Genomic DNA, 72,089 nt, shown 5'->3' with positions numbered 1-72,089 from the left:
ACCTGAGCTGTAGATCTCTGCAGCTCGTCCAGAGTCACCATGGGCCTCTTGGCTGCATTTCTGATCAGCGCTCTCCTTGTTCGGCCTGTGAGTTTAGGTGGACGGCCTTGTCTTGGTAGGTTTACAGTTGTGCCATACTCCTTCCATTTCTGAATGATGGCTTGAACAGTGCTCCGTGGGATGTTCAAGGCTTGGGAAATCTTTTTGTAGCCTAAGCCTGCTTTAAAATTTTCAATAACTTTATCCCTGACCTGTCTGCTGTGTTCTTTGGACTTCATCATGTTGTTGCTCCCAATATTCTCTTAGACAACCTCTGAAGCCCTCACAGGGCAGTTGTGGAGCTGTTTTGCAAAGAAGAATGGGCAAGAATTTCAGTCTGTAGATGTGCAAAGCTGGTAGAGACATACCCTAAAAGACTGGCAGCTGTAATTGCAGCAAAAGGTGGTTCTACAAAGTATTGACTCAGGGGGCTGAATAATTACGCACACCCCACTTTTCAGTTATTTATTTGTAAAAAATGTTTGGAATCATGTATGATTTTCGTTCCACTTCTCACGTGTACACCACTTTGTATTGGTCTTTCACCTGGAATTCCAATAAAATTGATTCATGTTTGTGGCTGTAATGTGACAAAATGTGGAAAAGTTCAAGGGGGCCGAATACTTTTGCAAGCCACTGTAGCTCACGAGGTAGAGTGTCTACTAATTGGAAGGTTGGTGGTTTAATCCCTGGCTGCTCCAGTCTGCATGCCAAATATCCTCTGGCAACATACTAACCCCAAGATGCTCTCCGATGCGTGCATTGGAGTGTGAATGTTAGATAGAAAGCATTTCAGTTGGAAAAGGGAGAGAAACATGAATGGGAGAATGAGGCAAGTTGTATAAAGCACTTTGAGTGCTCAGGCAGATTAGAAAGCTGCTATATTAGAATCAGTTCATTCCAGTCTATCATTCATGCCATCTTTTGACTGAGCAAAACCATGTCAATGATTTTACTGATGAATCTGAAGTTTAGCATGTTATTAAACCTGCACTGTCTGTTTATATTGTTTTTTTATATATCACTGATGAAGGGATGACATTTAGAATTAGTTGTGTTGGGTATTTTGCGGCACCATGTATGCATATCGCATGCCAGTCTTCCACAAGCAACAACTTCAATTTAAATGTCTTCCAACCATCAAAACTGATCATGTGGTGCTTCTTTCTACGATGTTTCACCACTTTCATATTCCAAACAATAATTTTCTCCATTTGATCCCTTTTCACTCCATCTGTATGTGCTGGCAGCCTGCAGGAAGCCTGCAGGGTTAGGTGTATGATGTAATCAGGAAGGAAAGCTGTCTAGAATCTACTCATGCTCCATAAATTCTAGATAAAAGTGCTCGTTTTGAGGGGCTACTGAAAAATGAGACAGCATTATACTTGTATATAGGGCAGGACAGTTTTTTCTATGATTTCTTAAATGATAATCATCAAGCACCTTTGAATAAATATCTATATATTCAAAGAGTGGAAATAAAAAAAGGGATAGCTCTAAAAATTCTTATTAAATGTGTCTTTGTGGTACAGTCTTCCACAAAATGATGTACATTCTGTTGACAGATGAAAATATCAATACCTTGATGTGACATGACTGCCCCCACTGAGAGTAGAGACTCAATGTCACGGTTCTGGGTCCGTTGGACCCAGTATTTTGAGTTTATTATGCTTTGGTTTATTTTGCATCTGGGATTGTTTTCTTGTTCTCTTGTTGTGGTGATGATTATGATGATGTCTATTATTAGAGTTTCATGTTTCTGTTTATTTGTGTTTAAGGATTTGTTCTCGGTTGTATCTCACATTTAGTTTAGTTCAGGTTCCATGTGTCATTCTCTGTCTGTCTCTCAGTGTCAGGTCTGCGTCTTGGTGTAGTGTTCTTGTTTCCTGTTTTATTGTGAAGGTCTGCGTCCCATGTGAGTGTGTTCAGTTTTACCTCTTGTCTCGTCTCATTAATTACTCCCAGCTGTTTCTGTGATATCAGAAAAAGCAAAGAATTACACAAGTACTTTTTTCTCTGCTCTGTATTGCCATCAGAGCTAATAGAGCTCTGACGGTGGGGTGGAAGAGGGAAAGAGCATTCGGTAGGTTGAGTTTGTGTAATTCCATTCGTAATGATGACAAATCCACACTAGGGAGTCATTCAAATATTCAACACATGTGAAGGAAATGAGAAACATTTCCCTTCCTGAAGCTCACGAAGACACACTATTATTCTTGTAAAGTGTAAAAAGAGATTTACAATTCGTTAGAGGCCCAGATTACGCTCATCAACATCACGCTTACACCCTTCACTGTGTTCAGTGGAACTTGCGCTTACATACACCAGTGGGGGATGGGGATTATTCGCTTGTGTGAATCTTATGTTTACACATGAGCAACATCTTTGTCAGGCTGGTATGCTAGGCGACTTAGTGACCTTAAAAGGGCATTAAAATGTTTTCAACAGCTAATCACAAAAGCAGACTACATCCAACAATTCTGCTTGACTATTTGTTTTAATTGTGTCTTTTCCTCTAAACTGAAATTCAACCAAAAAACAAACACAATAAAAAGAAAGTGAATTAATGTGTAAGACAGTGGAGCCAAATTTACAACAAAATGTGTTCATATACTCAATACGGTAGTACTCTTTGATACTGTTGATTTTGTCAGTGCATGGTGACACTGAAGAATCATAAATGTACAGTTATGTGACATGACAGACTATAACCTAATACTAAAACATACCTGATATAAACACAGACAACATTCACATTTTTAATGCAGTTTTACATGCATGTTTAAATTTACACATATGATGGACATGGGCAGCACGGTGGGACGGTGGTTAGCACTGTTCACAGCACAGCAAGAAGGTCCTGAGTTCAGTTCCACCATCAGGCCAGGAAGTCTGCATGTTCTCCCCGTGTTTGCGTGGGTTCTCTCTGGGTAGTCCGACTTCCTCCCACAGTCCAAAGACACGCAGTTAGTGGGGATAGGTTAACTGGAAACTCTACATTGCCCATAGTTGTGAGTGTGAGTATGAATTGTTAACTGTGTCATTGTGTTTGCCTTGACTGGCGACCTGTTCAAAGTGTACCCTGCCTCTTGCCCTAAGACAGCTGGGATAGGCTCAAGCCCTCCCGTGACCCTGAAAAAAGGATAAGTGGCAGGGAATGGATGGATATGTTTATTCTAACTGACAGGTTGTGAAAAGTCAGAAGGTTGATATATCCTAATAGTACTATTTACTATTAGCATGTATAGTTAATGAGCAGAAACTAAAAGTATTGGAAAAAGTTTAGCAGAAGAAAGAAAGAAGTAAAAACATACTAATTAGATGGTGAATGTCAAGATTGATTGACAGTCAGATTAATCTGACAGTCCTTTTGTGCATTTGAAATTCCATCAATTTTGAAAAGCTTCGCAGCACCACTGGCTGAAATGCTGCCCACATCATGACAGAGCCCCCACTATGTTTTACAGAAGGCTGTAGACACTCACTGTTGTACTGTTGTACCTCTCTCCTGACCTTCGCTCTGCATACTGGCAATAGTTTTAACCAAAAGTTTTCAAATTTGAACTTGTTGCTACTGCTTGCTCATTTCTTCAGTCCAGTTCTTGTGTAATTCAGCATATCTCAGCCTTTTGTCCTTGTTTCCCTTTCATATGAATGACTTCTTGACAGCCACCCTGTCACCGATGCTGTTTCTGATGAGGCTTCAGAGAACAGTAGCAGGATCATTGGAAGGGCCCGATGTATCTCTCATGCACTATATCAGGACTGAGATTTCAGCAAATGACAACGAGGGGATAACTGGCAGCCCATGACTGTCATTCCCTTGGAAGCAAGGCGGCAGAGCTTTAGGACTGAGTGCTATGGACTCAACCAAAGCGACTGAGTAATTAGAGCACTCAGAACCTTCACCACCAAAGTAAATGTCATGCCGCTCACAGATAGCTTTGATCACCTCCGGCTGAATGACCTCTAAGGTTTCCGTTTCTGAGAGGTGGTTGGCAGTGAACTTACAGATCCTTTCCTTCTCTTTCACTGAGATATGATCATCTATGAGTCCACCATGAGGCCTTCATGATAACGCATCTGCGTCCACATTCTGTTTTCCAGCCCTATACTGCAGCTTGAATGAGTAGGTAGAGAGAGCAGACAGCCATCTATAACTTGTTGCATCAAGCTTGGCAGAGGTTAGAATGTATGTAAGGGGGTTGCTATCAGTGACCACAGTGAAACTAGCCCCATAAAGGTAGTCACTAAACTTTTCTGTGACAGCCCACTTAAGGGCTAGGAACTCCAACTTATGTGCTGGATACTTAGCTTCACTTCTAGACAACCCTGCCTGCAAATGCTATAGCCTTCAGTTCACCATCTTGCTCTTGGTATAAGGCTGCATCTAACCCAGTCTCATCTGTGTGGAGCAGGTAGGGGAGTTCAGGATTAGCAAAACCCAGAACAGGTGCTGAAGTGAATCTCTTGATTATGGTGTCAAAAGCTTGTTGACAAGAAGCAGTCCAGCGCTCACCAAATGGTTCTTTAGGATTGCGGTACTGGACATTGGCCTTTCTTTCCTTTTTCTTGCAGGTTGGAGGATATCCGGCTGTTAGCTCATTCAGCAGCTTCACAATTCTGGAGAAATCCTGAATGAACCTGCAATAGTAACCGCTGAACCCAAGGAAGGACCTCAGTTCTTTTAGGTTAGATGGCTTTGGCCAGGTTTTCAGGGCACTGGTTTTCTCTGGGTCGGTTTCAACTCCATTCTGGGAAACAATATGGCCTATATATTGGACAGAAGACTGAAAGAACTTACACTTCTCTGGTGAAAGTTTGAGACCATATTCCTTCAGGCGATTCAGAACATGCAGAAGGCGCCTCTCGTGCTCTTCAACTGTGTCTGAAAAAATGATAAGGTCATCAATAAAAACTAACACCTCTTTCAGGTTCAGGTCACCCATGCAACGCTCCATGCAGCACTGGAAAGTGCTGGGGGCATTTGTGACTCCTTGCGGCATTCTATTAAATTAATAGAATCCCAAGGGACACACGAACGCTGTCTTCTCCTTATCGGCCTCATCCATTTCAATTTGGTAGCAGCCGGATTTCAAATCTAAAACCGAAAACCACTTTGAGCCTGTGAGAGCTGAAAAAGCCTCTTCAAGATTGGAGGTGTCCTTGATTGCTGTGAGTTCAATTTGCGGTAATCGATGCAGAGACGGATGGAGTCATCACGCTTCCAGACCACCAAAAAAGGAGGCTCAAATTCGCGACTCACGCCTGCATCCAACAGCTCCTTTAAATGCTTTCTCACGGTATCAACATCCTGTGGGTGTATTGGCCGGGCTCTCTGCTTAAAAGGAGTCTGGTCGTGAAGTCTGATGTGATGCTTGACCTGACCTACAAGACCAAAGTCGAGGTCATGATGAGCAAACACTTCTGGCATTGACTTCAATGTTTGTGTTACTGTTTCCTTCCAGTCAGCTGACAAAGGAGAATCTCCAAAGTCAAACTGTAAATCTGGACTGGAATTGTTCTCGTCTTTGTCAGGTACATTTGTGTCAGACTTATGTGTTACTGTTTGTTGAACAGCACCGAGTTCAACGATCACTGTTTTTGGTGGGATCGTTACATCATGGGCGGTTTCATTTTTGACTATCACAGCCAATGTGCTTGCCCTTTTCTTAGGCAATGTGACTAAACAATTCGCTACCAGCAGGCCACCAGGCATGGAGGGCATTGTTGGTTGCTCTACCAAGGCCCACTTTTCATTAAAGGAGCTCCCACCAAGGGCTACCCTTTCTAAGGCAACAGTCTGTCCAGCAGGAATCGTCTCCGACTTCCCCCCAGACAGTTTTACTTGGCCCAGCTTGCCATTTGGTTGCTGTCTGTGCCTAAGCTCCAAGGCTTTGAGGACTGCTCAGTAGCCATACTGGATAGGTAGGCCAAATTCATTAATGTGAGCAACAACACTTGAGTACAACTACTACTGTGTTGGTGCCCATGAGGATTTGCTCATGGGCATTTTCTCTCATGTTTGGAACCACAAGGGCCAAGGTAGGAATCTCCAACAAATCATCTAATCATTTAATTTCTTGGTCCTTCAGGTTGCTCTCATAGAAGGACAATGGGATCGTTGTAACTTGAGATCCACAGTCTAAAAGACAGTTTACTCTTTTCTCTCCAACACACACTTCAGCAGTGCATTTGCTTCCAACTAACCTCTGTGGCAGCCCACATGGCTGACCTTTTGCCTTTTTGCTTGGAGGTAGAGGGACTAGTGTTAGACTTAACTCCTGTCTGTCCCACAACAGGAGTTGCTGTCAGTTTAAATGGTGTGGGTCCAGAGAGCCATTCTGTGTCTCGCACTCCTGCCGTTTTCTTTGAAATTACTTCCTTTTTGCTGCTACTAGCATGGGGTTGGCCTCATTACTGCATCTCAGGGCTACATGGCCATCCTCTCCACACTGAAAGCAGTACCACGGGCGTGGCCACAATATTCTTGTTCACAACAAATTAACTCACCCAGAAGAATCTGAGCAATAACAAATTCCTTTCCGGTTAACAACAGTTTCCAGATAGTTTATTTCCACTATAAAATCTGACTGAAGAAAACCAACCACGCTTTCCACTTGGAAAAAACGGACTTTTCTTCCTCTCCCTTTTTCCTTTAATCCGTAGCTGCTTCGCAGTGAACGCAAAGAGGCGGTACTTCCCCCCTGTATATTTTAAGGACCATCAGACATCATAGACATCTTCTATTTTATTAATTCTCAACAAAATAATTTAACTTAATAAAACCTAACAGTGAACTCAACATACTAACATCACTCATTACACACTAAAACCCTTAGTAACTCTCCAGGGTTACATACACACAACACTGGTTCATCCCTTGAGTTAAGTGTTCTGTTATTGCTTGAATTCATTGGTCAGTGTTAAGCGGCTTAAAAAAGACATTATTCTGAAAATGGTCAGGTACAAGGGCTGGTTTGAAAATGAGTGAAGAAGCAGTCAATGTCAAGAGCAAGAGCACTTTAAAAATTAAACAAAGTCTGTCGCTTTGGAAGCAAAACAAATTAGGGGTGGGTCAAGACCTTTGAATTTCACCACCTTTTTGCTCTTAAAATTTAGTGTAACTCAATTATTAACGCTCATAAATATCATTGTCTTGATCTGGCCATTTTCCAACATCCTACAATTCAGAATTGATTTTTCTCTTTTAAATTAAACTTGCTTTGCTTCAGAAATCAAATTTCCTTCTGAGCCACAGAGTGGTTTTATTAAATTTTATTACAGTAAAAAGTGTACCTTAAGCTGTGCTCCGCCTTTGACATAGTTTCACCAATGACTGTACAGTCATTGGTCGTCACTGGCTGTAGCTGTGTCTGTGCTTCAGTTAGCTTGGGATTTTGGCTGTGCTGTAGTGATTGACTGTGTCCAGTGATTGCTGAGCTTGCTAAGCATATTATTGAAACAAATGGAAACACCTGGGCATGTTGTCAAGGCGATATTTAGCATAGAAATACAGCTGAAGTCTGAACAATAATCACCAACAGCTTCACCTAGCATAGTCAGGTGACTAACACCAGATAATGTTGTCCATTATTGCAAAAGGTAGTAGCAATAACTTTCACTGCAACCTTTGACTGAGAGGACTTCATGTTTTGCAGTGGTTAAAAACCCATCCATCCATTCATCCATGTCCAGGAGAGATGCCCAGACCTCCCTCTACGCAGTCACGTCCTCCGAGTCTTCTGGGGGAACACCAAGGCGTTCCCAAGCTAGCTGGGAGACCCTGCATGTCCTGGGTCTGCTCCAGACCTCCTCCAGGTGAAGCATGCCCAGAACCCCTCACCTAGGAGGTACTTGGGTAAAAACCAATCAAATAATTACGATTACAATGTTAATCAAATATTTAAATGCAATGAATGTAATAAATGTAAAGATTAATTTACTAAGCAAGATCATTAATTTGAATATTTGAAAGTATGTGAAAGGAAACCACATGTAACATTGCAGCACATTTCAGACTTAATCAGGGATCTATAGATATGAATTCAAATCAGCTAAGTACAGACAGTACACTATATAAAAATTCCCCACTCGCCCCTGCGGGCGGTCTATTCTTCAAGCTCATGCCTCTACCAGAGGCCTGGGAGCTTGAGGGTCCTGCGCAGTATCTTAGCTGTTCCCAGGACTGCGCTCTTCTGGACAGAGGTCTCCGATGTTGTTCCTGGGATCTGCTGGAGCCACTCGCCTAGTTTGGAAGTCACTGCACCTAGTGCTCCACTGGGATTACCACTGGGACCACCGTTACCTTCACCTTCCACATCCTTCTCGTGTTCCTTCTTCCTGATGTTGCTGTCATTCGGGACCCCTACATCGATCACTACGGCTGTGTTCTTCTGTTTGTCTACCACCACTATGTCCGGTTGGTTAGCCACCACCATTTTGTCCGTCTGTATCTGAAAGTCCTACAGGATCTTAGCTCGGTCATTCTCCGCCATCCTAGGGGGCGTCTCCCATTTTGACCTCGGGACTTCCAGGTTATACTCGACACAGATGTTCCTGTACACTATGCCGGCCACTTGGTTATGGCGTTCCATGTATGCCTTGCCTGCTAGCATCTTGCACAATGCTTTTATGTGCTGGATTGTCTCTGGGGCCTTGCCTGGTGTGATAGACCCCAGCCTCTATGGATCTTGTGCTCAGAGCTTGTTCCTGTGCTGCCATGATTAGTGCCTCTGTGCTGTCATACATAGCACAGCCATATATATATATATATATATATATATATATATATATATATATATATATATATATATATATATATATATATATATATATATATGGACAAAGCTGGACTGAAAGACAGCACAGAGGCACTAATCATGGCAGCACAAGAACAAGCTCTGAGTACAAGATCCATAGAGGCTGGGGTCTATCACACCAGGCAAGACCCCAGGTGCAGGCTGTGTAAAGATGCCCCTGAGACAATCCAGCACATAACAGCAGGGTGCAAGATGCTAGCAGGCAAGGCATACATGGAACGCCATAACCAAGTGGCCGGCATAGTGTACAGGAACATCTGTGCCGAGTATAACCTGGAAGTCCCGAGGTCAAAATGGGAGATGCCCCCAAGGGTGATGGAGAATGACCGAGCTAAGATCCTGTGGGACTTCCAGATACAGACGGACAAAATGGTGGTGGCTAACCAACCGGACATAGTGGTGGTAGACAAACAGGAGAAGACGGCCGTAGTGATCGATGTAGCGGTTCGAATGACAGCAATATCAGGAAGAAGGAACACGAGAAGCTGGAGAAATACCAAGGGCTCAGAGAAGAGCTCGAGAGGATGTGGAGGGTGAAGGTAACGGTGGTCCCCGTGGTAATCGGAGCACTAGGTGCGGTGACTCCCAAGCTAGGCGAGTGGCTCCAGCAGATCCCGGGAACAACATCGGAGATCTCTGTCCAGAAGAGCGCAGTCCTGGGAACAGCTAAGATACTGCAAGAGGACCCTCAAGCTCCCAGGCCTCTGGTAGAGGACCCAGCTTGAAGGATAAAAAAACCGCCCGTGAGGCGTGCTGGGTGTTTATATATATATATATATATATATATATATATATATATATATAGAACTCCCATTTCCTGTGTTATAACCTGTTCTTGGTATAACATTTTATTTCATTTTTGCTGCTCTTAATGTAATGATACACTCTAATTTATACTTTATGAGACTTAACCAAAATATATAAGCTTCTCCCTTTGCTTCTGTTTTAAACAAAAACTTGGTCACTTCAACAAGCATTTGTTATTCTATAACTGCATTTTATATCATAAGACTAATTTAGAGCTGCATGTGTTATCTCAATATTTTACATGTCACACAGTTTAGTTACACGCCAACTCCTATTCAGTTAAATGCTAAATGGATTTCAGGCCTTCGGCCTCAAATCAATACTGTCATGTGTGTTGATGAACTCCATATGTCTGTAAGCGTGTGCAGCCTTCAATGCTCTGTCATCTTGTACAATAAATTGCTCGGACCTCACGCCGAACAAAGCTTCTGACCTTCCGTTATTGACTTGAGCAACATTTCTTTAATAAGCACAAAATGCAATGTGTATGAAATCATTCCTGTGTATGTAATCTTCAATACTATTCATTCGGGTCAGTGACACTTTTAACATCCTCATAAAAAGCTCTCCTCTACCCCAGAAATAAATCTATTTAATATCTGTTTCTAAAGCCTACATTATAACAACTTATTCTAAAAGTCAAAAGAAATCCCACATTTTCTACTCCTAAAATCTTCACTAATCTTCCCCATTATTATTAATCCCACAGTTTCCCTCTAAGTTTGGTGTACAACTTCTTATTAACACAGCATTTTATCTTCCAAACCGAATTCAGTTCATTTTCCTCCTTTAACTTAAACATGAACATAACAATTCCTGCCTCAGTTTTACCATATCTAAAGTATCACAAAAAACCCCACTAAAATCATCCTAAACCCATTTCAAATTAAACAAATTAAATCTTAAACCCCTCTCTTTTTTGACACATCTCATGTGGCAAAAAACTCAAAATGCTTCACCCAAGCTTAACAAATTAAAAGGAAAAAAGGTTAGTCATTTCATTTCTCCAAACACTTCAGCCATCCTCCTCTCCGGTATTTCGCTCCGGCCCTAAAACCTGTGTTTAAGGAATAAGATCAATTTAATCATCATGTCAAATCTTCTTGAACTCCTGCTCCCTTTGAAGTCTGGATCCTTGGAATTTCCTGGAAACAAAACCTGTACCTTACATTTCATATTCAACTCCCCCTTTATGATCCAGTCTGTGTCATGACAAAAATAAACTTAAACAGAACTGTTATTAATCCTATGTTACCTCCCGGACGAGCCCCCAAATGTTAAGGTTCAAAAATGTTGAGGGGGAATCCAAAAATAACCACAGATCCAGCCGTGTGCAATTAGACGACATTTTAATGAACACATGTGTGAGTTCAACAGCCCAATCAGTATTGAACTATCTTACAATAGTCAGGCAAAGGTTTTATAGGGTTGGGAGTGATACTGCTCCCCCCCCCCTCTCAGACACAATACAGCATACGTCAATGCAAAACCACAAACGTTCAGTTAACTACTTTGAACACAGTCATCGTCTTCGGCTCGACCCCAGGTGCTTCCTGTCTCCATCCTCGGACGCTCGCCTCCGCTGTCGCTTATCTCTGGGACATCTGGTGTACTTCCTGGAACAGACTAACACGTACGCACCCCAACTTTGCAGTCGCAAGCAAAACACATCTTAACTTCTTACCTACTAAATGAGTCTACTTATATGTATGTGTATGTGTCAGCTTCTGCTGCCCTTTGTTTCACCCTTCACTTCATCGGCTAAACCTCGTAACCTTTCCACTAGACAGAAGGCCAGCACAACTGAAACTATGTGTGTGTATGTGTGCAATAATCTTGACTGATATATAAAATATATAAAACAAATGTTTCAATCTAATACAACTACTTAAAGCATAATCAAAGCTTAGTCAAAGATAAATGCATAATAAAACACCCTGCTCTTGGCTTACACTCAGACTCTGCTTTCGGTTTCACTTTTGCAAAGCCTGCAACTTCAAAAGCCTATAACTTCCTGTCTCATTTTGGAGTTACTCTACGTGGGGCCTTTTCTTTCACCATGCAGTCTGCATACAAACATTTAAGATTATAAATTCAACTCAACAGCTTAAAGTGGTTATAACTGCTCCTGTAATAAAGACTGGTATGATACCAATATATTTGAACATCTGAATGCATCTGAATGCAACATCACTATTAATAATGAAATGGTAATGATGATTATACTAATAGCAGCAAATAATAGCAGCATAACATTCCAGCACTCCCGACAATATACATATATATATATATATACATATATATATACATACATATATATACATACATATATATATATATATATATATATATATATATATACCTGTTATATATTCAATTCAATTCAATTCAATTTTATTTATATAGCGTAAATCACAACAAAAGTCGCCTCAAAGGCGCTTTATATTGTACAGTAGATAGCACAATAATAAATACAGAGAAAACCCAACAATCATATGACCCCTATGAGCAAGCACTTTGGCGACAGTGGGAAGGAAAAACTCCCTTTAACAGGAAGAAACCTCCGGCAGAACCAGGCTCAGGGAGGCGGCCATCTGCTGCGACGGTTGGGGTGAAAGAAGGAAAACAGGATGAAAGACATGCTGTGGAAGAGAGACAGAGATTAATAACAGATATGATTCGATGCAGAGAGGTCTATTAGCACATAGTGAGTGTATATACCAGGTATATATATATATACCTGTTTGGAGTTACATTCACGCAGTCTACTCTCAGATAAAATACTATGAAAAGGTGTAACAAGTACAAATTCAGTCATTTTCTCATTTAATATATAAAAAAATATTCATGCATTATTAGTTTGCTAAGTCTCAGTGAAGCTTTGTATCACACACGTGTAGTCCATCTTTCTCTGCTGTGGTGGGCTCCCTCTTCTTCCACTCCAGGAAGGGCCACTGTCACTTAATCTGGACACTTGCCCATCTGCACCTGTCAGGTGCCATCTTGTCTCTGCGGTTAAGCTAGCAGAAAATAGCCCTGGGAGCACAAAGCACTACGGGAACTGAAGAGAGGAGCTGGGCAGAATCTGAGCTCTGACCAGGAAAACTGGCTCGTTGTTCTTGAGAGATAATAGGTCATTGTACTGCAGGCTTTTTCAGCTAAAATCATGTCTTCTGGGCAACATACCTTCTGACAATATGGTGACCGGAACATTATAGTAAATGGTATATGCCATGTATTATTTAAGTTAGGAACAAACACATGAGAAAAATAAAATCTGAAATTGTTTCTAAAAGAAGTCAGTCTAATTAACCTTTATTACAAAAAAAAGAGATGAATTAGCCTGTCAAGGCTGACCAGTCAAAATTGATTTGTCCGTTAGATAATCCACTTAAAAACTACATAACACATTACAGAGCCCCTGGACACACTTCATTATGTCCACTGGAAAACATACAGTGGTACAACACCTGCCTTTGTTGTATATGCTGCAAAAATAGGCATGCGATCAGCTTCTCAGAGCTGCGCATACATTAGAGCCTGTGAAGCCCTGCTTGATAGTTAATGCATAATTTATCAGTGAGTACAGAGCAGGAGATGTACTCTCAGTATATACAACTTTAACAATTTCTAACTTGCCTCTAGTCTATTGACTACTGGATAAGAAATATGGTAATTTAACAATTTTTAAGACACCAGTCATTAGCTTGTGTTCTCAGAAAGAAGATATTTTCTCCATTTCAATATCAGAATTTCTGCTTTTTGTGCACCTGCAGTCAGGGCCTTTGTGTAACAACATTGCAGCAGACTGCAGGGAAACTGAAACCTGCTCTCTAACTATGCACACCTTGTCCTCTTAGTTCATTTTTGTGCAGCTGCCTTTCTTAATATTCAGAGAGATTCTAGGTAATTTTTCACTTTCAATACTCATATGTCCACAGTTTTACAAAAGTAACCATTTTGCTAACAAAAAGGTAAGCAAATTAATGGGTGAGCTTTTACTGTATCCATAACACTGTGAAAAGCTTAAACCTACCACTATCCAAGACAATTAGCATTTCATTACCATTTGAAAAACTGCAGCACCATGCCAGCCAGTAACTAAAAGGTCTAACAGAGCCAAACCTGAGGCACAGTAAAGTGTGCCAAATTTCAGAGATGGTTGTATTTCACACACCTTAGGTTTGTCAAATTTGCATATTTTTGGAAAAGCTTTTTCTTGCTGTTATGGGTCACGATGCAAAGTGGGCTAATGCTAGTTCTTGGTTAAGATGCCAAAACTTAAATTGTGTGTATACTTGTGAATCATGATCATCACAAGCACGTTAACCTGAAAAATAAATATAACTTCAGTCAGTGTATGTGTTTTGCTGTTCTGTGCTCTGTCTTTAACGTGACAGCAGAAACATCACTTTGTTCATCTTTGAAATCTTTATTCTAGTAGCTGGAAGTCCAGCAGTGTGAATACAAAGTGACTTAGCAGCGTTAGGACCAAGGCTTCAAGTGCAATCAAACTATGTTTGATAGCTTTTGTTTTTACCCACTGTCCATTCAGATAAAATGAACAGGTTAGACTGTGGCTAGATTCATAAAAAGTACTGGCAAGCAGTGCTGAACTCTTCCTTCTTTCTTCCAGGAGCATGCTGTGACTGGCTCCAGGCCACAGTAACCCTGACAAGAATAAGTGGTTCAGTGAAATTAATTATTAAATGATGGTGGTAATTGAAAAGGTTTAACTCGCACTGTAGATGCCTGATTCTCCCCTGTACTCTTATCTTATGAACCTGGGGCCAATTCATTTGCTTCCCTCTAATGGGCTAAAGCTAAAATCCCACTTGAGCAAGCATCTGCATCGCTCAAGTGTCCTTGAGCAACACACTGAATCACTGACAGCTGATGTGACTCCTGACCTGTGTGGGGAGGAAGAAAAAGATCAATCTCCATAAATTATTCTTGATTATTATCCATTATTGATCATATCCTGCTGGAAGGTATCAATAAGGGAAAAGGGAAGAAGGGCCCACTGTGTTCCTACACTGCCTGGATCCACATTTGACTGTAAAAAAAAACAAACTAAAAAACAATAAAGTGAAGCTTCCTGTCCACCAGTCAAGTTGCCATTGACTGAGTGAATATTTGGGTGGCTCCACCACAGCAGCTTTGATTTGGATGGCTTTTATTCACTGATTTTTACTTGAGAGTTGCATCTCAGCAATGATACTGATGCTACATTACCTAAATGTTATTAGTTATTAGATTAGTCAGTAAATTAGCAAGTAACACCTCTGAAGTGGAAAACATCAGCTACTGGCTAGCAACTTTATTGGCTTTGAGACATTTGAGCACTTGAAGAAGAGATACTTTTTCAAGTAAACTAAACTAACAATCTATTTTTGGTTACTTTTTATATAAATCTGGGTTAAGAGTCAACTATTATAATTGAAAATTGGTGCCAGGGGATTTTTTAAAATTATTATTCTAATATCGATACATCAACCAATATTAGGTATGCATGTGTTAAGTATGTCATAATACTGACAAGGAAAAAAATTGTTTGCTGTAATTTCATTTTTCTTAAAAAAAAAAAAAAAACATGAACCTTAACATGAAGACACCACTCGACTCTCTACTGTCATCAGCTGTGTTCATCTGTGATGCTGCTCTGATACGTGTGAGGCAGAGGGCATTAAGAGTAAAGTTGTGTCCACAATGGAAGCAGTTTGCAGCGACATGGTAACCAGGGACCATAGAAAATGAATCACATTCAGTGACTTATGGACAAAATAACTGCTCCCAGCACAAAGTCAGTGGGACAGACACCTCCAGTGTGAATGCAGCTTTCAAGCACAAAGGGGAACGAGCATCTCTCATTGGCAAACACTATGATGACACTACTTATTGACTCAGTACGTCCTGTAAAAATAAATATACATGTTTATCACTGAAAAAACAATTACCATACACCAGCACATCTAGTTCTGTGTCAGCTTATAATATTACCTGACTGATATATCATGGAGCTATGACAGATATCACAGACAAGAAAGGTAAGAAATAACCTTCTTTATTCAACCACACTCACTGAAAAAAAAACCTATTTGCTAATAGAAAACAGAGACTTGTGTTTTACTCAGCACATACAGAGATACACAGAAATCTAATCAACAACACTAACACATACATATCTAATCAATCACATCCTGGACACACAACAGTTGCTTAAAATAGTCTTTTGAACATGCAGTGAGAAACAACTGCAAATGAAAAGTGGAGGAAAACGTAAGATATGAAAATAAAAGCAAAAAGGAGCAGCAGCCACAACATTGCAGGGTAAGTGTACAGTAAGGAAAATGGTGCAATCTCAACAATATAAGTCATTATTCTGATGGCATTGTTTTGCCATTCCATAAAACATCTCTTGCTACATTCCTACTATGACATAGTTTCACCTCCAATTCAAGATTTATCAGTACATTTGTGCACTGGAGCTACCCACATGCAGTCTTTCATTTGCAGACTACACTAAAACATGTTTAACAGGCAGCTGTTTCCAGCTAAAATTCAATATTAGACTTCCTTATACCAGCCAGAAAACCTTAGAGGAATGTAAGTTAAAAGACACATAACTGGGAATTTTATCCTAATTAACAGAGGTTCACACAAGGCTGTGAAAAACTAAGCTGCAAAAATACCTTGTTAGCTCAAGGAAAATGCTTTTTACACAAGGCAGTGAAATCCAACTGTCCAGCAGCAAACTGCTGGATACAGCAGGGAAAATGCTTAACCCTAATTACAACCTGGTGTAACAGATATACAGTCGAGAAAATGATAATATTACAGTTGTAATTAGTGCCAATTAGAGAAAAATTAATTATTTATGCAGGAATTTATTTAAGCAGGAAAACAGAGAGTGATTTGTTACCGGGCAGCGTGGAGCTATAAATATTACATAAAAGGAACTAATCTAAAGATATTAAACTCTACGATATGTTCTGAAATGACTGAACTGTGAATATCCAAGACACTGATTACTGCTGCATTATGAAACTGTTGCATTATCTGTAAGTCCTTCATGACATTTTCGGAAGCAGTGTTAAACTTAGCAAATATTAGAAAAGAGCTCTATGATTTGAGGCAGCTGAAATGAATGATGAGTAGCTGAAACCATGTGAAAAAGGTTGCTTTGGTTTTGACTAGATCCTGTAAATGACTGTGTATGGAATTTAACAATTATGAGGCAAAAGACGCCACACATAAAAAGTTAGGCCTGGTACTAGAAGTAATATGTATTTTAACTGCATATCAATTTTAATTCCATTTAGATTGCATAGTCTTAACATAAAGCAATAAATGTAATTGTAAAAAATGTGTCAAACAATTGATTTATTTGTCAGTAAGACTACATCTTACTGACAAATATGTATTACATTATCTTTATTACTTTACATTAGAGCTGGGCGATAGAACGATAACGATATGTATTGCGAAATAACTTTTTCTCGATAGAAAAATTTAACTATTGCGATAGGCCTCATCTCTTTTGTCCTCTTAAAAAAAAAAAAAAAAAAGAACAGCCAATCCAAATTAAGTAGCGCAGAGCTGAACCAATCACAGCCGTGCTGTACTTGTTACGTACAGCACAAGTGCCAAGGCGCACATGTGTATTTGTTTTTGCAGCCGTGCAGCCCGGGTAATGAAGGAAATGAGTTTGCCGACTAGAGAAAAATCAACCGAGAGCGTGGCGAAGGTTACGAAAAAAAAACCGATGATGGTTCCAATGCCGGAGAGCTTGTCGAACGGAAGGGCCACAGAAGTTCCGTGAGTGTGAAGGTATTTCGCTATTTCAAGTCTGACAAAAAACAGAGTAGCGCATGCACTGTAAATTGTGCGAAAGCAAGTCTGGAAATACAATAAAGCGGTGCATGCTCAATCTCTGACTGAAAGTGCTAATTCGTCATTCGGCTTTTGTCAGACTAAAGTAACTGTTAAAACTGTTTAAAAGGTTAGCTATACAACAAGGAGAGATTGAGAATTTCCTTTTAGTTTCTCAGTTTATTTGATATTGACAAAAGTTAGTCAATTTTGTCTGTTCTTCTGTAAAACGAACTAAGATTTATTTTTAGAATTATATTTTGTTTCTAAGTGGAATTGACAATTTAGTGGTCTGTTTTGTTTGTTCTATTTTGAAACTTAAACGCTTTAGCGGCTGCCTTTTGTGTAGTTTGCAATATTTGCCTTTATTTATCTGAAACTGAAGTCTCATGTTCCTTAAGTACATCTACCCTGTTGAACTTATTATGGGAAATAAATATTTAAATCAAAACAAGCTGCTAATTATTTCATATTTTACTTGTGAGCAACGGCACATTTAAATCTTACAAATATAGTTATTTGGCTTATATCGTGATATATATCGTTATCGCCTGAAATGAAAAAAACATATCGTGATATGAAAAAATCTTATATCGCCCAGCTCTACTTTACATTTAAAACTATGTAAAAAACGAGTAGAATCAAAATTTCTGTGCAATTAAATTATATAATCTTAAATATCAGGCCTGAATATTTTTTTTCCCCCAAACGGACACCCTGAAAACACACACACACACACACACACACACACACACACACACACACACACACACCAATAGACAAGTCAAAAAACATTTTTTTAAAAATCGTATTCTAAAATGTCTTTTGTTCCTTACAGAGAAACTACATTGCATACTGTAAAAGGTAAAGAACCAGTGTTTTGACTAACACATAAAACATTTTATATATTATTTTTCACAAATAAATCTTCTGATCTGAATTCTAGTTTTATTAGAAGAGACATAGTTTTGCACTTTCTTTCTAAATAAAAGCGATGAACTTTTCATTCATTATTGACCGTTTCTGACCCTGGTTCAAGTCTTCTGCAGTTCATCCCAGGCTGAGCATGGAAACAGCACCATGCAACAGCCACTTTACAGACTATAATCCAACAGAGTCCCCCTTTTCCAAAGTGATTGACTGAAACAGTGACTTCACCATTGTATGAAACTGCACAAACAAATAAGCAGGCCTCGTGCTCACACTAGGTCCTGCATGTAAGAACATCGGCAAAGGGGCCTAAGAGATTCTTGTTGAAGATGCACCTAACCCACACCAGGTAAGTGGTGAAGGGCTTAATGTTTTCTGAAAACGTGTAGTTCTGCTGGGGAAGGATATAAGGCATGTAGGTGTTCTCTCCCTGCTCCTGGATCCACACCTCGTACTTCACCTCTCTCACTTTTAGGAATTTCAAATTCCATGGGATCTGCCAAGAGACTGTGAGTTTAGCCTCATTAGTGGTTTGTACTGAAGTTTGACATTTAGGTTCTCTGACCCGGCCCGGATGGACCATGCTGGCCACCTTGGCCTTTTTTAAGCTGGGCTTGGTCTTCATGCCTTCTTTGAGGACTTCCAGGAAGGACGGGATGTCCACTAAAGTGTCCTGATAGATCCGGAAGAGCCACTCTGGGTTGCGGCAGCAAAGGTGCCTGGGGACTTCCTTGCTTGCCTGGATCCGATCCTGCTCCTCTTTGTCCAAGTGAGCAATGCCTCCTTGTTCCCAGGATCTGTCTGGGTGGGTGACAGTATTCTCCTCCTTAGTGTTCCTCCAGGAGATGTAGTGAAGGTCCATGCCTGGAAGGGAGGCAAGAGTTTTATATGGTGTATACTGCTCTGGGTTCACAGCAAAAGGGAACAGCTCCACCACAGCAGCACCTCTAGGGAGGAAGAGTGAGGTAATAAGCTGAGCTCCATGCATGCTGACCAACATGGAAGCGCCGCTGATGACCTCTACAATACTGGGAAAAGACTGCTCTTCCAAGGACACTGTGACCACTCTCATCTGAAACTCTTGGGCCAGCGCCATGATTAGCTCTGCTTCATTCAGTATCAGTCTTGTTGTTGACCGACTGAAAACGACAATGTAGTCATCCTTCTTCTCTTTCTCCTTCTCATCCTCAGCGCTTCCTCCCTCCTTCTCCATCTCCTCTACCCTTGTAATGTTCATTTTGTCCATCAGAGCTCTGGCAAACTGCCTGATCTCATTGCCTGAGACCAAGATGTTAGCTTTGGGCCCCTGTGGTTGGACAAACCCATATTGGTACCAGGTAGTCATTTTGGACAAGCCAACATAAGATTTAGTAAAGCACATGAGCTTTCCAAAGTTCTTAAGCTGTTCTTTGAGAAGCGGTTGCTTACTGCTGAGAAGACGGTAAAGGTCAAAGTGTGGGCCTTCGCCCCAGCCCTCCATGAACACAAGACGAGCCTCGTCATCCAAATCTGAATACTGCTTCATGGTATAGTAGGCTGGGAGGAGGTCGTCGTGGAATACATGCATGAGGTTATCAGGATTAAACCGATTCAGGATCAGTGTTATATCTGGTACAAACACAGGCTTGGGCATAAACTTTAAAGCAGCAGCCGGGAGCTCTACAAAGTTGAAATATTGGGTATTGTGATCTTCTACTGAAGACAAGTCCAGCAGGGCAGGTTGGAAACGTCTGGACCCCAGGTTAGGCAGCATGACAGAGGAATTGGAGTGGAAGAACACAAACTCCTCTGCCTCAGAGCAGTAACAGAGGTAGTCAAAGCGGCAGATGCGGTCAGTGTGCATCTTCCCAGTGCAGACCATGCGGGTGCCGTGTTCCTGAAGTGCCTGCAGAGCAACATGGTAGTCGATACGGGCCTGTGAGACCTCCTGGGACTGCTGTGTCATATGCAGCTCTTCCTCCAACAGAGCAGCATGCTCGCTCAGCTTGGAATATTTCCAAAGGAGAGCTGCGACCACAGACACCAGCAGCCCATTAACAAGTGCACCCACACTCATCCTGCAACCTGCCACTGAAGCCCGCATCACTGCTGCTGCTTAGGACCCACCTCCTGACTCCAACTGGCCTCCAACCTCAGACAGAGGCGACGAGACATCCGCCGCCAGGAGCAAACTTAAAGAGAAGAAGAGATGAGCACAAGTTAAAATATAGACATTAAAAACATTTATTTAAAAATAAAAAGGCATTGTTGCTGCAAGCAATTATCTAATTAACAATATAGCACACAGAGGACAGCTTTGATATAATAACCAAATTAATAGTCAGACCTATAAGGCTGCAGTGCTTTTCATGTAAGCAACACAATATCTGGTGATTCATCTGAACAGATCTCAGCTCTCACCTTTGGGAATAGCGGCTGTTTACCTAAGCGAACAAATGAGACATTTTCCTAACCTTATATCCTCTGTCACCCTCCCTGAATATGTCAAGACAAATTACAGTGCGAGGAGGCACAGAGAAAGGAACAACACTATTGCTTTCAACTCTACTCATCTGCATACTGAGAGAACAAGTGAGTCATTGAGAGACTCAAAATCAAACCAGCGGCTAATAGCAAGCAGCTGCCAGCAGACACACGGCAGCTAGCATGCTAAATACCTACTTGAGGGCTAGCTTGGTTAAAACAACAGATTCTACAATAATCAATTACTTAACATGCTATTCCTCATTTTTGAATGATATATGTACCCAGTGGAGGAGGTTAAATTTAAATTTATACTTTGGTATGCCATGGAGTATGTAATAATAAAAAAAGCCATTTAGAGAGTGAATTGTCCCCTCTCTACAACAGGCCTTATGACAGAAGGTAAACTAAATCAGGTCAGACTAAACTAAGAATGCACACACACAAATTAAGCAAAGTGTCATGAACAACACATCGACATGAACCTAGCCTAGAGAAATGTTTGTTTTTTTAGACACCATCTTCTTTCCAAGGTCAGGACCCATTTATATCTTGCAATGTACGTACTGCTCTAACACCTTTCCAGTACTTTATTTTATCTTGTTCACTGCATCATTTCATTCCTGTTATGTCATATAAAATTTGCACTTTTGTTTTTTGCTCCCTTGTTGTTGCCCTCTTGGACTCCCTGAGTTTGTTGCATGCTGTCTCTCTTCAGCAGGAGTTGACCTGACTCCCTGGGCTATTTTTGACATCCATGCAAGTACAATATGTTATTGGCAACAGGGTCATTTTTTGTGATCAACCTGAATACACACAGCGTAGTGTATGCTGTACAGTGTAGCGAGGAATGCTCAGACCTCTACACTGAAGAGACCAAACAGCCACTTCATAAAGGCACAACACAGAAGAACCACCTCGACAGGACAAGACTTGGCTGTCCATCTGCATCCAAAGGACAAAGGTCACTCTTTCAAGGATGCCAATGTTCACATTTTGGACAGAGAAGACGGATGGTTTGAAAGAGAAGTGAAAGAAGCCATCTATGTCCACTGTGAATGACCATCTTTGAACAGATGGTTTACGATACGAACTGTCTGCCATCGATAATCAAGTTTTGAGATCCCTTCCCAGACGCCTTAACGCCCTCATGACTGGGCTAGGCTTCACAATGGGTTCACCCGAAACCTTGGCTGATTGTGACCCACACCCGTTTTCATACCTTGGCTCGTGTGATTAGGTAGAGGATCAATAGGGGGTCCATGACCCTCTTGTGGACACTCCCATAGGGCTTAAAATCTGGGACTCTCCACCAATTGCTCTTAGCAAGCTTCTTCAAGCTTCTCGGATGAGAGGTGAAGCAGCTTCAAGGAAACTTAAAGAACGCTTTTCTTTCAAAGCTCCTTAGACTATGATGACCTGGATGACTGAGAACCTTCATAGACAAATACAGGCAGTCCAAAACGCGGCAATGAACAGCTGCTGCAGAGAATAAAGAAAAGTTGCACCAGCTCGACCTACTCTAGGTCTTAGGTAAAGTCTGCCATAATATGGCATTCTTGGTCCAAGCTTTTAAAAGTTGAAGCATCTCGTTTTATTATTTTGTTCTCCGGATGACGACCAGGACAGTATGTCGCTAGCTGGGATGTATCTTGACCAATCTGATGATCATAGCATTTATCTCTTCAGCTAGCTTCATAATTCTCATACAACAATTCTGGTTTTAAAAATGTCACTAGCTCATCTTTATTTTCCAAGCTGCTGTCTTTCAAACCCAAAATGTTACTCTGCAATATACACTAACGGTCAAAAGTCTTAGAACACCCCAATTTTTCCAGTTATTTCAATTCAAGTTGTTCAAGTCCAATGAATAGCTTGAAATGGTACAAAGGTAAGTGGTAAACTGCCAGAGGTTAAAAAAAAGGGTACCAAAACTAAAAAATAATATACATTTCAGAGTTATACAAAAAGGCATTTTTCAGGGAACACAAAATGTGTTAACAATTTAAAGCGGAGGTTTAAATTGTTAACACCAGCTTTAAGGCTGACCAAGCCTTAAAGCTGGTGCTACTAATTCCTACAGCTGTTCTAACTTTTCTGGATTACTTACAACACCCTCTGCATAAAAGCAGTGTTGGAACACACTGTGATACCATACCCTCGTGAGCATCAGTTGAACAGTATTGTACTGCAGAAAGTAGTGTGTTACTACAAAAATGGCGAGAAAAAGGCAATTAACAATGGAAGAGAGACAGACCATCATAACACTTAAAAATGCAGGTCTTTCCTACAGAGAAATTGCAAAGAAAGTCAAGGTGTCAGTGAGTACAGTTTCCTTCATCATCAAGAGACACTCAGAAACTGGGGCAAACTCTGACAGAAAGAGGTCTGGCAGACCCAGAGCCACAACTGAATCAGAGGACAAGTTTCTGAGAGCTAACAGCTGGCGTGATAGGCGGCTCACAGGACAACAGGTTCAAGCACAGCTTAATAGTGGTTGTAGTAAGTAAGCCTCACTTTCAACTGTGAAGAGGAAGACTTCAAGCTGCAGGTCTGACAGGACGAGTTGCAGCAAGAAAGTCATTGCTTAAGATGTCATTATAAGACAAAGAGGCTTGCCTGGGCTTGACTCAGGGGGCTGAATAATTACGCACACCCCACTTTTCAGTTATTTATTTGTAAAAAATGTTTGGAATCATGTATGATTTTCGTTCCACTTCTCACATGTACACCACTTTGTATTGGTCTTTCACGTGGAATTCCAATAAAATTGATTCATTTTTGTGGCTGTAATGTGACAAAATGTGGGAAAGTTCATGGAAAGTTCACAGTCTCAAGAGTTAAACTCCATCGAGCTGGTTTGGGATGAACTGGACAGAAGAGTGAAAGCAAAGCAACCTACAAGTGCCACACATTTATGGGAACTTCTGCTGATATGGGAAGAACTTTGTGAAGAATATTTGATTTCAATTGTAGAAAGCATGCCACAGGTGAGTTCAGCTGTTATAGCTGCCAAAGGTGGCTACTAAGATGAGTCAAAAGTTTTGGGGTGTTCTAAAACTTTGGACCAGTAGTGTGATATGTAATATACTGTGCATATATATATGAAAAAATGTGTGGCGGAAACAAAGTTAGTTTTTATAAGCAGCATCTGCAAACAGTTGCTTTATATGCAAATATATACACTGAACTCAAAAGAGGAAACATGCAGGTCATGAAGACTACAGAGGAAAAGGATTTGTCTTTATTCCCTTAAAAAAAAATTCCTTCCTGTAAAATAAGCCAATAAAGAATGCCTAATGCCATTTCCCATGACAAAATGTCACAGAAGAAGCACAATGAATGGGAATCAAAGCACCATATACAGAAGCTGATGCAGCAGTCAAAATAAAGTGAAACGAAGTGTGAAGAGGAGGCTGCTAGTGAGGCACGCAGCCTGCATGCGCTTTTTGCTCCACAAGGACAAGGGTGCACAAGACAAGGCTTGCAGTGCCAGCAGTCCTGTTTAATCTCTCTGACTGCACACTGGCTCCCACAGGGATGCATGTGAATGCCCCCTGCAATTGAGCCAAGAAACCAAAGGCTTCAAAATGTCAAAGCCACTACAAGATACCACAGCATGCACAAAACACTCTCATTTGCATCGCTATGTATTACAGGCTGCAAACAGAGACCTGAACAACTGTAAGCTGCTACCTGGATCTGGTCACATCACAGAGCTAAAGTAAATCCAAAACATGGAAGTGCTTTCCAAAGTCTGATGTCTCTGTGTATACTTACATGTATTTGCAGTCATTTAAACTGACTCTTTGGCAGTGTGATGGAGAGAGCCAATATAGTGCCCAAGAATAAGAATGTTGAAATAAGGAAAAGGTCACAGCAGTCACCAAATATAATCAAATTTGAGTTAAGGTCTGGCTCCTCAGCAATGGTTATACAGAGTCATATTCTTTTTCTGTGTGCAAATATACATATTGACTTTCCTACTCTCAATCCAGGAGTCAGAGTTGGCGTTATGATGATGATGATGATGATGATGATGATGATGATGATGAAGATGATGTACTGTACTGTCCAAAATATTTGTCTAAAATTTCCATATGTGGTTAAAGTGATTAAGATCTGGTGACTCTATAAGCCTTAGCATATGGCATTTCATTGATCCGTTTTTTTTAAACCATTAAGTGACTTACCATGCCCTGTGCATGATGGCACATTGTTATCTCGAAAGACAGCTTTCCCTTCACAATAGAAATGGATCGTAGGATAAGGATAATCACTCAGAAACACAGTGCATTGATTTGCTGTGACCATTTCCCCCCAGGACATAGGTGGACCCAATTTGTCCCTGCAAAATGACACTCGCAGCTTAACAGACCGAGCAGGCCCCCTTCTTATAGACATGGGTTCAGGCTTTTAAAAGGTGTGTACTGACAAAAAGAGACAAAAGCCCTATTTCCATTACTACCTACTTGGTTCAACTCGGCACAGTTTGCTAAGGTTTACAGGGTTTTCCATTAGGTCATAGTACGATGTACCAGGCACTATTTTAGTACCTGCTCCCCCGGGGTTCCAAGCGACCTGAGCAGATACTAAAATGTCAGACTGCATGTCACCGATTGGCGGATGAGTAGTGTCCCTCCATGAGTCATGAGAGTGTCTTGTTCATGAAAATTAAAACCGCCATTTTTAAAACCTGGCAACAAGGGAAATGGCTACAAAAAATGACTCTGTGTTTCCTCGAGTCTCACGAAAAGCCACAGACCGAGCAGTAGGTCGGCTCGACATCCACCTTTTTTGTAGCATTTGTGTCGCATATTAGTTACGTTGCGGTACACCCGGACGCATTGCTATGACGACAACCAAGCATGTTAAGTAGTAACGGATTGTAATGGAAAACCAGTCGATACGGGTCGAGTCATGGCGAATCGATCCAAGATACTAATGGAAAAGGGGCTTAACAGCAGTGGTGACAAAGGACTGCAGAATCTCAACAAAATCCGAGCTACTAGAGATCCCAAGTTATACTTTTCTCAAGTGACTTAAGCGTCTATGACTACAGTCAGCTACAAAAGAATTCATATCAAATGAATCCACTTCATGTGGACAGCGTATAGGGCAGTTTAATTAAAAATATTTAATAATATACCCTTTATTACGGTATAAACAAAATAAAGAGTTGTTACCCAATATGGATCAAATCATACAGACACTGAAACTTTGCTTGTTTTAAACATTTCCCCTGCTCATTCAGAGATCCTTTCCTACCATGTTTTCAATCTAAAATTGAAAGCAGCATATGAAATATTCAGTGAATATCTTCCTAGCGATGAGCTGTAGGGATGGTGGAATTGTGAACTGAGCAAGAGCGAATGCTGTAGCTTTGAAAGGCTTACCTGGCCTCAGTCAAATGACTTTATGTCACTTGATGTGCAAATATAGTTTAGCATTACATGAAGACTGTGTATTTTGTCTCTTAAAACGTCCCTTCACTTTTTGCAGTTTGATGTCTTGTAGAATTTATTTCAAATAAATTAAATTTTCTGTCACGATTCCACACAAAATAATCCCTTCAGATATCACAACTGTAATTACAGCCAAAGTACTGAACTAAGAATGTGAAACATTTCTAAAACCCTTCTGTCGTTATGACTTTAAGCCATTTAAAATGAGAATCAAAACAAAATGTGAAAACAAAATATCTACAAAAAGTGAAGAATATTTAACATTTTTTGATGATACCTTCTACTGCACATTGACCAGTATGAATAAGCCATGACTGTAAGGTTGATTACAATAAAAAATGTTCATTTCTTTGTGCCATTAAATTGTGTAAAACAATAATGCAATATAATCACATCATAATATTTAGAATCTACTGAAATTAAGTAACTGATGTTTATCTCTTGCAGGTTCAGCCTTGGTCACTTTCCTCAGATGAGCCTGTTCTCATATTACATTAATATACTCAAAAGGAATCCGGATATTTGGAGAAATGTGATTAAGGCAGGACATGAGAGAACATGTTTACCTAGTTACTGTAATACTATTGTTAAGATGCAGTAGTAGATCAGATCCCCCCCTCTTGCCTCTCCCAGCCATTACTCCCCTACTGTAAGAAGGCACCTTCTAAGTGACACAAGTGATGAGGCTTACTTTGCTCTACTGCCAACAAATGTTTGCTATGGAAATTTGCTCTTTGCATCCAGCTGTGCTGAAACGGAGCCAGTAATATTATTTTGAAACACTAATGTTTTGTTTCCACAATTATGAATGAATTTGTAAACTGGTTAATTTTGCTAATTGTGCTCATCAAGCAACCATAACTATCCTTTAAGACACCCAACACCCTCAATGTGTCTGAAATTCCATACTAACATAATATTTAGCATGGTTAAATAGTATGTGAGCAGTTTTTAGTATGCCCCTAACCTTAATATGTATCCTGTAGTGAAAAGTTTGATCTTATTTGCAGAATGGTAGAGCATGCCAGCACTGGCACTGGCCTTACAAGCACAATGCACATTATCAGTTGCAGTGGTGTAAACCACACCTCCACTGGACTTTAGAGCAGTGTAGATCTGTTCTCTGGAGTGATGAATCACAATTCTCCATCTGGCAATCCGATGAATGAGTCTGGTTTTGGCAGTTGCTAGGAGAATAGTACTCTAATTGCATTGTGCGAAATGTAAAGTTTGGTGGAGGGTCATTATTTTGTGAGGAGTTGGGCTCAGCCCCTTAGTTCCCATGAGAGGAACTCTTAATGCTTCAGTATACCAAGACATTTTGGACAATTTCATGCTCCAAAATTTGTGGGAACTGTTTGGTGATAGCCACTTTCTGTTTCAATGTGATTCCACACCAGTGCACAAACCAAGGTCCATAAAGACATGGATGAGCGAGTTTGGTATTGAAGAACTTGGCTGGCCTGCACAGAGTCCTGACCTCTGCTTTTAGCAGCAATATAGTGTAAGTGACATTGCTTGATGAACAGACTGAACAAGCTTTTGTGAGGAAATTCGAGAGATCACTAGAGCTCATGTTTAACCAAAAATTAAATATTAAATAGTTGTCATAAATGTTTACCTGGCCACTGCAGAAGTTAATAATAGCCTATGACTAATAATAAAACAATAACATTATTGTTATCGTTATTAGGCAGCAAACTTATCATTCCTGTCCTTATGCATTGATAGACTGTGTTAATTTACACAGAGGGCACATTTTATTTTGTCCAAAAAGTGTTTCTCTTAAAGTCCCAGATTCAAACTGAGAAAAGCCTACCAGCACCTAGACAGAAATAGCGGCAGCCTTACTTTACCAACTTTATTGATCAGCAACAAAAAAATGGTGCCAAGTCGCTAGATGCAAAACACTACATCAGACAACCTACAAATACTGCTGCTGAAAATTATATTGCGCATTTTCTGGATATTGATAGAGTTTGAAATATTAGTGCTGTCATAATCATAAGAAGACTTTAAGTGCATACATATATTGTCTTACTTTGTTATACGAAACATACATTTTATATTTGTTAATCATAATTGTTTCTGTTCGATTTTAGGTGAAAAGCCTTCAATAACCTGATTCGTAACACGTTTTTCCATTAGGGTTTTCACAACGTAGAATTTAAAACTTGATAACAACACCCAGGAAAATACTTGATACCATTTTCGGTACCACCAGGAGATTGTGACCTTATCTTGAAACAACAGAAGCAATGGCGAATAAGTCATATCTCGAAAAAGCTAACTTGTTAATTTTCAACCCGTTTTCCCAATTATCAGTTAGATTTACCAGAAGTATTTCAGATTAAGATCAATACCAAATCTCTTCTGACACTTAAATTATGTGGTAATTGTATATATAACTTGAAAGGAAAGCTGTTGGCTACTGTGGCCTGTATTGAAAAAGGTTAAATCCGGTCTCCGAGATTTGAACTTGTCCCAAATTTTTAGTAGACCATAGCACTTATGGTATCAATTTGAAACTCCTACAAACATCAGTGTCCATATGTTGCCCACCCACCCCACCTGGTAGGGTGACGACAATACCCCATGCCTTTTACAGCTGAAGGGGGAAAATGACTGGAAAAAAAAAAAACAAAAAAAAAAAAACAATCAAATTATGGTTTTATGATTACATGTATTCTGCATGCAAATCAATTTCATGTTCACATGCGTCAAAATGGTCCATAACTTCGGGCTCATGTGCATATGCTGCCCCCCATACAGCTGCATTCCACGTGAGTGAAAGTCACGTATTGATGACTAATATCACGTCTCGTTTCCTTTTGACTGATAATTAAATCTGTAATTTGGGGGCTTTGAAAGCGGGAAACATCATCAAACACGATAATAGCAGGTTACAGTATTTACTAATTCTTAAGGAATTTTAAAACAAATAAAATCTATGTTGTGCTTTTTTTTAGAAAGAGACCAGACATGATCCACAGCCATTCTCCACCATCCAGAGTCGTATGGATCGTCTCCTCCATCAATTGATGGAGAAATGCGAACAGTGTGTGGCTTCATACTGGTTTAAAACAGCAAGGGCAATATTGCATCCTCGATCATTTGTAGCATATTAAGGGCCTACAAGTTCAAATATTTGGGGTTCCTTTTAAGAAAAAGATTTGGTTCTTAAGCTGCCAAATATTACACTTCATTCTTTACTCATTTATTCCATCTTCTCAATTACAATCACTGTATACAACAGTATCAAAGGACCCCTGCTCCTCAGAACCCCCCATTACTTCTCACCAATTGCATTAACATCCACTGTCATGGGTCTATACAAAACCTAGCCTGCATCAGTTTTGCATACAGGATCTAGAATCATCAGGCATCTTTGCATCCCCTCATTGCTCCAACACCTCACATCTACTTTCTTTTTTTCTTTTTTTTTACTGTCATGTGTTTCCTCAGGAACACATGACAGTAAAAATAGGCACATAATTATTATCAACCATCTACACCAACACCGGGGCCCTTCAGGAGGTCCTCAGTCCTTTCCCATCTATTCATTCTCATCTGTCCTCACATAATACAAACATTCAGATGACCGTGCCATATTGGGACTAATCAACAACAATAGCGCTGTTAAGAGCCTATCAACACTCTCACTTTCTCACTTTAGTGGTGCTCCAACAACTACTTCAAACATGTGAGAAAAAAAGAAACCTGGTTGTTAACACATAAAACAAGCTCCCAAACAAACTACATCGATCATAAAACTGGTCAACAGTTTTAGATATCTTGAATTCTGATTTAATCTTCCCACTATTAAAACCCTGTATGTACTAATGTATACAAAGGACTTTAAAACTGATAAGACTTAAAGCATACGCATAGTCTTCTTTGCACTTTTGAACAAATTTATTTGCAGTTTTCTAAAGCCAAATGACAACTTATTTAAAAGTTCTACATAAAGACATGTCACAAAACAAACTAATGTTTATTGAAACTACAACTGTCACACAAATGTTAAGATAGAGCATTATGTAATTAGCCTGTTATAACTGCTGTTTTTCTGCTTGTTGAACAGCCTGAAAGTAGTAATGAGTTAGAAGAAGTACAAAAAAACCCCTCATTTGTGTAAATCACAAATGTATGAATTACCATCATGTACTTTTAGTTCATCAAAGGATATCCATTCACTTATGTTTCACAATGATGTTGGATTTTTAAATGGCTAAGTTGGATTGTGACAGGCTAAACTATTTACCTTCAGTGTATCTGTTTCCTGCTGCTATGCCACACAGATGCTCTGGCTTTGTTGCACAGTATGCCAAATTTCGTTTGGCTTGTGCTTCATTAAACAACAACTTTTCTGGTCGAAATCTAGCTTTGCATTTTTTGCAACACGGAAGACAGACACCCACTACTGTGCTTGTTTTCCCCCCACAGCTAAAAATACATTTTTACAATGTAATAAGAGGTTTTTAATTGTTGATTATATAATTATATATAATTGTAATTATTTTTGTACTGTACTAATGCCCACATAAATAAATTCTGTGCATTTAACCTATCTAGTCTAGTGGTAGGACTAGTGGACAGACACCATGGCTCTATCTGTAAGCCCGTGCAAGTCAAGGCTCCCAAAGAAAAGTCACAATAAGAACATACAATCTCCACAGAGAAAGGCCCTACGCTGGCCCAGGTTCAAACCCAGGTATCAGTGCTGACCACACAGACATGCTCCCTTTATTTTTGTGTAAAGATGTGAAAAATAAAAATACCTCTCTGGGACAAAGACTTTTCTGTCTATGCATCATGGACTCAGGTCTTTTTAAAGAAAAAAAAATAGATGTCATTAAAAATATTAGACATTTTTTTAAACCATAACTAATCAGGCTACAAAGCTCTGAGAAGAAACACAATTAGCGAGTTCATCACTATGAGCAACCATTACTTGTAGTCGTTTGATTTATCATTAATGTGAAAATATAATAATAGAACTTAAAAGACATACCTGATAAAAGCACTAAAAACTAGTTGAATAATGAGCACGCAGCTGCTACTTTTTAAAAACACAGCAGCCTGAATTCTAACAGCAGCTGTGTCAGCCTGTAACAACAGAGCCCCCTGTTAGCCTAATTCCATCAGCATGTGACTTTGCAGTCATTTTCTAGCAGCCAAATATTTACAACAGATTTAATAAATGCAAGGATTGGGGTAGTCAAAGGCTGATTTCACTATGATGAAATTCTGCACTAGTTTTGACGCTTATTTTCCTAATTTTCAAATAAAATTTCAAAAGCAGGGCTGAGCACACTTCACTGCACAGTAATGCGGCTCACTCTCTCATTGCTGAGCTAAAAACCACAGCACAGGCTACCAGACTAGTTCGAAAATCTTTTCGTACATCAGCACTTCTCTGCCCAATAAACCTTGCGGCAGTGTGCCTACATGTATAATAATTTTCTTCAAGCTGCCTAAAGTATGCATGAAATGGCATCTATACAGTATATGAAGCAATGTGGAAAATATATTTTTCAAAGAAGACATGATTTGGGAGCAAAAGTGGTCTATGCATGAAAATAGCTTCAGCTTGTTTTATAGCTTTAGTCTTCAAGTAAAACAAAGGACAATATAGCTATTTTTGGTCTAAATTGCAAAACAATGTTTAAACAGCTTATTTTATGCTTGAAATATAAAATATGTTAAATAGATGCAAGAAAATTATTCAACCCAATCTACCAGTGAGGCCAATAACCTTTTCCTTTGCATTAAAACAAAATAATATTGGCTTGATGCAGCATTGCAGGCTGACACCACATAATTGCATCATCAGTAATACTTAACAGTACTGCTTTCATAAGACATCTACAGCTTAGTCTGTGCTGCATCCACATTAATGTAGAAACCACTGATGTCTGGTTCCTTATATGTTGTACCACACTACACATTACATGGAAAAAAATAAAATAAAAAACAACAACAACAAAAAGACCCAGCCACTATGAAAACGTGAAAGCAGGAAAGGATTTTTGTGTCATACATCAGGTGAGCAGTTTTCATTCATTAAATCATGAATCCCTGTGATTTTCTAGAACTCGTGACATGAGCACTTCTTTAGACCAGCTTGGACTGGGGATTGATCAGTGGTACAAAAAAGAGGGAAAATCTGTCTCTAAGCTCTGTATGTACTAATGTTGATAAAGCAAAGAACGGTCAGCATCATCAAATGTTGATAAATTTGGAAGGGAACTATTCAACAGCTAACTAATGCTAAAATACTCTATTTTAATCCATTCAAGACAATGACAGTCTCATTAACTACTGGACAATACAATCCATCCATCTTCTTCCGCTTATCCGGGGCTGGGTTGTGGGGGCAGCAGCCTAAGCAGAGAAGCCCAGACCTCCCTCTCCCCAGCCACCTCCTCTAGCTTGTCCGGGGGAACACCAAGGCATTCCCAGGCCAGTCGAGAGATATAACCTCTCCTGGGTCTGAACCGGGGCCTCCTCCCTGTGGGACATGCCCGGAACACCTCATCCAGGAGGCACCCAGGAGGCATCCTTACCAGATGTCCGAACCACCTCAACTGGCTCCTTTCGATGTGGAGGAGCAGCACAACTGGCTTCTCACTTCTCTAAGGGAGAAGCTGGCCACCCTTCGGAGAAAGCTCATTTCCGCCTCTTGTATCCGCAATATTGTTCTTTCGGTCACTACCCACAGCTTGTGACCATAGGTGAGGGGAGGGACGTAGATCGACCGGTAAATTGAGAGCTTCGCTGTTACACTCAGCTCTCTCTTCATCACGACAGACCGGTACAGCGTCCGCATCACTGCAGCCGCAGTACCAATCCGTCTGTCAATCTCCCGCTCCCTTCGTCCCTGACCCAGAGTGGGCACTCCACCCTTTTCCAGCTGAGGACCATGGCATCCGATTTGGAGGTGCTGATTCTTATTCCCACCGCTTCACACTCAGCTGCGAACCGTTCCAGTGCGAGCTGGAGGCCATCACCCAATGAAGCCAACAGAGCCTCATCATCAGGGTACTATCTATTCAATTCAATTTTATTTATATAGCGCCAAATCACAACAACAGTCGCCTCAAGGCACTTTATATTGCACAGTAGATCCTACAATAATAGATACAGAGAAAAACCCAACAATCATATGACCCCCTATGAGCAAGCACTTTGGCGAAAGTGGGAAGGAAAAACTCCCTTTTAACAGGAAGAAACCTCTGGCAGAACCAGGCTCAGGGAGGGGCGGGGCCATCTGTTGCGACCGGTTGGGGTGAGTGAAGGAAACCAGGATAAAGACATGCTGTGGAAGAGAGACAGAGATTAATAGCAGGTACGATTCAATGCAGAGAGGTCTATTAACACATAGTGAGAAAGGTGACTGGAAAAGAAAAACTCAATGCATCATGGGAATCCCCCAGCAGCCTACGTCTATTGCATCATACCTAAGGGGGAGGATTCAGGGTCACCTGGTCCAGCCCTAACTATATGCTTTAGCAAAAAGGAAAGTTTTAAGCCTAATCTTAAAAGTAGGGTTAGGGGTTAGCATTTTGGATTAATTGAAGGCTTTTCAGGGAGTTTTTAGGACTTCCTGATAATAATTAATTACAGTAGTCCAGCCTGGAAGTAATAAATGCAATGGAAGTAATTCAGGATCACTCTGAGACAGGATATTTCTAATTTTAGAGATGTTGCGCAAATGGAAGAAAGCAGTCTTACATATATGTTTAATATGTGCATTGAACATATCTTGGTCAAAAATGACTCCAAGGTTCCTCACAGTGTTACTGGAGGCCAAGGTAATGCCATCCAGAGTAAGAATCTGGTTAAATACCATATTTCTAAGATTTTCAGGGCCGAGTACAATAACCTCAGTTTTATCTGAATTAAGAAGCAGAAAGTTAGCGGCCATCTAGGTCTTTATGTCTTTAAGACATTCCTGCAATTTAACTAATTGGTGTGTGTTATCTGGCTTCATGGACAGATAGAGTTGGGTGTCATCTGCATAGCAGTGAAAATGTATACTATGTCTTCTAATGATACTGCCTAAGGGAAGCGTGGCTCAAGAGTTGGGAGTTCGCCTTGTAATCGGAAGGTTACCGGTTCGAGCCCCGGCTCGGACAGTCTCGGTCGTTGTGTCCTTGGGCAAGACACTTCACCCGTTGCCTACTGGTGGTGGTCAGAGGGCCTGGTGGCGCCAGTGTCCGGCAGCCTCGCCTCTGTCAGTGCGCCCCAGGGTGGCTGTGGCTACAACGTAGCTTGCCATCACCAGTGTGTGAATGTGTGTGTGAATGGGTGAATGACTGGATATGTAAAGCGCTTTGGGGTCCTTAGGGACTAGAAAAAAGCGCTATATAAATACAGGCCATTTACCATTTACCATTTTAATGTGAACAGAATTGGTCCTAGCACTGAACCCTGTGGAACACCACATATCTAGTACTTCCCTGGTGGGGAAGGCTGGTCAAGTTTCTGTTGTGGCAGTCTTCCAGACTCCATCTCTGGTGTTTTAAATTTTTGCTGGCAATAGAAATCCCTCTAATCTCAAGATCTGCCTCAAAGCCGAGTACTGCAGGTTCTACAGCCAGAAAGTGTAAGGTCACTTGACTGAGGTTGCAGAGGTGAACAGGGATTGTCATTGAAAGCTGAAGTCCAACCAAAGTATAACAACTGGAGAAGCTTTGGTGGACAATGTGATGAGTTTATGTAAATAACTATATACCAGCTTTCTCAAGTGTAGTTTTCCTATGGACTCAGGAGTACATAGAATGATCCTTGAACATTTCGTTCTTCTTGTTACAGGTCAATTCACCTCCTTTTTGAACTATCAATCACTGCTCTCTCCATGCTAACACCGGTGTTACTGGGTTACTCTGGAGATGGTAAGCACCCTGATGATGTGGAAGGTAACCCGGGGCAGTATTTAGCATTTTAATGGGGATCCTGGAAAACCGTGAGGTCTCTGGGAGGAGTGGCAGCAGTAGCCTGTGCACTGTAGCTGTTCAGCTGGTTCCAGCTGTTTATCATTCCTCATAGCTCACCATCCCTTCCCTTTTAGAGGTAACCATCTCTCTTTTTCTATATCTTTTTCTACTTTGAAAATCACCTCAGAGGGCCTACCCTGCCTCTTTCAAAAACAGATTGAAAAAAAGAAAAACAAACACTATATGTTTTTCGTTCTCTTCAGCCACTTGATTGCTGAGCTCTTCTGGCTGTGATGATGTGTCCTTATTTGTTGTCATCTTTATTCCTGAACTAAATGTGGCCTGTCAGATTGGATCAAGCTGCCTGGAGCTCAGTGTGGCACCAAAGAGAATTAACGGCCCAGTAGTCGTTATCTGGCTGTACAAAGACAAGTCACATAGTCTTTCTCTCACTTTGCATCTCTTTCTCAAATACATTTGGACAGACAGTTATATACACTTTGTTGGGTTACATAAATGCACTGCCATGCCATCCAGTATGGAGGTACAAAATCAGCCGGCTGCTTCATCATGGCTGGTAGCATGTCAGAAAGTCTTCCAGGTCTGTGTTTGACACATCACATGTCTACCCAATTGCCTAGATCAAACTGAGACCGATTACTTGACTGTTTGATAGCCAGCTCTTTAACAACATTTTCTTGCTTCCCTATATCATTTGCTAACAGTGACCCACTGTGCCTTCTGCAATACAGCAGATATAACATTAAGGCTTTTGTGCTGTCCCTTCTCCCCCAGGGACACAGGCAATGCAGAGGCTGGCGTGGACAATCTGCAGAATGTGTGTGAGTAAGTGACAGACAGACAAAAAAGGAACAAAGTGAGAAGGACAACCTCTGAAAACACTGCAGCACAGCACTTCAGCGCTGCCTCAGGACAACAGGCAATATTCCAGAGAAGGGACCGAAATAGAACAGGAAAAAAAAAAAAGCTGGATGAACACTTAAGGATATCTGCCAGTGAACAAGCTCTCAAGTTGCTGATCCTATCCGTTTTGGAGGCTTGGGAGTCCTGTAAATTTAGAAGGATTTTCTTCCATACAAATTTGTGGAGGGCATGGTGGCAGGGGAAGAAAATCTTGAGCATTCTTTGGTGTTAAACTACCGTTAAAGGGTATGTCTATTTTCACTATAATTAGAATTGTCTGCAAATAGTGACATATTAGTCCTTAGTTGTTAAGATTAACATTATCACGCCTGTGTGCAGCAAGGATGATGCGGACAATATCAAAATCTGTGTCAGGATGAATTAAAGGTATGATTTCAGTCTGAAGACATCTGCTGCCAGCTCTGCACAACTGAAGTTAAAGTTCCCACAAGAAAATCTGACTACAAACTACTCCAGCATCATTTATCTACTTACTAAAATTGCTGCTTTGTTTGTCATCTACCGTTAAACTGTTCCTTTGTCTGAATCATTGATCTTTATCTGAAGTCTATTTTTTCACTTCTCTGTAACAGCAGTCTTAGCAGTTTGAGAGATTTCCTCACAGTTTCATTTCTTGGAAAAAAGAAATGGCAGGAGATGCCATTAACTAGTCAAGAATTTATATTCTCTGCTGTAGCTAAGCATACTAAAAATAAACTAGTGCTAAAAGCTTTAAAATCCCTTACAGTCAATTAATCCTGAAAGTAATTAACATACATGACAAGACTCACTAGTCCTCGAAACAATATCATCCATCCATTCATATTAGAGATGGCACGATACCACTTTTTTATGTCCGATACCGATATCATAAATTTGGATATCTGCCGATACCGATATGAATCCGATATAGTGTGTTTTTTAATCAATAAAACTGTTTTTTTAATATCTTGCTGCATTTTGTATAACTTCATACTCAAGTTAAATAAACAACAACACTAAAGCTATTCTGTTATACCTGCATGCAAAAAATACACTGCACACAAAATATTTCATAGTTCAGCAAAACTGATCAATCTAATAAACTTAAACCTACTCCATCCTCCATATTCTGGTATTTTAAAGAGTACATAGCAGAAATATTAAGCAACCTTAACTAATAGGGTTGCAAACTCCCAGCAAAAAAAAATAGGGAACCACCCCCCACCCTCCACCTCATGATGCTTAATCGATGTAATCAACTTTAATTTGATGCAGGGTGAAAAAAAAAATGCACAGAAATAAATTATTTTTCAAGAATAATTAAATAGATTCAACATCTTTCTTCAACAGAATTGCAGAATTCACAGATGGTATCTTCCCAAAGGAAAAAGTACTATAGCTTACTAGGGTATATTAGACTTAACAGTTACTATATACAGTAATGGACTTCTATACATTTTACATCAGATTAAAACTTTGGGTGTAAGATTCAGATAATTATTTATTAAAAGCTAGACATTTTAAATGAGAATAAGAAAGAAAAGTATGTCTTTGTGCCCCCTTTTCCCTGTTAATGCCCTATCGGCCCCCCTGGCTAAACTTTGCTAGATCCGCCCCTGCACAGTTACCAGCCGTCAGCTACTTAGAAAAGGATCCTGGTGTAGAAAGTAATATTAAATAAATTCTAACAACAGCTTATCAAGCTTAAACGTGCTGCTGTTGTTCAGCCGCTGGTTTCCTCTTTCTGGTGCAAAGTGGGCCAAAAACAAAGAAGAGAGACGGACTCGCGACAGAAAAGCCGATCAGCTGATCATTAAGCAGTTTCACGATTGAAGTAGCCGCAGGAAGGTGAGGGAGAGAGAGAGGCAGTCGCTCCATATATCGGTTGTTAAGCTTAACATGGGAACGCTTTACAAACATTCAGAGATGAACTTACACACTTGCTTTACTTCTCTCTGGGATAACTTCCTCGAGATGAAATGCCGGATTGGTAGTGAGGCTACAGCCGCTCTATCACATGAGGCACACTGCTCCAACATGCTACGGTTATGAGCCGAGTTACGCCGTGTCACAAGTTTTGTGAGGTGCTTTTTTGATATTTAATGGATCGGATTACATTTTTTATTTCTCGCCGATATCCGATCCAGTAATTTACGTCAGTATCGGACCGATACCGATACGTAATATCGGATCGGTCCATCTCTAATTCATATATGTACTTACAGTCACTTAACAGGGTCACATGGGCAGCATTCCAAGCACAAAGGGATGTCGGTGGTTTCAGAGGCAAAAATAAAATAAATAATAGATAACCACAATTTAGTACCACCTTTACAGTTAATTCTAAATAGATATTTTCCTTCTGTTCTTAATGAAGGCTCTGGCAAATGTATACTTCTTGTCCCTGACACTTTAGGTAGGCCAAAAGAAATATCAGGTCAGTTAGAAATCCAAATCTTAGGAGCTTAAAAGCTTACTGCCTTTTTCACAGGATCTCCATGCATAATTCATAGCCACTTTGAGATAATCAGAGGTTTCACTAACTTCTGTATTGCTCTGAAACCCAAACAAAGAAGGATTTCTTTAAACTACAGCCTAAACTGCATTTAAAAATGCAATGAGTGTTTGAAAACCTGGGAGCCTGCAGTGGTCATATGCGATAGAGCCTTGTAAGAAACTAAATGGAAGACAGTCCTGGATGATTCCCAGAAACGAGCTTCAGACCAACCACCTAGTCTTTATACTATACATCATTTCTGGTGTAAAATAGAGAAATAATTTTAGGAGACACTTCTGATAAAGCACCGGTTGGTCATACCTATACCAGGAACAGGTTTCAATGGGTTCGCATTGGAGCCTGTTAGAAGATGAGACTCAGAGCTTCTTCCATTTGGAGCCAAAGCCTTCCAAGTAACATATGTTTGTGTTGTCCTACACACTCTGAAAGCACTATGAACCAAGCCAAACCTAACAAAATACTATATGAAGGTTTTCTGGGGTGCCACGATTTTACTATAAACACAGCAACAAACGTCCAATGTCATGGGTTTAGGAGCTGGTAAGAGAAACATGAGCCAGCTGTCATTCATTCAAGTGTCAGACATCAAAGTCTTTTATAAACTGTCTCAACAGCACCCAAATTAGAGAGCCTGAACTTAGGGAATTGGAGCATAATTATTCAATGAAAGAAAAGAAAAAGATGATTTTTGAATAGGAATAGGTAACATAAGGTATCCCACATTGGCTTCAGCCCCAGTATAATTGCCACAAATGGCTTGTTACAGTCTTCTGAAGCCAAAAGGCCAAAACCACCCACAGGTACTTCCCAGCTGTAGTGGGTATTCTTGAGCTTATAATCAACACACCATTATATGGGTCAACTGCTCTGAATATGAGCTGGTTAGGAGACAGTACAGAAACTTTACCTCCTACGCTAACATAATCAGAGCCTTATAAAATACAGCTTCTGCTGGCTCACTGTTCTACTTTGCTGACATGGGACCAAACTAACTGAGTTCTTGACCTTCTTTCACAGAACGTTGATTTCAAGTGTACCCCTAGTGTTTACCAGAGAGTTACAGACCTCTATCTGGGGCGATGGAGTGGTCAGAGTTCATCAATTTCTATAAACAACCTATAAATTTAAATAACCAACTAAGTCTCAGCAGACCTACCTCTCCCCTGAGTCTAACTACAACTCCATCACTGCAGCAGCGGATGAACCACTTCTTCATGAGCTGCAGGTCCTGGTTAGTTCAGGACTCTAGCTCACAGCAGAAGGTACCAGCTTCAGTCCAAGACAGAGGGATTGGAGTATGTCAGTGGAGCATGCTCTCTGGGGAAGCAGCTGAATAATATCAAGGACTACAACAATGGTGAACTGGCCACTGGGCCAGCAGGCAGGAAACTTGTGTGTGTAGAAGAGCCACAACTAGCTGGTTAGCAGTGACTGAACTTTAAAACAATCATATTTCGCTCAGTAATTTCAGCAGTTCAGCAATAAACTGGAACATATACTTGGCCACCCTTTAATATATATGTGTGGCTCATCCAAATAAAAACTAAAACAATAAAACATTGAGCCCACTTAAAAACCAAAGTTCAATAAGCTTTGGGAAGATACGGAGCCCCTCTGATGACATGGTCCAAAAAATAAATAAATTGTGGCCACAAAATACTACTTCGTGGGCACGAAATGGGTATAACGTGCCCTCGAAATACTTATTTGTGCCCACGAAATAGGTATAATGTGCGCACGAAATGCTAATTTGTGGGCACGAAACACTTGACCAATAACCGCGATCCTTCCCAGGCCCTTGCAGTTGGTTGACAATAAAATCTATCCCGGTGTCCAGGTTGTACTTACGTCTGTAAAGCAACTGGGCTCTCAATATCCTGTTTAAATGTCTCTCCGTAATAATGGTTCCTTGCATTGCCAGACTTTTCAAAATGCATTTGTAGCTCATTCCCAGCCTAAAATAAAACTCAATCATACTGTCTCTGTCCATGGTGTATGGGTTTAGCCTACTCTTATGCTTATGTCTCTATGCAGCTGTCCAGGAATTGTATCAATATGATGTGCGCACGTTATCTATTTCGTTGCCACAAATGCGTAATTCATTGCCACGTTATACACAATTCGTGGCCACAAATAAGTATTTCGTAGGCACGTTACACTATTTCGAGGGCACGAAGTAGTATTTTGTGGCCACAATTTATTTATTTTTTGGACCATGTCATCAGAGGGTCTCCGTAGGAAGAAGACCATGTAATACCTAAAGTGTTCTCTAATTGCATCTTTCGTTACATGTATAATGAATTTCTAACAAAGGCTGCAGAGTGCTACACCCTCCAAAGAATGCAGAAAAAAAAGAACAAAAATGAAACATCAATTTCAAACAATTTTTATGAAGGATCAAAAAAAAAAAAAAAAAAAAAAACATGCCTAAATGACAAAAGCCTGGATGTGCCTCTTCTGGTGCCATATTAAGGTCACTGTGCCAAAAATGGTGCCTTCCATTTATCTGACTCATGGGTCCGATGATTTGAGGCACATGTACATCAGCTCCACAGGGCTCGCAAAATTGCTAGCCCGACTTCCCGAGGCTAGCGATTTTTCCAGTTGGGCTACCAAAATCTATCTCAGCCCTGCCCGTCGGGCTATCATAGGAAGGAAAAATATATGTCAATGCTTTGGCATTCTTTCGGAAATGTGGCTGGGTAATTATGTCATTGGCATTGGTGAGCCACTGTCAATATGTGACATATTGAAATCGCGTTTGAATTTGCGCTTGTTTTTTGCTTTCACTTTGCGATCGCGCGAACGGTGTGTAGAGAGCGGCAGTACTGATTGGTGAGTGACGATTAATTGCGCACCAATTCCTCTGACATCGTCTTATCAATCGTTAGCTTACTATTCAAACATGACAAGTGAAATCTCCCGCAGCAAGCTTAAACATGTGAGAGGTTGATTGCTCAGAGAATCGCTGACCGTTATGTGAGTGCGTGTGTAAAAGCAGCAGGATATATATTTTAGTTCTGCTCAGCCAAATAAGACAGGTCAGGGTGAAGAAGTGACAGCCAAAGAAAAGCCTACCACAAAACGGAAAAGTTATGACAAATCAGACTATGAGGCAAAAAGAAAGCGCAGCTTTATGGTTTCATGGACAAAAGAATTTCTGTGGCTGCAATATGACAAGCTAAATAACCAGGGGTGCGCATAAGTGGTCCACAGGTGCGCATTCGCTGTCAAAATAAAAAACGCGCACAAGATAAGAAGTTGCAACGCACGTTTGCGTACATAAGATTTTCTGGAGGAGGACGGACATTTGTTTAGAACTCTTAAAGATGTCGAAGAAGCAAGCTCCTTTAAGCAATTACTTTGGTGTTCCTCCTCCTCCAAAGAAATGTCAGAAGGAATCCGAACCACAAAAGAAGCACGTATTCTCGGAAAAGTGGTTGCAGGAGGTGAGCTGGCTTCAAACAAATGATGAACGCACAGAGATGTTGTGCAGAATGCGCCGTGAAAATCCCACTCTAGCAGACAAAAACAGTGCCTTTTAATATAATGTAAGCGACCCAAACACGGTAATTGGAACATGGGCAAGAAGTGGGCTGTATTATTATTGTGGGGAAAACACTCTGTTAGTTCGTGTTCCTATGGGAAGTGTAGGGACATGTGCGATGGTGCGATTGGGAGCTCCGCTCATGCTTATTGGGAACCAGGTAAAGGCTATTCCACAACACAACACACGTACCTTAGCCGCCAGACGTAAGAGACATATTTTGGCCAAAAGAGGGACCCAGGGTACACATGCTTATGATCCTCGCCTGAACTCACCGACTTGGATAGACTCCATAGGAGTGTCCAGGGGAGTTCCAGACGAGTACAAGCTGGTAAATCCGGTAGCTGCAGGATTTGAAAGTATATTCCTTTGGGTAACACCTAATAAGAATGTTGATCGCATTAACTATGTTCATTATAACTTGCTGAGACTCTCTAACCTAACCAGGGACGCCATGGTGGGGTTCGCGGAACAATTGGGTCCGAGTTCGCTGATGGGCGTGCAGAATCGAATGGCCCTTGACATGTTGTTGGCAGAGAAGGGAGGCTTGTGTGCCATGTTCGGAGATATGTGCTGCACCTTTATTCCCAATAATACTGCCCCAGATGGCTCAGTAACCCGAGCTCTGGAGGGCCTGAAAACTTTGTCTAAAACCATGCATGAGCACTCAGGTATCGAAAACCCGCTGGAGTCCTGAATGACATCCGTGTTTGGACAATGGAAAGGTGTGGCTATGTCAGTGATATGCTCCTTGGCTGTACTTTTGGGAATACTGGTCATCGCTGGTTGTTGTATCATTCCTTGTGTCAGAGGATTGTTGGTAAAGGTAATGGCGAGGGTTGCGAACCCTGACTGGGTTGAGGGCATCTATCAGATGAACTTAGAGCCCATAGAGTGGGGCAGGGAGTGATACAACACGAAGTGTGGTGACATTCCTTGTTGGAATGTCAAAAGAGGGAATGTTGGGATTCAGAGATTCTTTTATTGCTACCATATAACCTGCCTTATGATAAATGCATTAAGAACATGTTTTACAGCATTATTTTATCAGTAATATTTCTTACAAGGTTCATATTGCATTGAATATGTTTGTCATCACATTGACCTTTCTATTCACAGGTTTAGTTCATTTTATACACATTGCATATCTGTGCTGATTTGGAGTTGATGTTCCATCCAAGAGGGTTTTAAGCTTCACTGGTGAGAGTGTCCAGGTGATACATGTTGAGGGAAGGTGAGAACATAGTAGGTTAATTGCATGCTTGCTTACAATACACATAAATCTAGCAACAGGCCTGAGCGAAGGCCCAAGTGTCTTCTGCTTCTTTCTGAGACCTGCTGCAAATTAGTTTACTTAGTGATTGATGACGAGGGTCAATTATTAGCCCTTAGAGACCCTGAAGCTTGAAGTTTATTACCTTAAAAGGCAGGTGTTATAGAAAAGAGAAGTTATATGTCTGTTTATAGTTATTAAAGATGTACAAGATGTACCCTTGTCTGTAAACAATGTATTTTTGACCTGTATTGACGTGTACGTGTGGGCGTTAATTTTCTATGCTATAAAACCAGCATTCAATGTATTTTTGTCAGAGGAAAAGAAGCCATATGCTGATGGTTCTTCTCCTGTGTTAATAAACTCATCGTTTGATTGCACTTGTCTGGTGCCTCCGTCGTTTGTTGTTCTGGTCTTCAATTGATTGATCTCGCTTCAGGACGCAAACGCGCGCTGCAACTTCTTATCTGGTGCGCATCTTTTATTTTGACAGCGAATGCGCACCTGCGGACCACTTATCTGCATCCCTGTAAATAACATAATGTTCTGCCGGGTGTGTTGTTGGTTTTCCCTCGATTTCTGAGTCGACAAGCGCCTTTGTTACTGGGACCAGTAATTTTAAGAAAGACCCCCATTAGAACCCATGAGAAATGCAAGAAATGCATTATTGCTCAGTCTGCAATATCTTTCCCAGAACAAACACCAATTGCAAATAACATACTAAAAATAAACCTGAAAAATCTGTTTAGAACAGCGTACTATGTTGCAAAGAGTGGACTACCATTGGCAAAATTTAGCAGTCTTGGCAAACTTCAAAAAGCAAATGGCCTAGATCTTGGTTCCACTTATCTCTTAGCCGTGACTTCAGTGGAAATTTCAATTTCAGGATCTGACACAGACTGATTCATGTTCTACACAGTTCTTACAAGTTCATAGAAATTTCTGTTCAATTAGAACCAAGTATTTGAGTTGATGATTGTAATTTTTATACAATGTTGTAATTTGTGTTTCAACAATTTTTTGATTGATGTTTTGTTTCCGTTACAATATTATACTTTAATGTATAATAATGTAAAGGAAACAAAACATCAATCAAAAAATTGCTCTCTTTTTTATTCGGGCTACTTAAATTTATTTTGGGCTACCAAAAACTGAAGAGTCCCTGCCCGAAGGGCTACCAGGGATTTTGAAATTTTGCGAGCCCTGCTTCACCACCAGCCTCTTAAGTTACGATCACCTGCACTGTAAAATCTAATATTGTTTAATTAAAAATATTAAGTAGGCTGAACTCAGTTTTTATCAATTTGTTATTAGAACTCAATTTAAGTAAGTCACCAGTACTTTTTATGCAAAAATGCTGATCAACTCAATTTATTTGAGTTGTCTTAACTTAGAAAAGCTAAGTAAGCTGGAAGTTTTGCTTCTCAGTGCGGAAGGATGAAACGATGTGTTTTGAAAATGCCACGTCACTACCGTCCTCCTCCCTATCACGGATCAGTCCAGGTGTTCATGGTGCCAGCATTTTTTTATGGAATATGTTGAGCAAACCTGGAGAAGCTTCAGCTCAAGACATTATTGTTGTCATTGCTGTGGATCTTTACCTGATACACTGACTTGGTGAGTAAATGTTTACTCTTATTCAAACTGATTTTGTAAATGGTAAATGGCCTGTATTTGTATAGCGCTTTATTAGTCCCTAAGGACCCCAAAGCACTTTACACAACCAGTCATCCAACCCATTCACACACACATTCACACACTGGCTTCTCTTAGTTTAGCACCAGGTGTATGATCTTGCTAGCTAGTTAGTGTTAGCCTAGCGTTGCTGCTGCCGCTGGGCTCATGTTACTTAGATAAAAATATGTCTGTGAAATTTTCTGTTGATTGTTTGAAATAAAAAAGTGAGATAAGAGCCCAGACAAAATTTTTCGGGAGGTGCAGTCGTTAGGGGTGGTGTGTGGGGGGTATTTTCAATCCATAGCCATAATTAACTAACTATATATATATCATGCTTAACCTGAGTAGCAAAAGACCGCAGGGGGGTTGAAAACGATACGCCAAGTTAGCTGTGCTCGCCGGCTCTATCGAGCCTTGACCTCCCGGTCAGCTATCGCCCTGGTGGATAACAGAGCTCTCCAAAAACGTCGAAGCACTTTTGCAAATATGTGATATTTTCATAAATTAAGTAGATATTTGAGCATTACACGGCTACATTCTCGCCTGAAAATATCCTAAAAGGTTATTTTGTGACCCAGAAAGGGTAATCTGGGGAAAAGGAGGATCGCATTTGTCGGCCGCAGTTGTCGGAGCCTGTGTATGCGTACTTGTGTGTACTTGTGGTCTCGTGGACTTGTGATACGTCGGAGACCAAGTACTGTTCCAATTCAAAGTACACATGAAGCCAAGAACGCGAAAAATTCCGGGATGTGTTTTTGCTCCTCCCGTTTTATCGAGCATGTATCGGTGGTGACTTGTGTGGACTTGGAATGACTTGGTACAGCTACATATCCCAGAATGCATTTCGTCCAAAACTCAAACGCGGCAATGGCGGAGGAGCACAGCTAAAAAAACTTTTAAATATTACTTTTTCTGGGTCACAAAATAAACTCTTAAGATATTTTCAGGCAAGAATGTAGCTGTGTAAAGTTCAAATATCTGCTCGATTTATCAAGACATCACATAATTGCAAAACTGCTCCGACGTTTTCGGAGACGTCTATTTTTTTTTAATGCTTTGTGGCAGCTTTTGAACATCTGTGGCATCTATTAATGTCAAATCTAGCCTTTCTTTAACAACATAAGCAAACTGCTTTTATATTTAACCACTTTTCTGTTTAATTAAATTTTAAATAATAATAACAACAACAATAGTATTTATTTTGTTAAAAAATGTGTTTAAAAACAAGTTTTGTTGTGAAAGCTATAATCCAGATTAATGGCCTGTTAAATGGTTAAAGTCTAGGTTGGCTTTATAGTTGAGAATAAAGTAATATAGCTTGTCCTTCTAAAGAATTAAGTTAAATTCCACAGTTGAATCATAAGAAACATGTTACATATAAACCCTGCCATATGTTAGATCTGGTCATTGTGCTTATTAGAAACTTTATATATTGGAAGTTAACTTTTACCAAGCATGTAATGATTTTATTTAAATTAGGTGGTCTTTTTTTTTTAGACACATATCTCTTTAGGCCTAAACTGACAGTGCCAATACCACACATTCAGACACAGTAGTAGATGGTGTTTTTAATACTATATGTGTTAGTCTAATTTGGTTGTATGGGGTTTACACTGACCTTCTGTGTTGTAAGTTATAATGATTGCACAGCCATTAAGGATCAAATCAGCTTCTAAAAAATTTTCTGTTTTTTCTCCCTCTGCTTGCTTCTTACTGTCTTTGAGGATTGGGACCAGCACTCCTGCTGTTGGACAGAAAGACATCAACTCAGTGGTAAGTATTTTGGTTTTCCACTATATTAGCAATTGTCAGTGACATTTATATTAATCAGGTTGAACTTTAATCAACTTTAATCATACTCTTGAAAGATCACATCCCCCAAACTTAGTTTAGAGGGTCTACACTGTATATAGTGAAGTCTGCAAGTTTTCTAACAGCAAAATTTGTTTTGTGCCCAAATCATTTTGCAGATCATTAGAATGAAAGTTATTGGCCATGTTTGCATAGCCCTTTTTAAAATGATGCTTTCATGACATTATTGTGTGTTGGGTGGTGGTCAGGGCTATCCACACTGACAAGTGGGACATTGAATGTCACCTCTCCGGTGGGGAGGGAGCCTGAGATTGTTTAAATTGGAGTCTGTTCTATACCAAATGCAGAAAAAAATGTTTTAAGAAAGCAAATAAGTTCATGTTCCAAAAAATATGATTGTTTGCTTGCAGGACACCAGGACACACCAGGAGACAGTCCTCCGTCACAGATGGTGTGGTCAGTGAAGATGGTCGTCTGCAGGTTCAAGCTCATTGCATCTCCAACCCACATCCACTGCCACTGCACTTAAGGGAAGTTAAAGACTTTCTTCTGCACTTACATTTGGATCACCCTGATCCATGATAATCATTCAGGCAGTAATGCCTGGACTGGAAACAAGCCATCCTTAAAATATTACAACATTCCAGCTCCTGTGTTGGAATGACAAACAAATGTGTTGATAAGTGCAGTCTATTAAATATTTTATTTTGATTATATAAGTAATGTAAGTACAAAACAAACTTGTGGTAGGCCTAAACTTATTTTCTTAATAATTAAATCTGAGACTTTGTTTCATTGTAAGATTATAACAGTGATGGCAATATAATTGTTTGTTGTTGAAGAGAACAGTGTCCAGTATGTTGGCTGTTATACTTTTTTGCATTTGAAAATTGAAAAATTTTGAAAATTGATTTTAACATCATTACAAAAAGTGTTGTTAATTATTTTTAATCATATTCAGGTTATCACAAATTGTTTTTTCATTTAGTTGAACTTGAAATGTTTGTCAGTAGGTAAACAATTAGTATTGTACAGTCAGAAATATCAAGTTATTCTTAATACTGCAGACTTGCAATGTATAAGTTGTCCTAACAGTCATCTTAAGTAAGCTTTACTTAGTTTTTTTGAGGCAACGAGTTTGCATATTTTTTTTAAGTTTCAGGAACTAACGAGGTTGTACAGTGTATTCAAAATGGGTAAGTTGCCCTAGCTTAATCATCTTAAATAAAACTTTACTCAATTTTTTTGAGGCAACGAGTTTGCATAGTTTTTTTGAGTTCTGTGAACTAATTAGATTTTACAGTGTGAAGAGGCCTCTTATGGTATAAATCTCTCTCCAGAGGCGTTTGTTTGTGTGGTGGGGTGTGGTCTGCGGTGTCGTGCAGGGAGGGCGGACGCACCTGCACGGCATCCTTAATCACGCCCGCCTAGTTAAAAACACGGGGACTCAGGGGTTTGGGGGTGTTGTGGTGTGACAAATATTGAATAAAATGGCTCAAACCTATGATCCCTGGACCCGCCGTGTCTCATTCACACCACACTGGTGCCGAAACCCAGGAGGCAGCACGGCGGGTCCTTACTGGAGCCAGGGAGGGGAGGAGCTGGCCCAGAAATGGCGGCCGCTCAGCGGAAGCAGGCAGCGGAGGTGCGTCGCCAGCAGGAAGAGCTGCGGGACCAGACCGAGCGCCACCTGGAAAGGATTGGGGAGCTGGCGGCGCTGCTTTGGGCCTGGGCGCCACCCCCACAGGTGTGTCCCGAGGACAGTAAAGCGGTGGAGGAGCCGCATGAGGCAACTCAGCAGCCGGAGGTGGCAGACGAGGCGCGCGGGGATCTGCGCCTGCCGGAGGAGGGGGAACAGCCGGGTGAAGGGCTGCTCCTGCCGGGAGTGGTGGAGGAGCCACTCCAACCGGAGGCGGCGGACGAGGCACGTGAGGGGCTGCTCGAGCCGGGAGCGGCGGCGGTGGTGGTGGTGACCGAAGAGCCGTGCAAGGGGCTGCTCAAGCCAGGAGCAGCAGCGGTGACGGAGAGGCCGCGCAAGGAGCCGGAGGGCCCCGTGCCAGGGGAGCCTGCTCGACTGGAGCTGACGAGCGAGGCGTGTGCCACGCTTGAGATCGCCGTGCTTGCCAGACGGACCTCACCACCACCAGAGGCCGGTACACGCCGAACGTCTGCCCAGCCGCCTGTGAGCTGGGGCTCCAACTGGGCCGACCTCCGAACCAGCTTCACCTGCGCCGCTGGATTCGCAGGTGGCCACCTGATCTCGCACCTCCCCGTCGCTTGGCGCCAGCTGTCTGGGCCGATTCCCTCTCCCACTCGCGGTGGGGGAGTAGGTTCGGCCGGATGGCTCCCCGGCCTCAATGGGGGTATGTGGTGGGGCGTGGTCTGCGGTGCCGTGCAGGGAGGGCGGACGCACCTGCACGGAATCCTTAATCACGCCCGCCTAGTTAAAAAAAACGGGGACTCAGGGGTTTGGGGGTGTTGTGGTGTGACAAATATTGAATAAAATGGCTCAAACCTATGATCCCTGGACCCGCCGTGTCTCATTCACACCACAGTCTGCCTTTGCAGTGGTATGTTTTATGCCTAATGCATAATCTGCTTTCCCACAAACTGAACTGAACCCATACTGTGTGTACCGGAGTTACAGTAAAAAGTAATGAGAGTCAATTTTGCTCAGCTCTTAGGGGATATGGAAATGCATGAATATCACTTATTTCCACTGTTAAAAATGTAGGGGTCTTCACAGAGGGGACTCAAAATCTGCTAAATAAGCCAGAGATATAGTGAAAGGTTGCAGAGAATGGCACTGAATTATTCCAAAGACAAGAGCAGAAATGCAGATCATATTGGCAGTATAAAAGGGACAGGGTAAAGAAACAAAGCCAGGTGACAAATCAAGTCAAATCGCTTATGGTGATGTAATCAAGATGTGACAAGATAACCACTGGATCACTTTATTGGTAAATATAAATTATTGAAGGAACACAAGTATGGGTTTAGGGAAAATGGAAGTACTACTTATGTATTAATGGTGATGTTGAAGAAATCCCACAATACTGATCTACAGAAACTTAATACAACACATTACAGTGAATTATTGAGAAAGTTTGAATTTGCATAATTATGATTAAGGAACTGACCTCACAGCCCATTGTTCCTTCAGTGGGCTGGTTTCAGTCATTATGCAAATGTACTGTTTATAAGGTTTGGGGCAACCTGCAGTCAGCTGAGACTGAAGAAGTCACTTGGATGAGTGACGAAACGTTTCTCCCACCAAACGCTACGTCCAGATGAACAGATTCAACTTTTGGAGATATTGAGAAAGTTGGAGACATAAAGGAACAAGAGAAATAGCTCATACCTGGATAAAAAGCTGTTTGGAAAATAATGTGAAAATTCATTCATCAGTTTCATAATTTAGAAAGGCTACATTTGGATATTTTAGAGATTGGTCCAAACATTTTTTATGCTTTTTGCACTGCTTTTAATGTGAGTAGCTTCCCACTTACCCTCTATCTTGCTTATGGAACATTGCTTTTCAAAAGAAGACAGATGGATAAATTGAAGGAACGAAGGTTTGCAGATGTGCAGCATTTTGAAAATGACTACCTTTGCAGTTCTGGTGTTAAAATAAACATGAATTCTGATTAGGATTTCAGTCTGTTTGGATTAATGTCGGAGTCAGAAAACATGCAAAAAGAATATTGGAAACTCCAGAAATATGAAATAAGATCTTGTCTGTGAGTTTATCGACCATAAATACCACAAAAGCTTCACTGTGGTATTTTTATTTTCACAGCTCCAGTGTCATTACTGCGAACACCTCTTGTGAACCAATATAAAAGCAACGGCAAGCCGGTTTCCATTTGTTCAGAGTGCTAGGTTACAAAGCAGAACACCAAAGAACCATGATCAGAGTGATAGTTATTCTTATTTTTGACAGTACTTATTATTATCAATCAGCTGATAAATGAATATGACAAAAGGGGATGTGTGGGATTAATCCTCCCTTTCTCAAAGGAAAACACAGCTATGGATGCATATGAATGATGTTTGCCTTAGATAATCACTGACTTGAGTCAAGTGCTGCTGACTCTTATGATTACAGTTCAAAAATACCTTGCTTGTATTCTGTGGTTTAATCTACAGTGCGCTTTTGAAATATATCATAACTTTCTTATCACACATAAACAGTGGCGGTTGGTGGTTAAAAGAAAAAAACCACATTTTTTGGGTGGGTGCAATTGGGTCTGACAGATCAAACAATGAAGGTCATGAAAAAAAAAAAAACACAAATAACCCAGCTGTTCAAAAAGGTGAAGCTTTATGCTACTGTACAAATGGCTACAGTTGCTCTCATGTCTTTTGCACTTTTCTGTTAAGTGCTTTATCATATCATATAGCCTGCTGGAGAAGGTTCCTGTATATGCTCTCCCACGGTCCGTGGACTGCTGCTGCTGTCTAATTCTGGACGGTCAAGTTCAAGCCCTTCGATTCTTTTCTTCGAGCGACTGCCTTAAAAACAGATTGTTGCTGTAAACAAACAACTGAATTTAACTTTATTTCAGCAGCATTTGAAGTCACCATTCTTGGCCAAAAGCTAACTAATGAGCATCTGTTCTTCTTCTACAAAACAAGAGTGGCTGTGTGACGATGTGTGAACGACATTGAATCAAATTCTTAAACAAGGCAGGTAATCCATGCCGACAGGTTCAGGATGCACAAATTTACACCCCAAGGGGTGAATTCCATGCTCCAACTGACATGACAGAAAAACTTTCAGTCTGTACATAAACTCCCATTACTCTGTTTAAACTAAGTGCATGTTATTTACAACATCACCCAAAAATCTATATTCAAACCCTTCATGGTCACAAAACCAAAAAATTGAAACTGTTAATTGCATTAAAGGACTCTGCCTGGAGGTTAGACTCCAGGACTTTTAAGAACTATGTGGAACACTTATCAAGAAAATTAGAATAGAATGACTTTATTGTCCAAATTAATGGAAAATTGTCATAATAAAAATTCTGGTGGTTATCAGCACCAACATACACACATATGCAAATATAAAACTTCAATACAACTATAGAAATAAATCACAGCATCTTATTATTCAGTATGCTTTTGGCACAAATGATCCCGTATACACCTTTTTGCTAGCTAGAGGCATCCTATAAAATCTTTCAGAGGTCATTATTTCAAATTCAAAATAAAGGTGTTCACAGTCTGCAACAATAGGCCGGGCTTTGCTTAAGACAGCCTGATGACAAAGCTTATCCAATGAAGTTTGTTGTCGACCAATCAGTTCTGACAATCCTGTTCAGTTCTTCCTATTTTCCACAATTGAGGTACCATACCAGACTGAGATACTGAACTGAAGCATGCTTTCAATCAAGCTGACATAAACTCTTTCCACAGTTGTGGCTAACTCCAGCCTCCTAACATCCTGATAAGAAAAAAATTCTTATTAGCAGTCTTGTAAATGGAATTAGCATTAACTATAAAATTCATCTTTACATTAATATATGTTCCCAGACTTCCACAGACTGACCAGAGAGTGAAAGACCTTTTATGGAGCCTGTGTAATTCAGGACAAGCTCTTTCACATTGCCAAAATTAATCAACAACCAATGAGAGTTATACCATTAGTCCAACCTACGTCCCTGAGCAAAACAGTTAGGGTTAGAGTTGCTACAAAAGAGATCCCCAACAGCCATGTCGTCGGCATATTTTAACATTTTCACATTCTTATCCTGCAGCTGCATGTAATTTACATAAACATAAACTGGCATAACGATGGAACATACTGTTGAGGGGCCTGTAGTAACGTCATTTAACTGACAAAATTTATTGATGACAAAGGTTGGTTATGTATGTAGAAACAAATCTTGATTTTAATCAACAAGTTGCAGGATCATGCACTAGAATTGCACACTAGAAAATTGTGCAATCCACAGTTTTGCTTGATTAACCTTCTAGGTCCACCTTGAATCCTCTTGATTCTGTGGATCACAGTGCATTACAGTTTATCACAGGTGATTACTGTCTTACTCACCATTGCACCTTATATGAAAAAGTGGGGTGATCCTACCTCGCAAATCAAAGAGAGCAGCACTGTATGATGTTTATTACCAAGGCTCGACTGCAAAGAGTGCCTGCTTACCTTTGTTCTTAGACTGAATGTAAACACTGTACACAGTACCTCTTAGATGTACAAAACTATGAATCTACATTCTGTTACCTTTTAAAGTGTAATATTTATTTATCTTCAGATATATTGTGGTGCTATATGATTTGGCTATTTGTCTAAATTTTCTATATGGTTCTTGGAAATAGATCTCTGTTGAAAATGATCTAAATGAGACTACTTTGTTATTTTAAAATAATTATTAATAATAGTGACAGTAATAATAATAATGAAAAATTGATGGGAGACAAAATAACTTATTTTAAAACATACATTTTACATTTATCAAATTTATCATTAAATATAATAAATAACAGCTAAAAAAAAACTTAATAATAATCGTAGCTATATGCATGAATGTATTTTTCAGGTTAGGTTATGTACTACTTTATACACACACGTCTTTTAAACTATCATTATCTATACGTGAGCTGGTAGAGCTGGTAGCCGCTGGACACGTTCCCCCCTGTGATATTTACCAACACCTGCAAAGGCTAAGCCCGGTGGCAGTGAAGCTGAAGGAATAATACAACAACAGAACTGTGTCCCAACAAAGCAAAAAGCTTTATTTGAACTGCAACTCTTACCTTAGGTCTAAGTGAAAATGTTGCTTTTATCTTTGAAGACAGTTGAGAGGTTAGCTCATTTGGGCAGCATCAGCGTCTCAGTATGTTGCAGAGTCGAAAGCAAAGACATGTAGTGGAAACGGAAAGAAAAGAATACCGGCGTACACGGCAGCTGTGAGTAACCAAAAAAACACCCGCGTGTTCAGTCATGAAATTTCTCCGAGACTCGGCCGGGGGTTTTTGCTCTTGTTTACAAGCTAGCCTAGCGCTCACAAAAGCAGAGCCAGAGAGATCATCTGCCTGAATACCGACTCCACTCTGCTGTGTCCAGTCTCCACCTACCGCCGAGGGAAATCCCGCGCTCAGATCTCGCGATGACACTCGAGCTCTCTTACAAATGCTCTTGTGTGTAACTACCTAGCATGGCTGTGAAAAAATTATAGAAAGAGTGCTTAAAGTAAGAGCAGCAATGTTAAGATCGACTACAAATAACTGAATTTATTAAAAGTGTAAACAGCACATTGAAAGAACAACTTTGTGCCTAAATGACAAATATCAGAGCTAGTCACTCTGATAAGTTATTTAAATTATACAGGGTGGGCCATTTATATGGATACACCGTAATAACATGGGAATGGTTGGTGATATTAAAGTCCTGTTTGTGGCACATTAGTATATGTGAGGGGCAAACTCCTCAAGATGGTGGTGACCATGGTGGCCATTTAGAAGTCGGCCATCTTGGATACAACTTTTGTTTTTTCAATAGGAAGAGGGCCATGTGACACATCAAACTTATTGGTAATGTCACAAGAAAAACAATGGTGTGCTTGGTTTCAACGTAACTTTATTCTTTCATGAGTTATTTACAAGTTTCTGACCACTTATAAAATGTGTTCAATGTGCTGCCCATTGTGTTGGATTGTCAATGCAACCCTCTTCTTCCACTCTTCACACACTGATAGCAACACCGCAGGAGAAATGCCAGCACAGGCATCCAGTATCCATAGCAGGGGTCCCCAATCTCAGTCCACGAGGGCCGGTGTCCCTGCAGGTTTTAGATCTCACCCTGGGTCAACACACCTGAATCACATGATTAGCTCATTACCAGGCCTCTGGAGAACTTCAAGACATGTTGAGAAGGTAATTTATCCATTTAAATCAGCTGTGATGGATCAAGGACACATCTAAAACCTGCAGGGACACCGGCCCTCGTGGACTGAGATTGGGGACCCCTGATCCATAGTTTCAGGTGCTGCACATCTCGTATCTTCACACCATAGACAATTGCCTTCAGATGACCCCAAAGATAAAAGTCTAAGGGGTCAGATCGGGAGACCTTGGGGCCATTCAACTAGCCCACTGACGACCAATCCACTTTCCAGGAAACTGTTCATCTAGGAATGCTCGGACCTGGCACCCATAATGTGGTGGTGCACCATCTTGCTGGAAAACTCAGGGAACATGCCAGCTTCAGTGCATAAAGAGGGAAACACATCATCATGTAGCAATTTCAAATATCCAGTGGCCTTGAGGTTTCCATTGATGAAGAATGGACCCACTATCGTTGTACCCCATATACCACACCAAACCATCACTTTTGTTGTTCCAACAGTCTTGGAGGGATCCATCCAATGTGGGTTAGTGTCAGACCAATAGCGGTGGTTTTGTTTGTTAACTTCACCATTCACATAAAAGTTTGCCTAATCACTGAACAAAATCTTCTGCGTGAACTGTGGGTCCTGTTCCAATTTTTGTTTTGCCCATTCTCCAAATTCTGTGCGCCAATCTGGGTCATCCTCGTTGAGATGCTGCAGTAGCTGGAGTTTGTAAGGGTGCCATTTGTGAGTAGCTAATATCCGCCGAAGGGATGTTCGACTAATGCCACTCTCCAGTGACATGCAGCGAGTGCTATGCTATGGGCTCTTGCTGAATGAAGCTAGGACAGCCACTGATGTTTCTTCATTAGTGACAGTTTTCTTGCGTCCACATTTTGGCAAATCCAACACTGAACCAGTTTCACGAAACTTAGCAAGCAGTTTGCTACCATATGTCCACCATATGTGATAACTGGAAGATCAACTCCAATAAAGTTTTTCAAATAGAACTTGGAACGCCATAACCAAGTGGCCGGCATAGTGTACAGGAACATCTGTGCCGAGTATAACCTGGAAGTCCCGAGGTCAAAATGGGAGATGCCCCCAAGGGTGGTGGAGAATGACCGAGCTAAGATCCTGTGGGACTTCCAGATACAGACGGACAAAATGGTGGTGGCTAACCAACCGGACATAGTGGTGGTAGACAAACAGAAGAAGACGGCCGTAGTGATCGATGTAGCGGTTCCGAATGACAGCAATATCAGGAAGAAGGAACACGAGAAGCTGGAGAAATACCAAGGGCTCAGAGAAGAGCTCAAGAGGATGTGGAGGGTGAAGGTAATGGTGGTCCCAGTGGTAATCGGAGCACTAGGTGCGGTGACTCCCAAGCTAGGCGAGTGGCTCCAGCAGATCCCGGGAACAACATCGGACATCTCTGTCCAGAAGAGCGCAGTCCTGGGAACAGCTAAGATACTGCACAGGACCCTCAAGCTCCCAGGCCTCTGGTAGAGGACCCGAGCTTGAAGGATAAACCGCCCGCAGGGGCGTGCTGAGTGTTTTTTTTTGTTTTTTATATATATATATATATACACATTTATATATATATATATATATATATATATACATTTATATACATATATATATATATATGTGTGTGTGTGTGATACAAGGGTAGTAATATAAGTTGGAAGTTATTTGAATTTTTAAAATTACGTTTCAAGTGATATTTGACCGTTCAACATTTTTACATTTATATTTCCATTTCCTCTAGTTTTTTCTTTCTCATCTGGTTGTAGCACTCTACAGGAGCATGCCTATTTGTTCTTGATATTGTTGCAATTAGCTCGTCAGCGGATCTCTGGATAGCTGACAAGAGACAGATAAACAACAATATAATGTTACAAGCTAACATGACAGCTAACATTAGACTGTAGCACCTAAAACTCTGTATTTTTCCTCTGATCAACAGTTTGATTGCATTCTCACATCACAGGAGAGTGTATTTGCTAAGTGAGAGTCTTCCCACATTAGATCCATTTTTTTGTTAAAGTTTCAGTAACAGCAGCAAATAGGAGCTAATAGCAGCTAACAGAGGCAAAAGTAGCAGCACTTACTGTCGGAATTTTACAGTTATTCTCAACAACTAAGCTCAGTATCACTATCACTAATTACAAATGAGCTACACTGACTCGTCGACAATGCAAGGGTTAATACACAGAGACATGTCAATATCAAAATGTAGTAAAAATCAGGTAAATACTTGAGCAGTGACCAGTGACTGTGATCCGCTTGATCCAGTGACTATGGAACCAGGCAGAGTCCAGTGACTGAACTGTGTAACCCATCTTGACACAAAATACTGATAAGCATTCAAACTTTTGTAGCCCTTCAGATCTCATCTAATATAATATGAGGGGTTGTTGGTAACAAAATGATATAAATCGTGTGGTGTGAAGTCAGGGAAAGGGTTGGACTTCGCAGCATCAGTAAACACAGGGAGAAAGTTAACATCAATTTTCAGCCCCCCCATTGCCCAATTTGCCTGTAAATTAATGTCATGTGGTAAGCCTCACATGTTTGCAAAACCTCTGTGTGTGTTTGTGTGTGTTTTCTGTATAAATACAAAGTATCATCACAGTAGAAAAGAGTATTTCCATCCTGTTATAGAAATGTGTCTTGAGAGAGTAATGGTGATCACTCAGAATAAGGTATTCAGTGACCTGTCTCACTCCAGTTGCTCAGAATTGAAATGACACCGGTTCCCAGTTTCTTTCAATCATTTTTAGTCTCTGTATAGTCTGTCAGTGCTATGGGTAATCCAGACAAAACCATGGCCATAATAACATAGACAATGGCCTTATTAACTATTGCAACAGATGGGTTAGGAGACACATCGATATATAGTCGACAGGTGATGAACATGGCCACATTTTCAGTCTTGCTGTCAGAAAAAAAAAAATCCAACTCAAGACTTTAGGAAAGGGTTAGGCAGGACAATGAAACTGAGGCAGTAAAAAAAAGAAAATAATCCAGCATTCATTTTATGAATAGTTGCAGTTCTGCTTTGTCGGACAAGATTTGAACTGATACAGAAAACAAACATGTGAAATTAAATGTTACATATGTTACAAGACAATTGAAATGGTAAATGCAACTGGGTCCCAATCCCAGAATGGGTCATTTGACAGATACTGATAATTTTGCCTAATATTTAATCTGTTATTATTAATCTATTGTAGGGACCTTCCATTATTTGGATCATCGCTGGTGGGAAGTGCACTGGTGTGTGATGAGAAGACAAACATAAAGCAACACTCCCATCTTGAGTTTGAAAAAAGAAAAGCAAGCAACAGGATTGTTTCTGTTGTTACTCCATCTATTCATAATCTCTGTATAAATACAAACACAGCTCTGTCATAACCAAAGCATGAGAGAACATGACAGTGACTGATAATCCTGAAAACCAACAGGTTATGACAAATTAAAGGATGACAAATAGCTTCCAGAATTAATTTAGTGCTCCTTGTTATAGACACTGCTCAACTAACTAACTAACTAACTAACTAACTAACTAACTAAATAAATAAATAAATAAATAAATACATGAATAAATAAACATAATAAAGGAACACTTATTCATCACAGTATAGCATCAGGTCAGTTAAACTGGGGTATTAATCTGCTCAGTTAAGTAGCAGACAGGGTTGTTAATCAGTTTCAGCTGCTTTGGTATTAATGAAGTTAACAACAGTTGCAACACTGAGATAACCACTAAAACAGTACAGGTGGAACCCACTGAAATTTGTTTCAGGATGAAAACTGCCCTACAAAATGACCTTTCTTAGTGCGCCCTGTGCTTACTGCTTAGCACTGTAGAGCCCCGTTGGCATTTCCATAAAATACCAGAATTGTCAGATTGCCCACTGGTAATCTTGGTTTATATCTGGGTCAGATATAAACCAAGTTTAGGTGTAGTTTATTTTCGTTGTGTTGGCTTTTTACAGTCAGTTACAATAACTCGTACTGCTTACTAGCTAGAATGACGGAGTTTCTATACAGCCCGGGTGGGTGCTATGATGTTACTGATAGTGAACTTTATTTTATTCATAAGGTTAGTTACTAGAGTTGCCAACCGCCTCTTAAAAAATGGAATCGTCCCGTATTCAGAGAAAATATTACGCGTTTCGTATTGAGCTGAGAAGGAACGCAGCTTGTCCCATACTTCAGCTAGAATGGAAAAAGACACAAAGCTGGAGATATTCTGCATCTTTACGTTGTCAGCTGCCTCTTCTTCTCTCATTCAATCATGAAACTGATCAATGATCAGCTGATCGGCTTTTCTTTCACAAGTCCCATCTCCCTTGTTTGTTTATCGCAGACTTTGCGCTAGAAAGATGTCGCGCTAAACAACAGCAGCACGTTTAAGCTTGATAAGCTGTTGTTAGAATTTAATATTAATTTCTTTTTTTTCTTTTTTCTTTTTTTTTTTTTTGTCTGTCCCATTTGGTTCTTAAGCCGTCAGAATTGTTGTCTGAAGACCAACAAGGATACCAAATGGATTTATTTTGCCAAATGGATCATCATGGCATTGCCGTATTGGTCCATTTGATCAAACTTTGTTGTTATTATTTATTTTATTTTCAGTTGTTACAGATGGGACAGACATGACTGGGGGATAGGAAAGGGAGAAAGAAAGAGAGGAAGGAAAAGAAAACAGAAGGAAAAGGGACAGTGAGAAAGGGCACTTACAAAGACAAAGAGAAAGAAAAAAAAAAAAATCTCCTGGATCACCTGTTGAGAGAAAAGAAGAGAAGACAAGCAAAAAAACCACACAAAACAAAGCAACATACTAAACACAACACCATCACGTTAATCTAGCTGAGTGTGAACAGCAGTAAATACTAAATATTGAAAGTTGTTGTGCAGCACGCAGGACAGACAGCGCACAATGTGCTTTGAAGTAGCAGCTAAGAAAGGTGTAGTTTATGTCTCACGAACAGTGAACACCCGTGTGCACACCTGTGTGGATCAACGCGCTTGTATACAAAAAGGTTTTCCCATGTAACGGTCTGCTAGAGGGTGTGGAGGCCCATAGCCCGTCCCCCAGGGCATGAAGCAGGCATGGAGGAGATCCAGGCTCCAGACATCCAGAGGACCCAGAGTGCGAGAGCCCAAGGAGTACCACCGGAGGGGCATCCGTGCCACCTTCCTGGGAAGGGCTGAGGAGATCCCCAGGCGGGGGTCACCCAGTAGCCACGGAGCAGAAGCCAGAGGGGCTGCACCGGCGTGCCCGCCCGGCTCTGCCGGCAGCCAGCTGTGCCAGAGTGAACCGAGTTGCAGGCCCGAGGCCGAGGCCCGAGGCCCCTTGCCCCGGAAGAGGCCTGACCGAGCGACAGGCATCGGGCCCCGCCAAGTAGCCACGGGAGTGAGCGGTGCATACCTGAGCGCCCAGCCCGGACACCAAGAACCACCAATGCACCAACCCCTGAGGGCATCAGTTACCAGCAGGGAGTGTGGTGAGGGGAGATAGCCTCCACACTTGGAGGGCCTGGGAGTACCCAGGAGGTGGAGTCTAAGACCCGACCTGACATATAGACACAGACAAACAGGCACACACAGACATAAACATGCTTTCCCACCCTCATGCACACATATACAAACACTCAGCACTCACCCAACGTAGGGATAGACATACATAGACATGTACACACAATCATACTCCCAAACATACTCTATGCCCTGGGTCCAGGTACCCTCGCCCCCAGAGGGGAAACGGCACCCAGACCCAAGAGATGTGACCCTTTCCCCCGGGGTGGAGGCAAGCAGACCGCCCCAGGCTCCGCAGCAGCAGGGATGCCAATCGGACAGCCAACACCTCCTCCCAGCCCCCCGCCCCGATGGCTAGTAGAGAACGGGGGTGTGTGAAGACCCCATACCTCCCTCCTCCCGCTCATGTGTAGTGTTGCTGCGTGTTGTTCTAAAGTGCATTTAAAACAAGGGAGGCATGGTGCTGCTGCCAGAGAGCAGCAGGTGTTAGCACGGCCCCTCCCGAGAACCCTCAATGTCTACATGGATTTAAAATTGAGAGGTGGGCACCGGCGCCAGAGGTAGGGTTGAATACACAGACCGTCCTCTGGACGCCGTTAACGTGATCACCCTCAAGGCCCTATATATATATATATATATATGTGTGTGTGTTATGAGAGTGTGAATAATGTGGATGTCTAAGTTGTGAAATAAAATTGAGGCACAGGTGGCCAGAAGGGGACAGAGGGGGGGAATGCCTCCCCTGCACCCTGGTGACACACCCGCACCCCAAGGCCCTACCTGTGTGGGTGGGTGTGGTGGAGCGGGAAGAGGGAGGCAGCCGGGATGGGAGGAAAGAAGGAGGGGCAAGATGCCCCTCCTTAGGGCCAGCTCGGCTGACCCCAGTAGGCACCCCGTCCCCTAGTACCCACCAAGGCAAGGGAGCCCAGGCCCATCCCGATCGGGGCCCACGGCAGCAGCACCGCTAAGCCCCACAGGACCTGGGGAAGCCCACCCCACCCCACCGCAGAGGAAACTATACCCACCCCAACATTCAATCATCTCCAGACTACACAAGACAACAGACACCCAGGTTAGGTTTATTCTCCACCTCTCCTGTGTCTCTCCCCCACCTGCAGAGTGGACTTCTGCAAGGATGGAACAACCTCCCTGCCAGTTGAAGAGTCCCCCAGTTAGGTCGATGCACCAGAGGCACCCTGCGCCAGGGCTGAGCCCCCGTGCACCCACCGGCCCACAACCTCGGCGACACACCGACGAGGACCGAAGCCCCCAAGGCCCAGCCAGAGCCCCATCACGGAGACGGCACCCCAACCCCAAGCCCCCGCCTGCCCCGGATCCACTCAGGGCAGCCAGGCTACCAGGCCAGTAACCTACGTCCGCCAGTACAGATCATCCCCCAGCCCCGCTGCACGCAGCCACGAGGAGAACACCCTCTAAGAGCGACCAGAGCCACTCACCAGGTTATGACCACAACCCCCCGGGTTGTGCCCTCCAGGGATAACGTCTCTAGGGGTTCTCCTGGCGCCCTAAGCCCATCCCAACCTCCACATCAACCACAATAGCGAAGGCAGGACCAAACCATGACCCCCACCCCACTAGGTGATGAAGCCGATCAAAGGAGCCCAAAGGGATTGATCAAATGTGGTGGCAGAGGCTGTATCAAGACTAATGTGATCTATTAGATGGTTTTTATATTGATTAGAATTAAGATTATTTTATTTTTCCAGTTAAGGAGGACCGTTTTCTTGGCAATGCATAGGGCTGTAAAAACAATGTGGGCTGTGTTTATTTCTGCAGTGACCTCATCCAAGTTGCTCAGCAAGCACACTAAAGGGGAGGCTGGAATGTTACATTTCAGACACTTTGATAAGTCTTCACATATCTCACGCCAAAACTTCTGCACTCGTGGACAGAACCAAAGGGCGTGGATGTAATTGTCTGGTGTATTGCCTTGACAGTGTGAGCAGTTGTTGGAAGATGTAAAGCCCATCTTGAACATCCGATGACCTGTATAGTGCACTCTATGTAGTATTTTGTATTGTATTAATTGCAGACTGGGATTTTTAATCAATTTAAAGGTTTTTAAGCATACCTGAGACCAGAAGTTTTGGTCTAAGCTTACTGATAAATCTGCTTCCCACTTTGCAATAGGAAGGGATATTGATTCATCTATTTTAGAAAGTGTTCTGTATATTTTAGATAATAATTTGGGGATTTAAGAGTAAGAAAGTGTACCGCACTTGGTGGTGTTTGTAATTCAGCTTGACTGAGGTTAAATCTCTTTTTACTATGGATTTAATTTGTTGATATTCTAAAATCTTTTCTTGTTGATCCCATATTGTGTAACTAGTCTGTCAAATGGAATAAATTCTGTTCCTCTAATATATGTTCTAAGTATTTAATTCCTTTACAACTCCATTCTGGAAAATTAATCATATTATTGTTTTGTAATATGTCAGGGTTATTCCAGATAGGTGTACGTTTGCATGGGATTAATGAGAATTTAATATTAATTTCTAGTATCAGCTGATGTTTGCTGGAGCCACAGCTGTAAAAGCTGCTGGTCATGATATCGGTTTGGATATGTGGTGAGAGGGAAACATGAAGATAAAACCACGAGATGTCCTTACTGAATCATCAGACCTGAACAGGTGATGGAGAAACAGATTTGCCTTTTAGGTGACATGAATGAGTTGAAGGGAAGTTATGAACTGTTTCTGAGAGACAAATAACAACACGATCCTTTTTTTATGTAGCTGACAGCTGGTAACTGCAGGGGCGGTTCTAGCAAAGTTTTGCCAGGGGGCCAGGTAGGGCATTAACAGGGAGAGGGAGGCACAAAGAAATACTTTTCTTTCTTATTCTCATTTAAAATGTCTAGCTTTTAATAAATAATTATCTGAATCTTACAACCAAAGTTTTTATCTGATGTACAACGTATAGAAATCATACATATACCAACAAGACAGTGTACATCACTGTCACAGTAGCGTTTGCCTTCATTCAAAGGCTTTATGGCTTTTCCTATACCTGGTGGGCCGGTCTCTAGTCAAAATGCCCGGGCCGATTTTTTGTCCCAGTCCAGCCCTGGGCACGACACGCAGTGAATTAATCTGAGAAGGTGCATTAAAAAATAAATGGCCGGGCCAGCGGTGCACATTGCAAATTAGCTCGCATAGACACATTAATTGTGCTGCTTCTTAATGACGGTATCTTAGCTAACAACCCCAACTACCAGATTCAACTTGTAATTGGCTAAAAATAACTTAGCCTACCGGTGAGAGGGACGTTGCTAGCTGGCAGTTTTTTCAAGCAATGTTGAAATTTCCACATTCCGACACACTTGCTTCAGGAGCTGTCCGCTCAGCGGAGCATCAGCACCGCGGAAATACACGGATACTCGAGACAGAATTCACAATGCATTTTCGGGACTTTCAGGTGTATGGACCAATGTTTTCTTTTCTGATCAAACCAGAAAGCTTTAATGAGCAGCTGGGTTTGTCTCGCATTAACTGCCTGGACACAGAGGACATCGAAATGCAGCTGATTGAACTGAAAAGCTCGACTCTGTGGGGGTCAAAGTTTGCAGAACTACAGATGCAGCTGGAATCCACAGCTGTGCGTGTTCATGGAGCTTGCATTTTCACCTGCTGGACATCACTACCTGACAAGTTTAACTGTCTTCAGAACATTGCAGAGGCCTTATTGACAGTATTTGGCTCTACATATCTGTGTGAGCAGATTTTCTCTCACATGAGTGTCCTCAGGTAGCCGTCTGAATGCTGGACACTTGGAGACCTGTGTCTCTGAGTGGGAGACCAGAGATCAGACTAACATGTATATCCCTGTATTAACAAACATGCCATATTGGCCCAGTTTATTTTTCTTATCATTGTTGTGAGGAGACCATAGATAGCATTTGCGTTTTCTGTTGTACAGTTCATTTGCTGTTATGGAGTTCTTGTTATGGATAAAAAGTGTCTTTTTTTTGTTTGTTTCAAAATAGCTGATACTATTCGCTGATAGCTGCCAACATCTGCGAACAAATATAATTCTATAAAGTTGTTTTATATAGCGTGTAATTGTTAATATAGAGCGTTATTAAATTCATTGCTAATGCAATCATATGGCACATTGACTTCTGAGGAAATTTTAGATGGCACTCATTATCAAAAAGGTTGCCGACCCCTGTCTTAGAGGATGAAGGATTTCATACCATTGACTGCCCTCCATGCTCACCTGACGTAATCCAGTAGAACACCTCTGGGACTTTATGTTTTGGTCCAGCAGACACTGCCAAGTTGCCCCTCAGACTGTCCAGGTGCTCAGTCATGCCCTGGAACAGATCAGAATCAGAAATACTTTATTAATCCCGAAGGAAATTATGGGTTACAGCAGGCAGGATGCTGGTTGGCGCATGCGCACTAACAAAGGACCCGTCCGACCAAACATACTTTACACAAACATCACATTGGGGAGACAGGTCAAACAGGGGGTCAGACAAGGGAAATCCCACAGTAAACCATCTGTCGTCTGATTCAGAGTGTGCCACAGCATTGTCAGTCATGCATGTCATTCAACTTTTATTTTTGGGACGTCTCCTAAATTCCTCTGTAGTTTGGTAATTTCCATCAACCCTGACCCTGCCATCAATTGGCGCTTTCTCTTCTCTGGCCAAAACCTAGCCCTAAACACAACAACAAAGTGCTCCAACAAGAGATATTTGGTCTTGTCCCTGCTTAGCTTCCAGAATCAGATGAAATTGGCACATGCTCAGTGTGTTATGGCAGTATGTTGTTGCTTTGACCACAAAGTAAGAATTTATGGATTCAAAGGGTGAAACTGGGTGTATGAACTCTCACTCAAACCCCAACCCTACCCAATATTCTAGAACCCTAACCCTATCCTTGGCTGTAACCCTAACCATTGGGGTAACCCAACCCCTGGCCCTAATCCTATTGGTTAGAGGTATTGCTTGTTTTACCAAAAAACTAACTAATTAAAAATGTATACTCTTTGATGCCCATTTCCTTGTTTTTCCATGATCTTTCTCTACACATCAGGAACATTCCCATTCTGAAAGAACAGGATAAGCTTTAAGCCCCAGGTATTCCCAGGTAGTCTCCTATTCAAGTACTAACCAGGCCCAATCACGCTTAGCTTCTGAGATGAGACAAAATCGAGCAAGCTCAGGTTGGTATGGCTGTAAGCTGATCTTTACAGCACAAACTTGGAATTTATGGATTCAAAGGGTGAACCTAGCTGTACTGTCTCTGTCTCTCAGAACTCCAACCTTTCCAATATTCTGAAACCCTAACACTAAAATGGTACATGTATATTCTTTCATGGGCCTCTGCCTTATTTTTCAGTGCTCTTTCTCTCCACATCAGGAGCAGTACCTTTCTGAAAAACAAGAAAAGCCTATAGCTCCTGGTATTCCCAGGAGGTCCAAGTACTAAAAAGGCCCCACCCTGCTTAGCTTCGGAGATCATATGAGATAGGGCATGCTCAGGGTGGTAAGGTAGCAAGCTGCCACTTGGAGCACAAACTGGGAATTTATGTATTCAAAGGGTGAACTTGGGTGTATGTTCTCTCACTTAAACCCCAACCCTACCCAATATTCGAAAACCCTAACCCCATCCTTGGCTGTAACCCTAACCATTTGGGTAACCCAACCCCTGGCCCTAAATCTATTGGTTAGAGGTATCGCTTTGTTTTACCAAAAAACTAACATTAAAAATATATACTCTTTGGGCTCACAAACTGGGAATTTATGGATTCGAAGGGTTAACCTAGCTGTACTGTCTCTGTCTCTCAGAACTCCAACCTTTCCAGTATTCTAAAACCCTGACCTTAACCCCAACCCTGGCTGTATACGTAATCGCTGAGGTAACTCAATCACTGGCCCTAACCTGATTGCTCGGAGGTTTCTCTTTTCTGATCAAAAATCTAATATCAAAAGAGACACTAAACTGTCCCAACTAGACATAAATGGCTTTTGGACATTACTAACAGGTTATACAAAATGGATGCATTAAATGTGTACTCTTTAATGGGTCACTGCCTTAATTTTCAATGCTCTTTTTCTAGACATCAGGATCAGTGAAAAACAGGAAACGCTTACAGCACCTGGTATTCCCAGATCCAAATACTAACCATATGTATCATAAACCTTATGCTAAACTGTTAAAAGCTGCTGCCTGTCACACAGACTAGCAATTTATGGATTCAAATGATAAATCTGGTAGCCACTGCTCCTGTTGCAGAGCTCTTTACTTAAGTGTAAATAAACACTGAACTTTCCAACTATTTTTGAGTCTGCTTTGTGAGTTTGTGCAAGAACGTATAACAAAGAGGAAATAGGCCTATGAGCTGGAGGAGCAAAACTGAATAATTTATATGTTAAATTTAGCTCTGCTGTATTTGCTCAGCATTTATGTAGCTACCATAGAGCACAACACAATGGGATATGAATTACTTAACTGCATCTTGTTGCACATACACTCTGAATGTCTTACATTTTTTATGTTTTTATACGTATGTCTTTTGATTTTGTTATTTTTCACTGTACACATTTCAACATGGAAAATGCGCCTTCTTTGAGTGGAATACTTCTGACTGAGCGAGCAAAAAATAAAAACTCCAACTGAATAATGAAAGTCACTAAGCACCTGTGAGGGGAAGCTGGATGTTCAGTGAATCATTGAGACAGATAACATGCCTTAATGGCAGATCAGGTATAGGTACACTGTGTGATAGAGCAAAAATAGAGAGAAAAGGTTTAAAAATCACAATTTTCAACTAATAGAAATACTGAATAAGACAAGAGAAACGATTCGGAGTAAAGGCCTAAACATAGATCTGATTGTCTGACACTAGGTGTCAGTGCACACCTTTTACTGACAAGACAAACAACAGAGACAGGGAATATTTCCGAAAATAAGGTTTGTGTTAAAGTCTTGCAGTATGGAACCCAATTATTTCAGGTTGATTATCACTTTTGACATTTATCTTTTTTAAAAATCACGGAAGAAGTAAAGTACTTCCTACTTTCTCATAGTACACGGTTTTTGAACTTTCAGGGAAAAGTGTCATTATTATTATTATTATTATTGTAATTAGTATCATTATCGTTATTTTTGTTGTTGTTAATAAGAAGAAGTGTGCAATTTCATCTGCAGAATTTGTCTACAATTTTTGTGTTGTTCAGCAACCTTTTCCAATCAAGACCGTTTGACGTCAGAGTTGAACGCGGTTGATGATGCTGATATGCTACCTTCAAGTACTCCTCGAAAGAACCTGTATTCAGTCTGCTAGACTGTGAATATATACAATTTGCTGATGCCTGTCCAAATGACTAGAACCTTACTAGTGTCAGTTAGCAATAATAACAAAAGAGATCAAAAACAATTAGTGTTTATACTGTAGGTTACATGAAAAAAAAAATGCTACCTTGTTAATGCATTTTAATTTTTTTTTATGGTTTTGTAGTTGATCGTGATCCATATCTATTCAAGAAAGGAAATACGTTTTATACCTTGTGTATATTGCTTAAAGCAATTCTGTGATAAGTGTGACGGTGTGACATTTTTTGACACTTTCAGCACGCGAAGGCAGCATCACAGCCCTGCCGCCTCGGCTGGGAGGATACTACCATTCCGATTAGGGCAGCTGTTGCCAACGATGCAATGCCTACTTCATGGAATGAACGCTGGGCATAGGCACCGTGTAGTGCCGTGGTCTTCTTGAAGAGGCTGCACCGTCCTTGTCTTTTGTGATTATTCGCCACAAAAAAACAGCCCCGGAGCGCTTAAGGTACCCGGTGAAGACTTGGACTCGCGGGTTTATGGTTAGCGGAGAGAAGCTGGAGCGGTGAGCTGAGTGAACCGTAGTAACTTTAGCTTGCTATATGCTACATGCTAACTAAGGCTAGCTGGGTGGCATTGAAAGAAAGACCTGTTCACCTGAGTGACCAAAGCGAAAAATGAGTTTGTGTTGAGAATTCTGTAGGGTGGGCTGGTGACGTTCCGTTGTTTAAAAGTGATTAACGTGAGTCATTCGGTAAGCTAACATAGGATCAATCAATGAACAACGAGCTAGCCCCCTCCCCCGGGTGGGAGCTAACGTTAGTTGGTTGTGCTACCTCCGGGCCCGTTACACAGCTGAGTTACGAACTTAAACTCTGCCGTTGTTGTAAGAAGTATTTTTAAACATTTAATGTATGTATACATGTTAGGAAAGTGCAATTTTTATCTGTACGAGGCAACGAGTTGGGATGCATTAGCTGTTGCAGCAGTTAGCAGCCACCCTGTCAAAACAAGCCCAACGCCTCCTCACTGCGTTCAGAAAGCTGAATGGTTAAACATACCGGGTTTTGCGCTAACATATTTATGTTCAGTACGCTTAGCTGAACTCAGTTAATTCTGTCATGTAGCCAAGCCTATTCTGTATAACGCTGTTTAAAGAAACAGGCAGATGCATTTAGGCTAGACTGTCATGTCACCACAATGGAAAAAGGTGCTTCCTTTTTTTTTTTTTTTTTTTACATCAGCTTTTCTCATGACAGGTAATTAATGCATTTTGCTTGTTTGTGTCTTCTGTGCGTTAGGAAGCTGGAGCCATGGGTTTAACATTAAGCCTTTGATGAATTGAAATAAGCTGGACCCTCTTGACTCATCCAACCCGCTCCTGCCCATAGCGGGGGCTCCCCTTTCCTCCTCACCTTCCAGAGTTATGGCAGGCTTCAAGCGTGGCTACGATGGCAAGATCGCCGGCCTGTACGACCTGGACAAGACCCTGGGCCGTGGCCACTTCGCTGTAGTCAAGCTGGCACGCCATGTCTTCACTGGGGAGAAAGTGGCGGTGAAGGTGATTGACAAGACTAAGCTAGACACAGTGGCGACGGGCCACCTTTTCCAGGAGGTCCGCTGCATGAAGCTGGTGCAGCACCCCAACATTGTGCGCCTGTATGAAGTGATAGATACGCAGACGAAGCTTTATCTCATCCTGGAGCTTGGAGATGGAGGCGATATGTTTGACTACATCATGAAGCATGAGGAGGGCTTGAACGAAGAGTTGGCTAAGAAATATTTTGCCCAAATTGTCCATGCTATCTCCTACTGTCATCGGCTGCACGTGGTGCACAGGGACCTGAAACCCGAGAACGTGGTGTTCTTTGAAAAACAAGGGTTGGTCAAGCTCACTGACTTTGGATTCAGTAACAAGTTTCAGCCAGGAAAAAAGCTGACCACCAGCTGTGGATCTTTGGCGTACTCAGCTCCTGAAATACTACTGGGTGATGAGTATGATGCTCCGGCTGTAGGTATGCAAAAGATGTTTGGCTGATGAATGATGCTAAAGAAATGAAATGAGTCACACAGCTAATTAGAACATTGTATTGGTGAGTTGCAGAGGTGTGTACTAGACAGGATGTGAATGTTGATGCAGTGCATTTTTAAAAGTGTAATGCACACATTAAGGTTGAGCAGTCATTTTATCTTCCACTGAGGAGGACCAGGCCTATTGCCTTGAGCACTAGTTTACTATCTAGTCCACTTTATTAACTGCCCTAGCTTTTCCAAAAAAGGAAAGAAAACAAAAAACATCTTTCAGAAAACAGGCTTTTGGAATCAAACTGCACAGAACGTCTTTATCAAAGTCATGTAAATAGCCAGTTTTAGCACACACAGCGGTGTGATGGGTGGCAGTGTAGCTAGCACCTGTTTCACACAGTTTTGTCTCACCCTGCTGTAACACATCGACACTTAGTCTTTATACGGAGCCTGAGCACGTGTTCGCTGTTGTTGTAAGATTTAACTCAACAGTCATGAGCCCTGGGACTGTGTAACAGAACTTGTTTTAAATACCAAGGTGTGTGTTCCAGCACTGTGCTGCTGGACACGGATCATTTTGAGAGCTGCCGTTGGGCTACAAGGTCAGCCCAACTACCGTTGATGTCTGTGAGTGTCCCATTGCACTGAATTAACTGTCTCATCGATTTTCCTGTGAGGACTGACAGTGCAGACAGACAGATTGCGTGTCCTTCCATGACATAATTATGATATTTGTCATATCAGATGGCTTTGCTGAGACTAAAACCATGGGACTACTGTAAGTCCATCTCCTGAATTGGATAACGAGATGTACTCTGTTAAGCTTGTTTTTCAGACGGTGTGGGTGTGCATGCAGTCTTAATCCTAAAGGAGTGTGAAATCGGTCTCATGATTATTTATGCATGTAGCAAGGGCTCTCAAAGGTGTTCCTTCAAGGGCAGTCAGCTAGATGTTAATTTGCTTTTTCTTTTTCAAATGGAGTTTGTTCTCACAAACTTGAGAGGTGCAGTTGAGGCAATGAGGAAGCTGCGGTTACTTTCTCATTGAGCCGTACACACCCACGCAATCACAAACATGCTCACTTATCCTAAGACTTTGATATTGTACGCGTGACTGGACAGCGTTGTGCTCTGTGAACAGTTTCTGACTGCATGACTGCAGGGGATATCTGAATAAGTGGCAGGCTTCATGTTATCTCTTGCTGCTTTTGGTGGCAAGCAACAAACATGCATTATCCATCAAAGTAAAGAGAAGACCATTTTCTTTCTTGTTATGCACTCCCTCTGAAGAATGAATTAAGGTATAAACTAACAATGTGGGCCCCCCAAATTGTGGTATGAACCAAAACCATTGTTTGGGAGAAATTGTTACAACCCCAGTAGTAACCAGTCTGGAATGTTTATCAGTTTCATGGAGTCCTCAGTAGCATCCCTACAATTATAGTATTCAGATTAGTCCACACGCCGCTCACCTCACTGTTGAGCTGCATAGTGGGCCAGTCTGTGCTTTCTTCCATCTGGTTGCTGTGTGAGATATACTTACTGGCACTCATAGTAATTGCATACGTACTACTTGTTCCTGTGTTATCTAGCAGCAGCTCTCTCCAGTTGTTGGGTTGATGGTTATTCTGTGGTGGTTTGTTGTTGTTGTTTTGTTGTTGCTTTTTTTGTTTGTGTTTGTTTTGTTTTTTGGTGTGGCCTTTGGATCCTGTGGTCAGAGCCATTAGCCACATGGATTGTTGTCCTCTAAAATAGTGGAATGAGGAGAAAGTACTTATTGTTTGCACATGTGTAGGCAAGGCCTCTGAAAGGTTTACTTAGTATTCTAGTGGGTGTCCCTAAGAGAGCAGAGTCCTGTTCATCTCCTTGCATATTAGATTGTGTTTGTTATGTATAATTTCATAGATTAAAAATGATAGTCTGTATATAGTCTCAGTCCAGGCAGTGTATTTCAGTCACTACCACTTGGTCGTTTCATTACAGGGTATTGTTTCTTACTGTTATGGTCCGACTGATGGCGGATAGGTTAAACTTTGTACTAAGAGGTTCAGCATTTTGTGCTCTTGGCACTCTTTAGCTGATGAAAAGCCCTTAACCTATGAAAGCCTTCCTGGCTACAAGCAGCCATTGATGAACCTTATCAACATATTTACTGGTGACTGTGTGCGCACGTGTGCACAATAGAGCTGTTTTGCTGGCTTTGGTTCCATCGCTAAAGCTTCAGGACTGTGTCTACAGAGAGCAGCCAGAGGGGCTCTTAATTGCAGTCCTGGTTACTGTTGCCCACT

General features: G+C 41.2%; 2 protein-coding genes across 6 annotated transcripts in view; one reads left to right on the top strand and one right to left on the bottom strand.

The window, feature by feature from the left end:
* Positions 1 to 18,059: 18,059 nt before the first annotated feature.
* pomgnt2 (protein O-linked mannose N-acetylglucosaminyltransferase 2 (beta 1,4-)) lies at positions 18,060 to 54,146 on the bottom strand. Its single transcript, XM_031729509.2, has 2 exons — positions 53,851 to 54,146; positions 18,060 to 20,641 (listed from the first exon to the last, which is right to left on the bottom strand). The coding sequence occupies exon 2, from the start codon at positions 20,551 to 20,553 to the stop codon at positions 18,745 to 18,747; it is 1,809 nt and encodes a 602-aa protein (XP_031585369.2). The 5' UTR covers positions 20,554 to 20,641; positions 53,851 to 54,146; the 3' UTR covers positions 18,060 to 18,744.
* A 13,927-nt stretch (positions 54,147 to 68,073) lies between these two features.
* snrka (SNF related kinase a) overlaps positions 68,074 to 72,089 on the top strand; it is a 65,243-nt gene continuing 61,227 nt past the window's right edge. For 2 of the 5 annotated variants that reach the window (XR_005614846.1, XM_039619571.1), the window contains exons 1-2: positions 68,074 to 68,342; positions 69,079 to 69,792. Coding sequence is in view for 4 of the 5 variants with exons in the window: in XM_039619571.1 (XP_039475505.1) it covers positions 69,204 to 69,792 (589 nt within the window). In the remaining variant the exon portion in view is untranslated. Of the gene's footprint in view, positions 68,343 to 68,511; positions 68,532 to 68,612; positions 68,988 to 69,078; positions 69,793 to 72,089 lie in introns of those variants that run through there. The other 3 variants (XM_039619572.1, XM_031729493.2, XM_039619573.1) reach the window with 3 other exon arrangements.

The sequence above is a fragment of the Oreochromis aureus genome, linkage group 11, assembly GCF_013358895.1.
Source record: "Oreochromis aureus strain Israel breed Guangdong linkage group 11, ZZ_aureus, whole genome shotgun sequence".
Classification (NCBI taxonomy): Eukaryota; Metazoa; Chordata; class Actinopteri; order Cichliformes; family Cichlidae; genus Oreochromis; species Oreochromis aureus.
This window is presented reverse-complemented; position numbering and strand designations above follow the sequence as displayed.

Bases quoted from the DNA above. Each gene is read 5' to 3' on its own strand.
- pomgnt2 (XM_031729509.2), bottom strand. From the start codon at position 20,553: ATGCGGGCTTCAGTGGCAGGTTGCAGGATGAGTGTGGGTGCACTTGTT.